Source organism: Cryptomeria japonica, chromosome 7 (genome assembly GCF_030272615.1).
Source record: "Cryptomeria japonica chromosome 7, Sugi_1.0, whole genome shotgun sequence".
NCBI classification, from domain to species: domain Eukaryota; kingdom Viridiplantae; phylum Streptophyta; class Pinopsida; order Cupressales; family Cupressaceae; genus Cryptomeria; species Cryptomeria japonica.
Window position 1 is genome coordinate 840,677,953 of NC_081411.1, and position 72,089 is coordinate 840,750,041.

Genomic DNA, 72,089 nt, shown 5'->3' on the forward strand with positions numbered 1-72,089 from the left:
AAAGTTAGCGATAAATCTTCTAACAAAATTTACTTTGCCCAAAAAGGACTGAATTCCTTTGACATTCTTTGGCTTAGGTACATTCTTTATAGCTTCAATCCTTTCATGGTCTATTCTAACTCCTTGTTTGGAGACAATATGCCCAAGTAATTTACCTTTAATGATGGCAAAATAGCATTTCTTTGGGTTTAATGACACACCAAACTCTAGAGCCTTATAAAAAACCTTTTCCAAATGACCATGATGATCATCTGCTTTCTTAGAGAAGCATGTTAAATCATCCTGGTAAACTACCATTATGATGTTAATAAACTCTTTAAAAGCCACATCCATCACTCTCTAAAAGGTAGCTCCGACATTCTTTGGGCCAAATGGCATTCTCACATAAACATATGTTCCCCAAGGGGTGGTAAAGGTAGTTTTAAATTGTTCGGACTCTTTCACTAGTACTTGATTGCATCCCGAGAACCCATCCATCATGGACAACAAGTCACACCTAGTTCCTCTTTGTAACATAGCCTCCATATTTGGAGAAGAAAAATTATCTTTCAAAGAAGCAACATTCAATTTTTTGAAATCAACACAAAGTCTTATGTCCCCATTCTCGTTTCTTACTGGGACTAAATTGGACACCCATGATGAATGTCTTATAGGCTTAATAATTCCCCCATCCCTCAACTTGGTTAACTCTTATTGCATCTTAGCCTCCAAAAGGGGGTTGATAGGTCTTTTCTTCTGTAGAAAAGGCTTACCATCTAGATGCAGAGGAATTTCATGTTGAAATAGATCTTGTCTATATACCTTTAGGTCCTCATAAGACCAAGATAAAACATGTTTATACTTCCTTAATAATTTAATGAGGTTGGCTTTAATGTGAGGAGCCAAGTTCTTCCCAATATATACCAACTTAGGGGATGATTATGTCCCTAAGTTCACTTCTTCCAACTCTAATCTGGTGGTTGACTTTTGATGCAAATGACTCTCATTATAACTAAAAATACCTTCCAACTCTACCAGTCCTTTAGGTATTTCATTAGTTTATGGCTGAACTATGTCATTCCCAAATACAGTCTCTCGGTCATCTACCACCTCTACCAATGCATTACAGTCAATCATATGTCCATCATACTCATCAATGCATTGTACAAATCTCATTATGTCATCATCATCTTCAAATACCTGTCAGTTATACACATTATCTAGAATAGTAGGTTTGTCTTTAATATCAACTGTAGATACACCGGTCTATGTTACACCATCATTCCTCAATACAACATTAGCCAATAAATCTGCCATAATATTTTTAGATCTTTTGACCCAATCAATAGAAAATGCATTAAAATACTCAATTATATCCCACATAGTACATTTGTACCTTTTGAAACGATCATTTTTTGATGCATATTTTGACCTTATCTGGTAAACTACCAGTTTTGAATCCCCAAATACTTTCAAAAACTGAATGCCATGTTTCTTAGCAATTTCAAGCCCCAATAATAAGGCCTCATATTTAGCTGTGTTGTTTGTACATTTGAAAGCCAATAGAAAAGAATACTTGAAAGTGATATCTGATGGAGACACAAAAAGCACTCTTGCTCCAGATCCTTCTTTTGAGCAAGCTCCATCAAAGTACATATGCCACAAGCCTTCTTGTTTAGATTCCAATTCATTGACAATGGAATTAGTATTTTTCAATTGAGGCTGAATTGGCTATACTCTGAAATTGTCAAGGTCCACATCAATCATACAATTCAACATATCAAGGTCTATCTTCTCAACTACCCTAGGAGCATGTGGCTCTCTATATAACTTAACCTGGCTTCCATTGACTGGGATTGTTGCATATGAAAGATCTAATTGCACATTTCCTCCACCTGCTATAGCCCATTGTTTGGATAATAGCATGCCATAATGGGGTTTTGTGTCAGTTACTATGACATCCATCTTATAAGTTGCTTCAAGAAATGTTGCTATCTTTACCTCTACATCCCTCATTGTACCTACCATAGGTACTTCTTTATTGTCCATGGAATAACATTTCCTATACACAATACTCATTGATAATCCCAATTCTTTCATGACACCATATGGAATCACATTTGCAGCAACACTAGAGTCTATCATACAATTTTTAATTAGCCTGTTATTGACTAATAAGGATACATAAAACGGATCAACTTGGGAAGGTTCTTGAGTAATTGTTGTTCTGACATATATCTCTAGAGTTTGTTGCTCCTGATCCTTTTTATCCTTCTCGATATCTATAGGTGAAGATGCATTATTATCTAATATATTAGAAAATAAAGAAAGAGCAACTTCTCTATGCTCTTTTATTTTCAACAGTTCTACCAATGGCACTGTAACTTTCATTTGGGTTAAAGCCTGAGTCATATCAAATGTGGAGTTAATGATTGAATTGGTATGTGTTTTAACCTTTTCTATTTTTGGTTGGCTTGAATTTTTAGCTGCAGCAGTCCCTTGCAAAGTGCCAGTAGTATTGTTATCTACATTCTTTGCCACATCTTTGGATCTGTCTCCTTTTGCAGGGTGATCTTTGGGTGAAGCATTATTGCCTGCCATCTTTTTATGAGACACTTCTTTCATGAACATAGAAGCAGGATCCCCATAATCTCCATCCCTTTTGTTGCTTCTCAAATTGTAGTTTTGTTTGGCTTTGGCTATAACAGCCTTAGTGAGATGTTTTACCTCTTCTTCATTAGGCCTTCTGAGATGAACTTCTTCATCCTCGATTGTCACCATAATCAAAGTGGGGTACTAGTCAATTGTTAGCTAGCCTTGATAACCTTCATTGTCACTCAATATATCATACCCGCTAGCTTCACTTTTTGATGACTCCTCATCACTTTCAACAATGGTTTCAAACATATTGACAATAGACCTATCATCATTCTGATATCTCAACTCACCATCAACCTTCATAGATTCATTTAACGCCTAGGCCACAACACACTAATAAGGATAATGTGGCCCATCACAAGCTGTACACCAGGGAGTATTTTCCATATTATGCACATTCCCACCTTTGAAGGGGTCAGGTGTATCTTGGTTATGTGTGTTCTTGGGCTTATCTTGGACAGGTTTACCATCCTTCCAAGTGGTATTATATGGCATGTCATGTAGTCTAGGAGGCCTATCTTGCCAATTGTAGTGAGGTTCATCATTTTTGCTCACTTTGGCAGTAAGATCTTTCATGGCAATCATAAGCTTTTCAATCTTATCCTCTTCCTTAAGAGTCTTTGGCTCTTGCTACAGTTTACCATCATTCCTCCTTCCCACTTTCCCAAATGCTTTCCTATTACTTTCTACATTTATAGCAATTCTAAAAGCATCTCTTAAACTATATGGGTTTTTATCCCTAAGGATGTAAGCCATTTTAAGATCAAAAGCATTACAGTAAGTAAGTAAACACACATTTTCATCTAATCTCATTACTTGAAACAACCTATACATTGCCTTCTGAAACCTTGCATTGAAGTCTGTGATAGCTTCATTATTAGACTTCTTGATGTTGTTGAATTCATTTATCATAAAACTCACATTGGTTTTATCACCATATTTCTCTTGGAAGTAGTTTTTAAATTCTTCCCAAGAACTAATGCTATTTATAGGTAAGCCTCTGTACCAATCCCTTGCATCATCCACCAGAGACTCTACAAACAATTTAATGATAACAATCTCCACCATGGTTTTTCCCAGTTGGGTTTCCACGTGAAAAATATGTGTGTCATGTGAAATGCTTTTGTCTTGTGATGCTTTGTCTTACCTGTTAAGCATATGAAGGTCCTATGTTTTATGCCTGTCTATAAAACACATTGAACTCACTATTGTGAAGAGCTGATGGTTAAGTTTACTTATTTTGCATGAGAATATAATGATACTGTGGTATTGGGCCAAGAGGAAAGCTTATTGAGTGACTAGCTCATGACTGGTTGAGCTATACTGGATGTTGTCGGTTGCACTCTATTTTACCGGTATCCCTGTTTGTTAGTCTTTTGGAGTATTTGTTGTCAAACCGGTTCTGGATGATATTGGTGTTTGTATTGATTCACCCCGCCCCCCTCTTAGTATTGGTTTGGTACTAGTGGTTCATCATTGAGTTATCAATTGGTATCAGAGCACTCTAGGTCCTCTATGTTGTAAGCTTAACCGCTTGAGGAAAAGATCCTAGCCAAATGATGAAGAGGGAAGGTCCAAAGTTCAACAGGGAAAACTTTGGTATATGGAAGGACAGGATGAAGATATTTATCCAAAGCATGGGTGTTCAACATTGGAGTTATGTTGAAAATGTATATGTTGTTCCTACTGGTACTCTCACCGATGACCAAAAGAGAGAGATACAAGAAAATGGGTGAGTCATGGAAGCCCTCATCAGTAATCTTTCTGACATTGAGTTTATTGATGTTCAGGACAAGGCAAATCCCAAAGAGGTATGGGATGATCTTGAAAATATCTATGGTGGTGATGAGCATGTAAAATAGGCTAAGGAAGAGAGCCTGAGAGGAAAGTTTGAAGACATGCAAATGGTTGAAGGAGAGACCATTCAACAGTATGGAATAAGAATCAAAATAGTTGTTGGAGAAATAAAGAGTGCAGGTGGAAAAATAGAAGATTCCACTATGGTAAGTAAAGTCCTGAGATCCCTGTTGCCGGTCTATGCAATAAGGGTTGCTGCTATTCAGGAGCTGAGATCAATAGACAAGTCTAAGACGTCCTTGGACTCCATCATAGCCAAGTTGACAGCCTATAAGCTGAATAGCTTTGATGGTAGTGTTCAAAAGTCAGAATCGGCTTTTAAAGTGTTTGCTATACCATCTAGAAAAGGAAAAGAGGCTAGCACTAGTGGGGAACCCAATCAGAATAGAGAAATGAAGGATGAAGAGTTTCTAATGGAATTTGAAGCTCTTCTTGCTAGGAGATTTCCAAAAGGGACTAGTAAATACAAAGGTAAGCTTCCTTTGAAATGTTTCTCTTGTAATCGGATAGGACATATTGCTATGAACTATCCTATTAGTGACAACAAGGACAAACAAGAAAGGTTCAAATTCAAAGGAGGAAACTAGAGAAATTGTTTTGTGGTAGTTGATGAAGGTGTCACAGATGAGCAATCAGAAGATGAAGAGAATGAAGACATTGTATTCATTGCTATAAAGGAAGATGTGGTAGACAAGAGGGCTCTTATCTCCTGGTTTGATGATTCGAATGAGTGGATCATTGATAGGGCTGCTCTCACCATATGACTGGTGACTAGAGAAAGTTTCTATCATTAGAAGAGTATTATGGTAGTGTGGTTTTCTTTGGTAATGATGCACCATGCATGGTCAAAGGTAGAGGGTCCATCTCCTTGAATGGAAAGAGTAGTGCTGACAATGTGTATTGGGTTGATGGTCTCAGACACAACCTTCTAAGTGTTGCCTAGTTAAATGATAGTGGACTCACTCTACAATTCAAGAATGGAGTTTGCAGAATCAAAGGTGAAGATGGTAAATTGGTAGCCACTAGCATGTAGACTAAAGGTAACCTATTTCATCTAAATTCTAATATAAGTACATGTCTTATGGCTAAGCTTGATGATAGTTGGATATGGCATAGGAGATTCTGTCATGTGAACTTTGACAACATTGTGAAGGCTAGTAAGATCAACACAGTTAGAGGGTTGTTGGTGTTGAGCAAACCAGATAATACCTTGTGTAGAGAATGTCAATTGGGGAAAATGTCTTCCTCAACTTTTAAAGGTAAATCTTTCACTACTAACAACTTGCTTGATCTTGTGCATACTGATTTATGTGGTCCTATGAAAACTAGAAGTGTGCAGGGTGATAGGTACTTCATGATTCTCACTGATGACTGCTCAAGAATGATGTGGGTCACATTCTTGAAAGACAAGTCTGAAGCTTTTGGGAAATTCAAAGCTTTCAGAGCATTAGTGGAGAAGGAAATTGGTAAAAGGATCAAGTGTCTCAGAACTGATCAAGGAGGGGAATTCACTTCTAGTGAATTCAACAAGTACTGTGAAGAATTTGGCATCAAGAGACAGTTGTTTGCCCCCAAGACTCCACAGTAGAATGGCCTAGCATAGAGGAATAACCGGACTGTGGTTGAAGTAGCTAGAACTATGTTGATCCAAGGAAAGGTTTCTCACACCTTTTGGAGAGAAGCAATGAGCATTGCAGTCTACACTATGAACCAGGTACTCATCAAAATGGGTAAGGAAAAAACTCCTTATGAGTATTGGACCAGTAAGACACCCACGGTTAACTACTTTAAGGTATTTGGTAGCAAATATTACATCAAGAGGAGTGAACATTAGGGCAAATTTGAAGCTAAATGTGATGAAGGAATATTTCTAGGATATTCCACCAAGAGTAAAGCTTTCAAGTGCTACAACAATAGGACTCAGAGAATTATGGAAAGCATCAATGTAAGAGTTGATGAATCCTTTGAGAAGATTGAGGAAACCAGTAGTGAGAAAGTTGTAAATGAACTGATTGCAACCTTCTGGGAACTGGTTGTTAGTCAGCCTAGTACCAGTAACAGTGTTCCTGAACCGGTGAATGCTAATACTGATGAAGATGAGGATGAAGAAGAAAAGTGAGAAGAACCAGTTAAGATCATTCCTTGGTATGTCAAGTTGAATCATGATCCTAAGCAGATCATAGGTGATAAGGATGCAGGAATCCTTACCAGAAGAAAGATCAGAGAAAACTCATGTATGATCTCTAAATTTGAGCCCAAGTCATTCAAAGAGGCTCATAAAGATGAACACTAGATCAAGGCAATGGAAGAAGAACTTGACCAGATAGAGAAAAATGGTACATGGTCCTTGGTACCCAGACTAGAGCATAAAAATGTCATTGGCACCAAATGGGTGTTCAGAAATAAGTTGAATGAGGATGGCACAATGATTAGGAATAAAGCCAGACTGGTATGCAAAGGATATGCTCAAGAAGAAGGTGAAGACTATGGGAAAACATTTGCTCCTGTAGCCAGATTGGAAGGAGTTTGTATGCTTCTTGCATATGTAGCTTTTAAGAGACTCAAGGTATATCAAATGGATGTAAAATCTGCATTCCTAAATGGTGTACTTGAAGATGAGGTGTATATTGAGCAACCAAATGGGTTTACCCTATCTAAAGATAGTGACATGGTATGTAGGCTACACAAAGCATTATATGGTCTAAAGCAAGCACCTAGGGCATGGTATGAGCGCGTACATTCCCATCTTGTGAAGATTGGATTTGAGAGAGAAAGTGAAGATAGCAATATCTACTTGAAGTCTGAAGAAGATCAGATCCTGATTTGTGAAGTTTTTGTTGATGACATTATCTTTGGAGGAGATGACAAGATGAGTCATGAGTTTGCTGATGAAATGAAGAAAGAGTTTGAGATGTCACTCATAGGGGAGATTAAGTTCTTCATTGGACTGCAGATCCAACAGATGAATGATGGAATCTTCATCACTCAGTCCAAATATTTCAAAGGGGTGTTGAACACTTTTGCATGTGTTGTCTTCAAAATCTGATTCCCTTTAATATCCTTAGAGTAATATGATTTGAGCTTGGTGCAGAAGAGACATCAAAGATAAGGAAATTCTCAAGACAACATATGACAAGGTTTGATTAAACCTTCTACACTTCGGGCTTCCTTGGAGCCCAGGTGGGTATACCTTTATGAATTAAATTCACACTTTCAAACATAAACCCACAGCAAACCAGTCCAGAAAACCAGTGGATTTATTCACCTTGAAATCAACTGAAAACAAAGGATGGAAATTATACTTAAATTTAGCATTTCGATCAACAAAGCATGCAATAAACAACTTCAATTAATACCAGTGCCTTATCCAAGGTCACAGAGTCATCTAAACTCAAATAAAACTCCTCAAACAATACATCTTTATGCTCCCCATTGGCTTGGTTTCTATTAATCCTTATATATGTCTGACACATACAAGAATTCAAGCATCCCCAGACTAAGCTATGGTCCTCAAAATTCAAAATTCCTCCCAAAGAATTTACTGGTATGATTGATCCCGCATATTTAATTTCCCTCCTAAAGAGAAAAGCTAACAAACACTTATACTAAAATTGCTTTGCAATTCCATTCAAATGAACAACCCTTGATTATTCAGAATGAAAACAGTAAATAAATTTTTGAACGAACTTGAAGACAACACAAAGCTTTACTCAAAACCGATGGCCTGTATATTGATATTCAGTTCAAGAAATATTACAATAAATTCTGATTCTCCATTAGACTTAGAAAAGCTCAGATAAATTTCTGCAGCGTTTTCTTACAAAATTTTGTAATCCCTTTCCTTCTAGTCCTGGTATCCATTTATAACAACATGGATGCACAAAGCTTCGGACCTTTTGAGGAGAGTTTGTTACAAAATAAAGAAGTTACAAGCACTTTTCAGCCTCTATAGTTACTTCAATCTGTTTATTCTATTGCAACCTCTTCTGTCTTTTCAGGGGCACTCTCCAACTATTCCGGATCCTGGGTGGCATATTTAGTTGCCCACTCACTATATATCTCTTCTGTCGGCCATGAAAAATTAATCACATCATCTTTATTTTTAGTGAACCTTTTCCAAGAATTCCTCAGTTTGTTGACTTCTGAATTAAGAAAACCATAATGTGACTTAATTTTTTCTATCTCTTGTATTGTCATGACAAAGAAAGAAGTATCATCAAGATCAATGATTCCTTTGATTCTTGCTGACAATTTGGCTTCTATCTCCTTAAGCCATATCTGCTTGTCTTTTAACTGATCTTGATTAGCAAAAATTCCTGGGAGCAACTCACAAACTTGATCAGTGTATTCCTTCTTAAGCAATTTAACCCTTCTATCCACATTATCCACCTCTGTTGCCAATTGCATTAAGACTTTAGCGACATCAGAAGTGGATTTGATAATGGGATTGGCTCTTGCTTCATCATAGGATACACACATGAACTCTAGATCTTGCTCCCTAGGTCTCCATCTGTCAAAAATGGGTGTCAAAATGGCCTTATCTCTCCTCAGCTCATTCCACATCTCCATAATTTTTCCCACATTATTGTAAAGCAATGAGGCATTTATTGTATCTACAAAACTAGAGATTGTAGCCCTTCCTTTCTCCTCATACTTCCCTGCATATAAGGCTTGAGCCTGTTTCAGGTTTTCTAGTTCTTGAGGAGTAATCTCAATCATTTGAGAGCTGGAGGGTGCTGGAGATGGTGGAAATTCAATGATAGGGCTAGTAGGCGGAGGTCTTGCAAGAGAAGAGGAAATCAGTAGTGTTGAAGACTCACCTTGTTGGTGTTGTCCCATCAACTGGCTCTACAATTTAGAAATGATGCTATCTTTACCTCTTACCTCCTCCTTGGCACTATTATAGGCCTTTAAAACTGTTTCCAACTTAATTTGGAGGGCCTCTTTTTCTTTGGCTTCCTTCTCTGCCACTGCAACACTGAATTTTGTAGTTTCTAACACAGTACTAGCAGCCTCTACTACCCCTGTACTTTGTACTCTCTTTACCATCATTCCACCAAGGTAACTTGACCCTGGGGTGTCTTTTCCTTTCTTGCTCTCATTTCTCTTGAGAGACCACATGACTAGTGCAGCATTATCCTTATTGAAAGTAACCCCTTCCATGGGTTTAGTTTCTTTTCTTACTGCATCTAGCACCAGGGCATCAACAATATCCCACTCTGGCAAGATAAGCACTCCAGCTTGTGCTACCATATCTCTTCCCTGCTCAGGGGTGATGGTCCTGAATTCCTCCATCATCTCTTGTTTTATTTTTTCCTCCACTGAAGCTAGATCTTTATTGGGCTACTCAGCCTTTCTTGTCTCACATCTAGCATTATATCTATCTATATGCTATTTCCAAATGAATTGCATAAATGCTTCCGATGTGACAAAGTTATCATCAGCTAAAAAGGCACTACTTGCCTTTTTTATCTCAGGATCCCACTCCTGGCCTTTTAGTTCAGTGGAGGTAATATCCATTTCAGTATCAATGGGCTCTTCTGGCATCCCTTCCTCCACTTCATCATAGGTGTATGCAATTTCCCCTAAGATACCCAACTGCAAGAGGTGTTCAGTTGTTGCTTGTTCATCTCCTATATGGATAGGGGATTGGGATGGGAAATACAAGGGTGTATCTGATTGCACTTCCTTCCCCACCCTTTGCTTCTTTGGGCTGTCTTGGATGTCAATGACATCTTTTATCTTCCTCTTTCCTTTGGATGTAGAGGGCTCTCCTGTTGTAGGCACCAGCACACTAAAACCTGATTTCTTATGCAATGTGTAATCACCAGGAGGAATTGCTTTGCTGGAAGCTGACCTGCTTAAGATCACTCTGGCCTTTTCAGGGTTGCTCTTTATCATAGCTTCCCTCTTCTCCTTTAGTGTTTGCATCACATCTTCAAAGCAAACAATTCAAAATTTTATTTTTTTCTTCTAGTGGGAAGAAGCTAGACAATGGGTCATAGCTAGCATCAAACTGATGCACAAAATCTAAGGCTTTCTTATAAGCCACCCACTTTTCTTTCCTTAGTTCCTGCTCATCTAGATCAAATTCATTCCTGATGAGGTCTTCAGGAAATTGGAATTGATGAGGCCTATCTCTGCATGCTACCTTCTTCCTAAACACACTATTGAAGAAGTCCTCTGGATCAACACACCTAGACACTATAGTGGATAAATGATAAGGTTTGAGGAAATCCTCAAAGCAATTCCAGCCTCCCTTTGTTATTACGAATTGATGGGCTATGGTAGCTGCAAGGAAAATAGTCCCTTTACCTCTGCCTATTAAATCTGCCTCTTGTAGGCCACCAATTTGCCTAAGGATCTCCGCTATTCCCACTTTGAGAGGGACCTGGTAAGGTAAAAAAAATGGAGTACCCCTGAAACCAAAAACTCTGAAAATTGTGGAGACTGGATATAAATAGATGTCGCCCCAGTTATGAACAATTTTGCTGTTCTCTGTGAATTCTTTTGGCCTTATGAATTCCAGAAGAACCTTGGGGACTCTTGGGTTATCAGAGTAGAGGAGAGTCCTTATTTTGGATGCAAAATATTTATCAAACTTTAAGAAACTAGCATCCTCTCTATTCCATGACAACACAGTACTCCATAATTGTACTGGCATTTTTTCTCCTTCCTTCTCCCTAACCAGGTCTAGTCCACTGGCGAAATAATCACCACCTTTGAAGAGAAAAAGGTGCATTAAGAGTGAATACCATCCGAAAGGTCTATTCACCTTTCCATTCTTTATTCCTATCAATCCCCCATGGATAGCATCGGCAATGAAAGAGGCATAATCAAATGTGATAGCAAGAGAAGGATTCAAAATCTAGACAATCATTAGCAAGTAATGATTCGACATATTTGCTTCAGCATCTTCTCCTAGAACTTGACAAAGTGCCCAGTACATTCCTTTAGCCCTCAGGGTAAACATACTTAATGAGAAGGGCTCTTGTGTGTTGGGTCCTACAACTGTTAACCCTCCTATTTTCACAAAAAGTTCCTTGAGAGGCCCATTCCTGAGATGACTCCTCTGTGCACTATAAACTTGGGCTAATGTTGTGAAATTTATTGGTTCTAAGAAATTTGTGAACTCGTTAAGTCCAAATGCTGTCCTAAATTCTTCAGCATTAATGTCCACAAGGGTTTTCCCATTTACATCCCGGATGCATCTTGTGAATGGGTCATAGTTTAATGCCATTTGGGTTAGCAGGTCTGTATCCATGAATACCCCTGGGACTACTAATTTCCCGACATCTAGTTCCCAGATACTGTTTTGAGGAGCAGGAGAATTTCTCATTCCAAATCCAACTTTAAACAACCCCAACCCGGACAACCCAACTTGTGGGTCTCTTAGTCAATTACCTTTATCATACAATCCTTCTCCTATCTTTAGACGGGGAGCCCTGGGTACTAACTCTTTGGCCTTTGATGCCTGATTGGTTGATAATGTTAACTGTTCTAAAAAATCATCACATACACTTCTTTCTAAATAGTTAACCTTGCCAGAAAATTCCCTTTTAGGAGCCATTTTGAAAATGCAAGAAAATGAATATCACTCTTAAACAATCTTGCAACAAAAGAAATTACTTAGAACACCACACAAGAATTGCTACAAAAATATGAGAGAACCTGATCTTTGCTTGAAGGAATTTTCTCTACAACTGAACCGACTTGCTCTGTATCTGAAGAAGATAACTCTGCGTCTGCTCTTCTCCAAAATCTTTTAAAAGATATCTTCACTTGGTAGTTAGGAAATCAAATATTTGTACTCAGGACCTTAACTATAACATTGATTCTACATGCTCCGGTCATCCCTTCAAAATTGAATTCATACGAGAATTCATATTTTTCGCTCCAGCAGGTCACAAAATTCTTACAAGTGTTCCAGTTTGCTCTTTCGCAACTTTGCGAAGCATAACCATCAGGCAACTTAGTCCTGCGAAATAGCGCCAACCGTTCGATCAAAAGAAACTTGATCGGGCATTAGATTAACTGACGGCTTTGGCCTTTTTCTGGGTCCCACTTTTTTATTAGCTGCATAATACCACGTGGCATTGAATCATTGGTCTTGAAATTCCCTTTGCATTTCACTTGATACTGGTTGCATGTCTTTCTTTTATACCGGCGTCTCCACCTTGGCGGGCCCATACTTTCTTCTCAGACTACGTGTCACCATGACACATGGACAACTCTTGTTCATTCTCTCTATTTCGTGGGCATAAAGAGTGAGCACTTTACCCTTGTGAAATAGCGTTGACCGTTGGATCATCTCATAAGCTGATCGGCATTTGATCTGTTGGAAAGGCTCTTAGGAGGGGTGGGCCCGCTGACTCTTCGTGAACACTTGGCGCCCTGTCACCTGCGGAGCTGACTTGTCACTCTGTCATTCGCCATAAGGAAACCATAGGGGCCCCACTTTTGTCTCAATAGCTCTATCATCCAGGTCACCACCATGACACGTGGATGGCTCTTGTTCATTCTCGCTATTTCGCGGGCATAAAGAGTGAGCACTTTACCCTTGCAAAATAGCACCGACCGTTGGATCATCTCATAAGCTGATTGGCATTTAATCTGTTGGATAGGCTCTCAGGAGGGGTGGGCCCACTGACTCTTCATGAACACGTGGTGCCCTGTCACCTATGGAGCTGACTTGTCACTCTGTCATTCGCCAGAAGGAAACCACGGGGGCCCCACTTTCGTCTCAACAGCTCTATCGTCCAGGTCACCACCATGACACGTGGATGACTCTTGTTCATTCTCGCTATTTTGCAGGCATAAAGAGTGAGCACTTTACCCTTGTGAAATAGCACCGACCGTTGGATCATCTCATAAGCTGATCGGCATTTAATCCATTGGATAGGCTCTCAGGAGGGGTGGGCTCGCTGACTCTTTGTGAACACGTGGCACCCTATCACCTGCGGAGTTGACTTGTCACTCTGTCATTTGCTAGAAGGAAACCATGGGGGCTCAATAAATTGTTAATAGCTATACCTGCCAGGTCATCTCCACCTACGACCTGACTCACCTCTAGGGCCCGCCTTTCAGCCTTTAATCTTGACCTGCTGACTGTTGTGATTTGTGCCACGTGCCGCCATTTTACTCGCTGTCAACAACCAGCTGGATCATCTATGTGGCGTGCCATGTGGTTTTTGCTATTTCACGGGGTATAAACTACACACAACTTCACCTAGCGAAATAACGCTAGCCGTGGATCCATCCGTGAGATGTGCACTAGTTACTGGGCCCGACAACTTTAGAAGAAAAACATACAAGGCATAAAATTTTTCAATTGATCAACGTAACCGCCTAGGCAAATAACAAGGGGGGACACTTCCTATGACCCCATGACCCATAACTTTAGTGAATAAAGTAACAACAGATTAGAAACCAGATGGTTTAAAACAAATAATATAGGATCTAAAATCAAAAACCCTTAAACCCTTAAGGTCTAGAACAAAGCTGAAGCACCCAAAATTACACCCTACTCAAAAATTTTCAACATACCATAGCCAATCATGGGAAAAGAGAAACCCAATTTTAATTAGTGATAACAGCATGGAAGATAGCAAACTGGTTGGTACACCAATGGCGATCGGTTGCAAATTGACGAAGGAGGATGATTCCACACTGGTTGATGAGAAGGAATATTAGTCAATGAATGGTAAGTTGCATTATGTAGTGCATAGCAGACCGGATATTGCACATGCAGTTGGCATCACTGCAAGGTTCTAGAAGAGTCTAAGAGAATCTCACTTGAGTACAGTCAAGCGGATTCTTAGGTATCTGAAGGGAACAATTGACTATGGATTGTGGTACCCATACAACAATAATTTCAATCTGAAAGTATTCACAGATGCTGATTGGGCCAGTAATGTGGATGACCGGAAGAGCACAACCGGTGGTGCATTCTTTTTTGGTGGTAGACTGGTCTCATGGATGAGTAAAAAGAAAAGTTGCATCTCTCAGTCTATAGAAAAAGTAGAGTATGTTGCAACTTTCATGAACCGCACTCAGACAATCTAGATGAAGCATGTACTTCAAGATCCTTGTATCTGAACCGGTAAGTATATTCTGTGATAACACAAGTGCTATCAATTTATCAAAGAATCTGGTTTTAAATTCTAGAACCAAGCATTTTGAGCTTAAGTATCATTTCTTAAGGGAAAAGGTTCAGAACAAAGAGATTTCATTGGAGCATGTGTCCAGTAAGGAGCAGTTAGCAGACATATTCACCAAGCCTCTCCCAAAGGCAACATTTGTGCATTTGAGAGGCGAATTAGGGGTATTGCCTCTTCAGCAGGTGAACTAAAAGTGATTGTTCCACATCAGTCAGGTACTGAAAAGACAAATCTTTTGTTGATTGGTGTGTTTATGGATGCTACTCCTCAGGGGGAGCAGCATGATGAAACAGTGATGATTGTACCTCCACATTGGCATTGTTGTCAAAGGGGGCGAAGGAGTGAGAGTGAAGTGAAAATATATCTACAGCAAATGGGGAGAAGATGTGAAGCAGAGAAGATATCTTTTGTATATTGCCATCAATGCCAAAGGGGGATATTGTTGGCATTATGTGAACCAGCATGAGCCTTATGTAAATTGGCATGAAGAGATAATGATATTATATGTTGTCATTGATGTCAATATGAGACATGGTAAGAACCGGCACATGTGATAGGTGAAGAGAGAAGAACTAGCATATGTATGAACTAGTTTATATGCCAAAGTGAAGTGGCACATTCGTTCAAGGTGAACCGGCATGTAGTTATGTGAACCAGCACATGGAAGCAGTCTATGGTTACCGGGTTGTAGGTAGCTTCCACTTCAGGGTTTCTGGTTGGAGCAACTCAAGTGGCTCAACCGGTAATCTTCATGTGATGAGTTAGCAGTATGATGGAGGATAGATCGTGTTGCCACGTAAGCTCTATGCGCGTGAAGGATCTTGCATGAAGAAGACTATTCCTATCCACCTCGAGAAAGTGCGAAGTCTGTTAAATAATGATAATGCATAATGGGTTATCAGCCACCATGAAAATGGTGGATAATGGATGATGGAGAATGTCTTGAGAGCAATTCAAGATTGTTGCATTTAATGCAGTATGATTCAACGGTCAGGATCAAACCGTTTGAATTACTTAACCTAACAGGTTTAGGGTTTAGGGTTTTTTGCTACCGACCTATATGTTTCCTATAAGGTTGATGTTGGGTTTCTATCTAAGGTTGTTGGCAAAAGTTGTGAGTGTGTATCCAAAGAAAGTGATACAAGATTCTTGCTAGACCATAGGAGAGAAGAGATACTTGCAAAGTGAATGCATAGAAGGAAAAGAGGAGCCTAAATGGATCTGCATTAGCATTAAGTGTTGTTAACAGATTATTATAATACCTATTGATTTCTAACCACTTCAACAGTTGTAAAATCCCCTAACAGGGTAGCCTTAACTGGTTTGATTCAAAATCCCTTAAATCGGATGGCCTTAACTGGGTAACTCAAGGCTAATGAGTTCTGAGAAGCTTGAGAAGCTTAGGAGATCCTTTCAGCTATTGTGTTCTTGAAATCCTCTAACAAGGTGACCCTAGCGGGTTTAACCCTTAATCGAGTATCCCTTAACTGGGTGATCTATAATAGGATCGGTTCCTACCAGAACCTATTGTAATGTCCTTAACTAGACAAGGCTCCTAACAGAGTGGACTTCTAAAGAGTTCAAAAAATAGCTTGTGGGTATTCATCCCCATCGTGGTTTTTCCCAGTTGGGTTTCCACGTGAAAAATATGTGTGTCATGTGAAATGCTTTTGTCTTGTGATGCTTTGTCTTACCTGTTAAGCATATGAAGGTCCTATGTTTTATGCCTGTCTATAAAACACATTGAACTCACTATTGTGAAGATCTAATGGTTAAGTTTACTTATTTATGCATGAGAATATAATGATACTATGGTATTGGGCCAAGAGGAAAGCTTATTGAGTGACTGGTTCATGACTAGTTGAGCTATACTGGATGTTGTTGGTTGCACTCTATTTTACCGGTATCCCTGTTTGTTAGTCTTTTGGAGTATTTGCTATCAAACTAGTTTTGGATGATATTGGTGTTTGTACTGATTCACCCCCTCCTCTCAGTACCAGTTTGGTACTAGTGGTTCATCATTGAGTTATCATAGTCAAGTCTTCTTCATTCTTCTTTCTATCTTCAATTTCTTTACAAAATCTTATAATCATATCCTGCATCTCATTCTTTGTTGCCATGTTTTCTTGTTTCAACTTATTCATCAGATAACTAAGAGTTTCCTTTTCATCATTCTCATTTTACATCTTTTCAAAAAGTTCTCTTCTCTTGTTTCTTGCAATGGTAAGATTTTCTTTAAGTGCTTGAATAATATCCTGTGTAGCTTTTAGATCATCTTCAAGTTTGATATTTTTCAATTTTTCTACATCATAGTCTAAGAGAGCTACTTCTAATTGCTTCATCAAGTTTTCCATCTCTACCAGTGTCAAGACCTTTCTCAAGTTGTTAGGCTTCTGAAAATAGAGGACCAAGCTTTGATACCAATTAATAGGATTCCCACAGATACTGAGAGGGGGGGGTGAATCAGTATCTAACCGGTTAAAATATTTTCTTAACTTAAAACATGTAAAGCATATCAATATTGTATACCTGTAAACAAGAAATAATGCAATAAACAAAGATAACAACAACCACATGAAAAACACACCATAACATAGTACTTTAACAAGGAAATCCGATGTGGGAAAAACCTCAGTGGGATTTGTGACCCACAATATTCACTTACTAGCCAATAAGAGAATATTACTACTACAAGAGGGGCCTGCACATGCAAGAAGGCCAAGTGCCTAGAGCTCACTGCTCAATTACAAAATGGGAAGTCTCACTGGCTTACAAAATGGATTATATAGATCTAATGTCTTGTACTACTTCAAAATAGCATCTACTATGCCAGATCCAATACCGATTTATAGCTTTGCTTCATATATAAACCCTTAACCTATAATTTGCATAATAGGTCTACCTTATTTCACCTATATTTTTCCTTCCATCTATTTTTTAAAATGGTCTACAATGATCTCTTATATATATGAGTCATTTTACAACTTGCCAAGTCGGCTTACAATGATTTTACAATAATTAACAAAATATATTACAAACAAAATTCCTGTCGGCTTCTGTGCCGGTATGTTTCCTTTTACTGCCGGTGGTCTCTGTGTTGGTGTAGAGTCTGTCTTTGCCAGTGTCAGTAAATTGTCTTGTTGGTGTCATAAGATTGTAAGGTTGCCATCAATGATAAAACCTTCAATCACCTACAATATCTCATTGGAGTGTGCATTTGCCAACAAATAATCTAGGGTTATGTGATTGAATGTGTTGCAAGGCAATTTTAGAGAGATGTTTTAGGTTTTTCTCTCAAGGAGGGGGATTAAATATACTTAAAATATTTTTGTTAGTAAATCAATAGTTCTTTTTGAATTTGATAAATGGGTTTATCATAAAAGGAAAAAGTTATATATGTTAGGCCTATATGAAGTTGATGAAGCTGAAGTGATGAAATGTGTATGAATATCCTATTCATAAATTTTATCTAGTCTTAGGTGACTTTGTAGCCTAGATAAGGCACTGATATGATTTGTTGGGTTTTCTATCTTTCTTGGAGATCAAAACTAAAAAAATGAATATGAATCTTTCCTTTATGTTCAGTTATGTTTAAGGTGATAAGAGTTTGTAGAAGTTGACACTGGTCTCTTATGAATCTTCTATCATAATTGTGAACAGTGTTTACAAATGGTATACCCACCTAAGCTTAGTGCCAGCTTGAAGTGTAGAAGGTTTTTGCATAAACCTTATTAAATGTTGTCTTGAACTTCCATTTTCTTGTTCTCTCCATATGTGACAGAGGCTTAAAATTCTTATAGAGGAAATAAGGAAATAAAAAATCGAGAACAACATGCACCGCAAGGTAAAATGATACCAAAATATGGTTGAATTACTTTTCTCACTAATTTATCCATCTAACATAGCTCATCCTATTGAATTATTGAATTTATTAATATGATCAACCATGATCAACTAAGTTAACTAGAGCTTGATCAAGGAGTGGCTCTATAATATATAATGTAAGATCTCATTGTAGATCATATAGGAAAGGGATATGGATACGTAGGGAGTGAATAATGTTATAATCATTCAGGTAGAGGACTTGGTCAATCATTGGTGATCGAGTTGAGTTTATTTAAGAGGATTTACTCCTCCAATATTGAGCTTAACCAAAACTGTATTCAGGCATAGGAGATGTTATCTTTGTAGTTCATTCCTTCTTCCAGATTGTAGTTTGGATTTCTATGTAGTCAGTGAGACTCCTTTTATGATGAGTGGTGTGCTCTAGGATGTTGGATTTCTTGCAAGTGTAGGCCCCTCAACTGTAATTCACATACTTACTGCAAAAGTATTATCTGACTGTGGGTAGGCTTCCCACCATGGTTTTTCCCTTTACCGGGTTTTCCACGTACAAATCTTGGTGTCTTGTGGATGGTATTTATTCTCTGATTATTGTTTATGCTTAATTGGTTTATCTGCTATTTCAGTATTTGGTTTATGCATTCCAGTATTGATCTTTTGGGTTTTGATATTAAATTTTTAATTGCTAAATGTTTCGGTAATCTAAGACAACTGATTCACCCCCCTATCAGTTGTCTTCTAGTTATTTGAACTATCTAAAACTGTCTTCTAATTCCATTCCTCTCAAAAAATGTATCAAACTCTCCTGATGTAAATTCTCCTCCCTTGTCAGATTTCAGACACTTCAAATTTAATCCCATCTCAATCTCCACTCTTATTTTGAATATATTAAATTTCTCTAATGCTTTTGATTTCTCCCTTAAGAAGGTAACCCACATCATTCTTGAATAGTCATAAATCAACAACATGAAATATCTATCTCCTTGCATGCTTCTCACTGTATTAGGACCACATAAGTTTGTATGAACAAGATCTAGCAATCCATAAGATGAATACATTGTTGGCATTTTGATGATTATGTTATGATCGCCATTGATGGACACACACTTGCTATGAGATCACTTTGAGAATGTATGAATTATGCTAAACTGGCAATTGTTCCAAACCGGTATCATGTTGTAGTCTTTAGACTACTATTGTTATGTAGAAAGTGTTTACTGATCTCAAGCAGTATAAAGACCCAAGCGGCATACTGAGATCAAGCGGTTTAAGGATCTCAAGAAGAGCTGAGCAAAGGAGCCACAAGTGATAGTTATCTTTTTTCTAGTATTCAATTTTTGTCAACCGGTAATCCGTTAAACCGGTATTACTCTGAGTCACCAACCAGTAACTAGAAAGTTGGACAAACCGGTCATACTTTGTGATGAGTTACCATCCACCGACACTTCGATGGTGTTTCTATGTCCTGTTATCAAATGTGTCTAGATACAATGAACCTGGGAACTTGTAATGAAATCCTATTGGACTAAAATGAAATCAGATTCCTTTTAAGGACATCATGTCTAGTGTTTTGAGAGAGAGTATGTGAGTATGGCTGTTAGGTTTTGTAGTGGTTAAAAAAAAAAACTCTTGAATGTGCAATCTTAATTGAGAAGATCAAGTTTGTGAGTTGTAACAGAGTAAGGAGTTACTAAAGACTGAAGTAATGCTGAAATGCATTAGCTATGAGCTATAATGGATCTAATAAAGCAGACTATGCCATTTGCTAGATCATTCACTTATTGATTACTCACATCTTTGACAAGTTAGAAACCCTTAACTGGGTAGGCCCAGAAAAACCTTTGTAAATCCTCTAACAAGGTGATTCACATCTATGGATCTGAAATGCTCTCACAAGGTTGTCTTTAATTGGACTTATCTCCTAACAGAGATTGAGATTCCTAACAAGATCTATTTTGGTAAAGAACATTGTATGACCTTAATCGGTCTGCTTACTATTCTGCAGATAGTTAGTTGTGAGTTTCATCTCACCATGCTTTTTCCCATTTGGGTTTCCACATCAAAATCTCTTGTGTTATGGTGATTGTTCTTCTGTGGGTGAATGCATTATTTTCTATTTTGTTTGCATGTGTGTTAACTGGTTTGTTTGCTAAACTGTTTTACCAGTTTACTACTAGACTATTAAAGTGTTTAAGTATAGTATTTTTTGGTATACTAATTCACCCCCCCTCTTAGTATTCATCAATTGGTATTAGAGCCAACCTTTGTATAAGTCTAACCACTTAGAAAGAGATATGGGGGAATACACTATGAGGGAACTTACTCATCGACTCACTCAGTCTGAGCAAGCCTATGATGAGCTTATGGTCAAATATAAGGCTTCTCAGGCAAAAAGAAGAGAGCGTGCTGAAAATCTGATGGAGCTAACTGAAAATAGTTCTTCTGATAAAGCGGACATAGAAGCCCTGAGTCAAGAAATTGAAAAACTGAATGAGTCTAATGCCAACCTAAGAAAGGAACTTGAAGGCCTAACTATCAGAATGTGTCAAGAGCTTGAGAACCGGAGGAAAGCTGAAGATCTAGTAAAAGACAAAGATCATGAGATCTCCAAGCTGAAGCAAGAGATCAGTGCACTTATCGCTCGTCCTCATGGAAGAAAAATGGAAAAAGAAGAAGTGCAAGGTGAACTAAACATGGCTATCTCTGAGAATGCAACCTTGAAGGAATCCAATGCTACCATTTCCAAAGAACTCACTGAGTTAAAGGAAATACTTGCCAAATTCAATAAGAGCTCTGTCAAGCTAGAGCAGAAGCTTGAATCAGCTAAACCGATAAAGAATACCAATGGACTTGGTTTCTCTGAATATGAGGAAGGTGAGACCTTTGGAAGAAAAAGTGGATCATCAAAGAAACAACCGCAATAAAAGGATAAAGGTAAGCAAAAGTTCAAACCTATTTGCTTTAACTATCTCAAGGAAGGACACACTGTTAATGTATGTAGAAGTAAGGCTTACAATAATTTTCCTTATTTTTTAAATGATAAGCCTAGATCCAATAGATTCAATGGTAATTGTTATGCATGCAACAAGTTTGGGCATAGAGCATTTGAATGCAGGTCTATCATGCACAATACAGAAAGGTATCCTCAAAGGAATCAAGGAGTTTCTCTTGAACCCTCTGGGAACTGGAACCTAATCCAGATTAATACCTATAGCCATTAGTCAGGTAGCAGTGGCTATCAAGAAGCAATCAGATGGAGAGAAATCTATGTGATTTTTCATGGTCATGGTCACACTGCTGCAACATATAGAAGGAAGAATAGAAACATGAATAATGGACCTTGGAGAGAACTTGGAATGGTTTACTATCACTGCAACAAATTGGGTCATATAGAAAGATTGTATAGAGAAAGAAAGAGTATATTGGATGATATACCATTCACTTTGGAAGGAAAAATTGATGTTGAAATTGTTCAAGCAGATATGAAGAAAACCTGGAAGAAGCCAGAAGAAGTGATTCAAGAAGAACTAGTTTCTGCACCTAGTGTGGAAGTCGCTGAACCGGCAAATTTAGCAATAGAAAAGCTTAGGAGGAGCATACGGTGAAATATCTCAAACCCCCAGTTGACACCGGTAAAAGACCTTAACCGGTATGAGATACCTATTAGAGTGGTAGAAGACCAGAAATGGTATAAGGCAAAATTAGGGTTTATGTCCTAATAGTGGAGCATTTATTATGGTAGGTGGGGAATTTGTTTAAAAGGAATTTTCAAATCATTTTCTAAGCAAAGAAGTTTTCAAGTGCACAGTGAAGAAAAGCAATTTATATTGTGATTCAAAGAATTTATCAAAATCCTGAAGAAGAATCCGAAGCAAATATCTGTTGGAGAAGTGTAGAACGCAAAACGGTATTTCAACAACCGAAGGAGTGTGTAGCAAAGTTCAAATTGTGAAGCCCTAAATTTTGTTCTACGAAGGTATTATTCAATATTCCCTATTTATCATGGCTTCAGCATCACATGCTAGCTCTACTGCACCCTTTGATTCTGCAGATTTCATTCAACGGAAGGCAAAATATAATGCCCTATCTCAAATACCCGCTAGTGTCATAGTGGAAGAAGGCATGTTAGATTTCATTGAATGCAAGATTGAAGACCTAGGATCTCTAATGATCCATTCCCAGTTGAGTCTATTCTGTGGAAAGGATAAGAAGATTAAACCGGAATTCAGCATCCTGGAAAAGAAAAAACTTCACAACGCAGCCTATTTTCTTGAAGAATTTTCAGATGATCACATTCAAATTATTCTGAGCAAAGTACACGGTGACAAGATGTACGTAGAGTGGATGCATGATATCGCACCATAAGAAATTCATGTCGTCACCGGTTTCTGCAATGTCGGTGAAGTACCAACCCTAAGAAAGATTAGCAAGACATAAATGACTAAGCTCACTGGTTCTATGAGAAATTCACGAGGAATGACTGTCAATTCCATCAAGGATGATCTAGTCAAATATGCATGTATGGTGATAGGATACCCAACGTTCCATGCCAGCAGAATCAACTTTGTCTCTGCTGCAGTGGTAAATGTCACTTACAGGATGATCAAGGAAGATGCATCATTTGATCTGTGCAGTGGTATGCAAAGACAACTTTTGTTGAACCTCAAGTCGATCAAATAGGACAATGCTTTGAAATTTAAGTTTGGACAACTATTGGTTGGGTTGTTCTTCTACTTCCAAGGCTATTTTCTAGGAGTAGGTGATATTCAGTGATTTACTGACCAATTGGTAACAAAGAAAATCAAGGAAAGCCTACAAGCAGTAAGAATTGGCTATCCGGAAGTGCTGAACAAATATTTTGATGAGTGTAGATGCAAAATGAACCAAAGAGTAATAATATCCGGTGATATTGTCAAAAAGTATGAGGAGGACATCTGCTTCACCATCAAAGTTGATGAGTGCAAAATGGAGGCGGTTGAGCCTAGATAGGAAGAAGTGGAACCAATGGGATATGAGGTAATGTATGCCATGTTAGATGGGTATGCCTCTACCCTAATCACCTCACCCCTTGATCCAAAGGAAAAGAGAACTGACACCTATTTGGAAAGGGTTACACCAGTTCAAGAAACCTCAGTAAAGAAGGGAAAGGTATTGCCTTCAACATTGATACTAGTTACCATTGCAAGTCCCAAAGTGACCAAGTGGTCACCAGCAAAGAAGAAACCGGAAGTGGCATCCACCAAAGTCTTTGAGAGGAAGTGGAAGACAAAAAGTAATACACTAGACTCAGGGGATAATGTCTCTAAAGAACAGCCTAAGAAGACTAGGCAAACGAGGAAAAAGACAAAGAGTGAACTGGCAACATCTGCACTGGTAAATATTGATATTTCCTCTTACAAAGCTTTGACACATTGTCAAAGAAAAATTAAGAATATTAGAAGAAAAGTACTTGGTGATTTGAAAGAGTGCTTTGATGATTTTAATGATGATGAAAAGAAAGAAGTTGAATAGGAAGTTATCAATTATTTATGTATTAATGACCGATGGCCATCAAAAATTAAATCTGAGACACCTGATTCTTTGTATAATTCTTTAGACAACAAGTGGCACATTGCCATAGAAAAGGAACAAGAAATAAGAGAGGAAGTATTTGCACAATACTTTCCTGATGTGCCTAAAACAGAGCTGTATGAAGTGGTGGAGAGATATAAGGGCCTCTTCTTCATGTGAAGAAGAAGACTCCTATTATTGGAAGGAAAAATTCTAGAAGTGGTCAAAGATACCCACTCCCTTGCTCAATCAACTTTAAGACTACATGAAGTGGCTAAAGCCAATAGGAAAGTAGAGCAAGAACTGAAAATCACTCAACTGGATGAAGTATACAACAGTGAAGGAGAACCGGTCACCACTCAAATGGAACCGATTGATGTTGATGCCTTAAACAGTGACAATGTTACTCTGGATACACCAGTGGAAATAGAAGATCAAGAGAAATAGGAGGAAGAAAAGAGAAAATAGGCAAAGGAAGGAAAGGAGAAACAAGAGGAAGACAAGAGAAAACAAGCAGAGGAAGAGAAGAAGAAACGGGAGAAAGAAAAGACAAAATAGGTAGAACAGAAAAAGAAGAAAGAGGATGAGAAGAAAAGGAAAGAGGAAGAAAAGAGAAAAGAAGAGGAGAATAAGAAACAAGAGGATGAGAAGAAGAAGAAGGAAGTGGAAAAGGAAGAGGAGAAGAGAAAGGAAGAGGAGAAGAAAAAGGATGAGGAGAAGAGAAAGGAAGAGGAGAAGAAAAAGGATGAAGATGAAGAGAAGCGGAAAGAAGAGGAGAAAAAGAAGACAAAAGAAGACAAGAAAAAAGCCAAAGAGAAAGAAGAAGCAACACAAAGCACTCAAATGGAGACTCCAAAGGCAACCAGTAGTCAAGCCAAACTGGTTGACATTACCAGTCCTATTGACCTCCAGTCTGCAAATGAATCAGAGCTACTACAGAGCATTGAGCTTGCTCAAGAGAGATTGGATGCTCTAAGGAGGAAAAAGGAGGAAGATGTTATCCAAACTGTGGTGGAAACACTCACCAATAGATGCCCGGTAAAAACCTCCCTAGTACTGATTCCTCACTTGCCCAATTAAATATTCTATGTATAGTTGTGGAAGACCAAGTCCAAAGCCTGGAAGAAGTTGCAGAAACAAATGCCAAAAAGGAGCATGAAAAGGCTCTGAACATTGCCTTGGTGAAGAAGTTGAATGAGCTTCGATCAAAACTTTAGAGGCACAAAAGGACATCAGAGGTGCAATGGATGAGGGAAATATACTACTCAACAAGATTTGTCGACCTCATTTATTCTATGATGATGTGCTCACTCAGAAGGACAAACTACAATCTGATATGCAGTCATTTAATAGCACCTTCAAGATGCCATATGATTCCTTCTCCACATATGGACAAACTGCTCACCAGTTTCAACTTCAGTCTGCAAGACTAGAGGCAGAGATAAGCAACTAGACATGTAATTTGTAGGAACTTCAACTGGTCCTACTACCAAGACTACAAATTCTCCAGAAATGCTACCTCAATATAGATGCCCTAACGGTTACTCAAGAGATGAGTACCATGGATGCCATGGAGGAGCAGGTTTATCAGATGCAAACAGATAATGAGGTTTCTACCTCATTGTTTGACTCATGGTCTTTATCCATGGAGACATTTATGTAGGACTTTAAATCCATTTTCAACAAATTTCACTCTCTATTGTCATAAACTCTTATTTTGTTAATGCTAATAGAATAGGGGTTTTTCAACTGTACTTTGTCATTGTTGGCAAAGGGGGAGTAGTATTTTGTATGTATTTAAAATTTTGATGCATGCTATGTATACTTTCATGTTTATCTCAATAAGGAAGTAGTATATATTGTATTTTCTGCAAAAGGGATAGTGTATATGCTTATGGGGAGCAATTTTACTTATAGTATAATTTTGTTGTAAAACACTTAGATGTCAAAAAATTTCCTAAGCGTTGCCATCAATGCCAAAGGGGGAGATTGTTGGCATTTTGATAATTATGTTGTGATTGTCATTGATGGACACACACTTGCTATGAGATCACTTTGAGAATGTATGAATTATGCTAAACTGGTAATTGTTCTGAACCAGTATCATGTTGTAGTCTTTAGAATACTGTTGTTATGCAGAAAGTGTTTACCGATCTCAAGCGGTATAAAGACCCAAGTGGCATAGATAGATCAAGTGATTTAAGGATCTCAAGTGGAGTGGAGAAAAGGAGCCAGAAGCAACAGTTATCTTTTTCCCAATCTTCAATTTTTGTCAACCAGTAATCCATTAAACTGATATTACTCTAACTCACCAACCGGTAACCAGAAAGTTGGACAAACTGGTAATACTATGTGATGAGTTACCAACCGATATATTTTTGTGATGAGTTACCATCCACCAACACTTTGACGGTGTTTTTGTGGCGTGTTATCAAATGTGTCTAGATACAATGAACCTAGGAACTTTTAATGAAATCCTATTGGACCGATATGAAATCAGATTCCTCTAAAGGATATCATATCTAGGGTTTTGAGAGAGAGTATGCGAGTATAGTTCTTAGGTTTTGTAGTGGTTGAAAAAAAAAACCTCTTGAATGTGCGATCTTAACTGAGAAGATCAAGTTTGTGAGTTGTAATAGAGTAAGGAGTTACTGAAGACTGAAGTAATGCTGAAATGCATTAGCTATGAGCTACAATGGATCTAATCAAGTAGATTGTGCCATTTGCTAGATCATTCACTTATTGATTACTCACATCTTTGACAAGTTAGAAACCCTTAACCGGGTAGGCCTAGAAAAGCCTTTGTAAATCCTCTAACAAGGTGGTTCACATCTGTGGATCTGAAATCCTCTGACAAGGTAGTCTTTAATCAGACTTATCTCCTAACAAAGATTGAGATTCCTAACAGGATCTGTTCTGGTAAAGAACATTGTATGACCTTAATCGGTCTGGTTACTATTATGTAGATAGTTACTTGTGAGTTTCATCTCACCGTGGCTTTTCCCATTTGGGTTTCCATGTCAAAATCTCTTGTGTAATGGTGAGTGTGCTTCCATGGGTGAATGTATTATTTTCTATTTGGTTTGCATGTGTGTTAACCAGTTTGTTTGCTAAACTGTTTTACCGATTTACTGCTAGACTATTAAAGTGTTTAAGTATAGTATTTTTTGGTATACTAATTCACCCCCCCTCTTAGTATTCATCATACATCTTACGCTTAAATAAAGTTGTTGTTTGTTTTCCCATCTAACATTCCTTACATACCAGATTACCAGGCTTCACAATCTTAGGAAAATATCTAACAACTTGAGTAGAACTTATCCTTACCATGTAGTCAAAATTAACATGACACATTGTCCTATGCGATAGCTAACTTTCATCAATCTGAGCAATCAAAAAAATTTTATCACCAGCATTCAAGTGAAAGATATTACCTTTTGTATTAGTCCTTAATGTAATCTCTATACTAGCGGCATTTAGGATCTTACATCTACCATTCTCGAATTGCAAATCATATCCCTTGTCAAACATTTGTCTAACACTCAAAAGATTATGTTTCAAACCTTTTGAAGCAATCATTGGTGAGGAGGGACCTCAAGGAGATTAGTCCAGACTAGTCAGCAAGAGTAAACACAATGGAAACACACATATATGATGGAGGAAATGCAAAATAAATAGTTTTTATTATATGAAACTTGATTACATCCAATTGGTAACAACTAAGTTACAACATACCAACACATAGGACTTGTAGAATAGGTCACAACTGGGACCTTGAATCAAAAGATCTATCTTCTAGGAATAGTCTATCTATTTGACACTCTAATTGAATCTAATTGATTTCCCTTGATTGCATTCTAAAGTATGATTATATATATATCAATCCAAAGGATCCAGTCAGCCCAAAAGGATCAAAACTTGAACAACAAGACCTAACATGCAAAATGAACAAGGTCAGCCTCTGACAAGAGATTCCTCTAGAAAATCCAAAGGATGAAACATAGAAGGTTGGCCACATGCCAAGAAACATCGAGATCAATGTCTAAGGATCTGAAAGCTTCAAAATGGGTTCTGGTAGATCACCAGAATAGGTCTCAGGCAATAGGGTAACAAAGGAACAACCGATAACAAGAATCTATCAAGGAAATCGGTGGCAATATCTTGCCGAAAAGTTATCCAAATGAGATGTGGTTTGAAAGAAAGAAATATGATCAAGTCTTCAAGTAGAATCCAACTCCACAGGATTCGGTGAGCCAAAATTAGGACATGTAGAAAGAAAAACTAAAACTGCAAATAGAAAAGAAAACAAAAAGGAAACTAGTTTTGGTTGATACAAGATTGTTGTGAACCGGGGATGCCCCTACATCAGACATCCAGGGTTAATGAAAAAGTTAGCCTCTTACTTTGCTAGAGTTAGAGGAAAATCAAGGTGGCCTACCTCTTCCTAATAAATCCAAGATGAATCTTCAATTGTTCTAGTCTTCCACTTCACAAGATATTATTTGTACTGACTGTTTTGGGTACTACGCTCAATCCTATTGTCCAAAATCTCTTCAATCTGATCTTGTTTCTTCTGGGGAAATTGTTTCTCCAAGTCTGTAACACTATCCTCATTGAATTCTAGTTCATGGTATTCATGAAGACCTTTAATGTTGAATATAGGTGAAATACTTATACAACCTGGTAGCTTTACTTCATATACATTTCTACAACTAAACTTTCTTAAAATCTTACAGGGTCCAAACTTCTTGATCTGCAACTTATTATAACTTCCAACTGGGAATCTCTCTTTTCTCAAGTATACCATCACTTCATCACCAACTTCAAATTCCTTATGTCTCCTCTTCTCATCTGCCTTCTCCATATGTTTGTTATTCATGTCGTCCAAATGCTATTTAGCCTAAATATGCCATGCTCCCATGTGATCTGCAAAATCTTTTCCTTTTGAACTCTGTCGGTCTTCACTGCTAATGTCTCTCAATTCTACTATTCCTCTAGGATGCACTCTGGTAACAATCTCACAAGGGTTTTTTCTGGTATTTATATTCACTAAATTGTTATAGGCCAACTTTGCTTGTGCAAGGATCAAATCCCAACTTTTGGTTTTATCTCCCACTAAACATCTCAACAAGTTTCCCAAACTCTAGTTAACTACTTTTGTCTATCCATCAGTCTATGAATGAAAAATAGAACTAAACTTCAAATATTTATTCATCTTCTTCCAAAGTGTTCTCCAAAAATAGCCAACAAACTTAGTGTCTTTGTCTAAAACTATGCTCTTAGGTAATCCATGCAATCTCACCACTTCCTTGAAAAATAGGTCTGCTACATGCAATGCATCAAATTTCTTCTTACAAGGTATGATATTAGCCATCTTCAAAAATCTATCCACTAGCACAAATATAGAATGATTCCCTCTCAGTGTCTTAGGAAATCCAAGTACAAAATCCATGTTTATATCCTCCCAAGGTCTTACTAGTACTATCAAAGGTTTATACAATCCCACATTCTAACTACTACCTTTTGCAACTTGACAAACTCTACAACTCTGTACATATTTCTTAACATCCTTATGAATCTAGGGCCAAAAGTACTACTCACTCACCGATGCAACTATTTTGTCAATGCCAAAATGTCCAGCTAAACCTCCACTATGTTTCTCTTTGATTAGGTTCTCTCTCAGGGAACTCTTAGGTATGCATAACTAAAATCCCCTGAATAGCATCCCATCCTGAATGAAATAATCCAACCATTTTCTCCTATCAACCATAACCGGTTCTCTACATGCTTTCCAAGGGTCTACAAAATCCAAGTCTTCATCATACAAGGTCTTCAAATCTTCAAAACCTAATACCGTCACTCTCATTTCTATCAACAAATTCCTTCTCCTACACAATGCATCAACAACTTTGTTATATTTCCCACTTCTATGCTTTAACACAAAGGTGTAACTCTACAAAAACTCTACCCATCTCATATGTCTCTGATTCAACTTACTCTGATTTTTCAAATACTATAAGGCTTGATGATCGGTATATAACACAAACTCCTTAGGCAATAGGTAATGTCTCCATCTCTTCAAGGCTTGAACTATGGAATAGAATTCTTGATCATACATTGAATATCTCCTCTAGACATCATTCAAATTATCACTGAAATAAGCTACCGCTCTCCCTTCTTGACTCAATACGGCTCCAATTATAGTTCCATTTGCATCACAATCTACTTGAAAGACTTTGTTGAAATCTGGTAAAGCTAACATAGATTGCTCAATGAATTTCTACTTCAACAATTCAAAAATTTTGTTTTCTTCGATTGTCCACTTTAATTCCTTCCTATCTCCCCTCATTGTCTTAGTCATAGGGTTACAAACTAAACTAAAATTTCTGATGAACTTTTGGTAGAAACTAGCCAATCCATGAAATGATCTTACCTCTCCAATGCTCTTCGATGTAGGCCATTCAACAATTTCTTTTACTTTCTCAAGGTCCATCCTCAATCCATCCATAGATATCACAAATCCCAAATAGACTAACTCTTCTTTCACGAAAGTACACTTCTTAAGATTTATCAGAATTTTTCTTCTCTCAACCTCTACAAAACTTGTCTTAAATGCAAAAAATGCTCCTCTTTTGTCTTACTGAAAATCAGAATGTCATCCAGATATACAATAATAAACCTACCCAAGAATTTCTTTAATATGTCATTCATCAACCTCATGAAAGTATTTGGTGCATTAGTCAACCCAAAAGGCATTACCAATCATTCATAAAATCCTTCATTTTTCTTGAACATTGTCTTCCACTCATCTCCTTCTCTGATTTTGATCTGATGATATCCACTCTTCAAGTCTATCTCTATGTAGTATTTGGCTCCACTCAAACAGTCTATTATGTCATCCATCCTAGGTAAAGGAAACTGGTACTTCACTATGATCTTGTTTATTTCTTTAAAATCGATACATGTCCTCCATTCTCCATTCTTCTTAGCTACTAATACAACTAGTACTACACAAGGGCTCAAATTTTCTTTGATAAAACCTTTCTTCAACGATTCCTGCACTTGTCTATTCAAATATTTATTCTCTACTAGTGTCAGCCAATGTGAAGCTTTGTTAGGAAAACTAGCTCCAAGAATCAAGTCCATGCAATGATTGATACTTCTCACAGGTGGTAATCCATCAGGCACATTATCTAAAATGATGTACTAATATTCGGTCAGCAAATCTCTTATCTTTGGTTGGTTTTCTCCTTTTGGTTCCAGTCTCTTAGTATTTTTAGGAATTAAGGTAAAACATACATTCTCATGTCTCAGTCCATCCATGAATTTCCTTCCATCTACTACAAAAATTTTGGCATTTGTACAGACTTCACCCTTCAAAGGTTCCTCCAAAGGTAACAAGGTTTGCTTCAACCCATTGGCCACAATAGTGTATGTATTCTTCCTCCCATCATGTATTGCCTGACAATCAAATTGCCAAGGTCTTCCCAACAAAATATGACACGTATCCATAGGCATAATATCACACAAAACTTCATCATGATAATTCCCAATTTTTTATTTTACCAAACATTGTTCACTTACTAGAAACTTATGTTCATCCTGAATCCATGCTATCTGATAAGGCTTAGGGTGTTTCAATCTCTTTGATTTCAACCTAGTCACCATTGCTTCTAAAACAAGATTATTTGAACTACCACTATCAATAACAACTTTACAACACTTACCAGATACCTTACATCTAGTCTTGAGCAGGTTCTTCCTCTTCAAGGGTTATTGATCTCCTCTGGTATGCCACAAAGCTCTCCTCATCATCAACAATTCTCCATCTTCTAGTTTATTGTCTGATCTAGTGGGGTTGTTCTTCCACCACTGCTGCTCTTCTAGTAGCCTTTGTCTTCTTACATTCAAATGCATAGTGTCCTTATCCTCTACACTTGAAGCAAGTTCTCCTAAATGTCCTCTTGTCTTGTCTTCCAAGGTTCTCATTCCAGTAACCATCCAGTTCTTTCCTCCACTAGAAATTTCTATCATCCTTTTGGTATGAATTACTTTATTTTCTTACTTCCTTGTCCTTGTTCTGATCTATATTGGTTCCTCTTCCTCTAGTATATCTTCTTCCTCCTTCAAATATTCCTCAAGTAAACCTTCCACATCTACCTCTTTGTCTCTGCTCATGTCTTTTGTTCAATTTCTCTTCAGCCTTTAGTGCATACTGGTAAGCCTCTTTAACACTCTCCAACTTGATCATACTGAGTTCATCTTGTATAGACATCTGCAATCCATTCAAATATCTTGCAATTTGTTGAACTTCATCATCAACATGTCCGGATCTGATGTTCAACTTGTAAAATGCTTCGGTGTATTCCTTCACACTAGATTCCTCATGTCTCGGGTTCTGCAATTTTTGAAACAAATCCACTTGATAATTCTCCTGGAAAAACTTTGATTTTGACTTAGCAATCATTTGATCCCATGTCCTAATATTTTCTTTACCCCTTCTTTGTCTATCAACTTGCAAATGCTCCCACTAATTAAATGCATGACCTTTCAATCAGGCATAGGCATATTTCTCTTTCCTCTCTTTTGTAGTGTTTTCAAAATAAAAATACTTCTCCATCTCTGAGATCCAGTACATCAATTCATCTAAATCTAAATTTCCATCGTATTCTAGTGGGGTAAAATAAGGTTTAGTGTTCCCCCTACTTAAAACCCTTAAAAACCTTTCTTTATCTAGATCAACTGCTAGTAGGTTTACTTGCTTTATCAGGGCTTCTTCTCCTTCATCTTAACTTACATCTTCAATATGTCAGCCTCTTCTCTGGGCTGTCTCCACAACTTTTAACTAGGCTGCTATTCCTCGCAACATCTCCATCACACCAAGGTCTACATTCCCACATGCTCCACCATTCCTAATTCCTCTTTGCGTCATAGATTCATGCTAGTCCTTTGCAATTGCAGGTCAAATCTACAATCCGCCACCCTACAATAAAACTCAGGACATGCAACCTCCAGAATGAAACTTTTCTCTTTGATACCACTTGAAGCAGTCACCGCTAAGGAGGGACCTCAAGGAGATTAGTCCTGACTAGTCAGCAAGAGTAAACACAATGGAAAAACACAGATATGATGGAGGCAATGTAGAACAAATAGTTTTTATTGTATGAAACTTTATTACATCCAACCAGTAACAATCGGGTTACAACATATCGACACACATGCCTGGTAGAATAGGTCACAACCAAGACCTTGAATTGAAAGATCTATCTTCTAGGCAATGTCTATCTATCTAACACTCTGATTGATTCTAATTGATTTCCCTTTATTGCATTCTAAAGCATGATTAAAAATATATATCAATCCAAAGGATCTAGTTGGCCCAAAAGGATCAAAACTCGAAGAACAACACTTAATGTGCAAAATGAACAAGGTCAGCCTCCACCAAGAGATTCCTCTGGAAAATCCAAAGGATGAAATGTATAAGGTCAACCACATGCCAAGAAACATCAAGATCAATGTCCAAGGCTCCACAAGCTTCAGAATGGGTTTTGGTAGATCACCAAAATAGGTCTTAGGCAACCGGTAACAAAGGAACAAATGGTAACAAGAAATTGTCAAGGAAACCAGTGTGATATCTTGTCAAAAAGTGATCCAAATGAGATGTGGTTTGAAAGAAATAAATATGATCAAGTCTTCAAGTAGAATCCAACTCCACAGGATCTGATGAGCCAAAACTAGGACACATAGAAAGGAAAACTGAAACTGCAAATAGAAAATAAAACAAAAAGTAAATATTTTTGGTTGATGCAAGATTGTTGTGAACCGGGGATGCTCCTACATCAAATTCAACATACAAGACATCATTAGTATTATGCTTACCATTGAAAGATATAGAACCTCTACCATGAATCACACAAGCTTTATCATCTCCAAATCTCACTATTCCACCACCATACCTTTCCATACTCACAAATTTATATTTATCACCTATCATATGATGTGAAAAACCACTATTAATCACCCATTCATATTTCTCTTCAATATAACTAGCTAAAGCTTTCTCTGCGACAATGCAACTTGTAGGATTCATTGATACCAGATCATCTTCCTTGATAGAAATAAATACAAATTTATCTTCTAAATTACCATTCTCTGATTCTTCATCTGTCACACCTTCATTAGTATCATAATAACATTTGTTCTAATTTATATACTTTTAGTAGGGCTTGTAGGGCTTATCACTCTTATCATGCTTCTCATATCTATCATACTTATCTGATCTATTATGTCTCTCATACTTATCATATCTAGACATTCTCTTAGGACACCTATAAGCAAAATGTCCTATCTTATTACAAGAGAACTTTCAAAGGTATCTTTCCATCATACTTACTATCTCCTTTAGGAAATATTTAGGAAATAAGGGCTTATAGCTCATCCAATTCTCTTTCTTGTTCTTCCATCTCTCTCTTTTCTCTTTCAAATTTGGATAACCAACAAAACATTTCTCCTAGATCATACTTCTTCTTTTGATATATAGAGGCTCTGAATGCAATCTCTGATTTTCCATGTGATTATCCAAATTTTATCAACTCAAATGTAATAATTTTTATAGCCATTATGTCTCTAGTCACTGTAGTCACACTCTGGATCTCATCAATAGAAACTACATTATATTTGTAAGAAGGAGGCAATGAACTCAGTATCTTAGCAACAATCTCATCTTCTTCAAGGGTTCCACCAACAAATCTGATATTCATGACAAGATCATTCACCTTATCCATAAGGGTGTTAGTCCCAATTGGTGCTGAGAGGGGAGGGGTGAATCAACACTTTACCAATTGTAACCAATTGAAACTTTTAATTTAAGTTTGAACTAATTTACCATTCATCAATATAAACATTTACTGCAGAAGATTAAGCATACATGAAAAGATACACAATGACACATAGATTTATCTCATGGAAACCCAATAGGGAGAAAAGCATGGTGTGAGTAGGAACTCACAAAATTTGTACTCTTCTAAAGTATGCTTGGTAAAGATCCATCCTTGTTAGGAGATTACAACGACACTATTAGGTACCACCCAGTTAAGAGATTTTGATCAAGGTCAGTTAGTGCCTTTACCCTGTTAAAGGTAGCCTGATTAAAGACTTAGAACATCAATAAAGATGTTACCCGACTAAGGGATTTATACAATGGGACCTGTTAAAGTCCACCCAGTTAAGGGATTTGTGTTGCAGTTGTTAGAAAGCAATAGATGGATGATTGACAAAAACTGCTACTCATTAGCCTGATCAGATCACACTGAATAATCACACTAGATCTGCATCGGTTCTATTTGTTTTACACAACTCTGATTTCCTAAATGCACTTTCAACTCTGCCTTCTATTGATTTGCTGATCCTTGAATGTCACACTATTGGTCCTTTGTTACTTGAGTCACTACTCTATGAAACTCCACTCTACAGGTCCTCTATCATTTGACTTTGTAGTCTCTTTAACTCCCCCTATGTCCACTTTCACATTATCTTCATTCACCTTGACAACAACCACACACGAATGAGATATGTGTATTTATAGACCCTTTAGTATGTCACCAAATTTCCCTCCAAAACATAGCTTTCAAAATTCCATTGTCAGGCCTTAAATTACGCCTTTGAAATCATGCAGGAATTTCTATCAATATAGTCGAACATGTTGATAAGTCTATCGGTTGACTAGAGAAGACTCCCGATTTAGCTGGATGTAACTGAATGTTACTAGTTTTTTAGTTACCTACTCTTCTGGTGTACCGATCAAAACCTATCTAACTGATTTCCTCTTGTATACCGGTTTGTTCTTTGCTTAGCTGGTGAACCTCTTCTCTATCGATCTATTCACTACTACCCGGTCTTCTTACTGTTTACCGGTCTACTCGCTGTTTGTCGGTCTACTCATTGTTTCCCAGTCTACTCACTATTTTCTGGTCTACTCTCTGCTTTTTGATCTGCTCACTATCGATGGACTGTGAGGACTAAGGAGATGATGTTTCCAGCAATGAAAACCATACCATTTACCAGTCATACAAAATAGTATCAGAATGCCAACATAATCCCCCTTTGGCATTGGTGGCAAATACTACAAACCGCTACAAAACTATGTCAGTCCGAACCCCTGTTCCTGTCAAAATTCAAAAAAATTCCAAAATTCCCCCTTTTGCCATCAATGGCAAAGACTATCCAGAAGATTTGTCAAAAGAAAGCCAAATTCTCTTTAAAGTTTTCTTGATCCGATTTCAAGGAAGATTCCCATGAGGATTGAATTTGTTTCATGGTGGTTAAGTGTCCATGTAAGACTGCAATGAAGACCTCCATATCATCAATTATCTTATAGTCAAGTTCATTTATTAGGCAATCTACTTCACTAATGTTCAGTTGCATGAAATCAATAATTGATGCTAAATAGCACTGGAGCTCTAACAAACTAAGACATCTTTTGTCTTCTTCATCTTTCAACCTTCTTATTTTATGATTGACCATTTTGACTTTTCCAGTAAAGGTTGATGTTGAACTGATAAGCTCAGATCAAAAGAGCTTACCAGATCTTGAATCTCCTTTTGAATCTGATTTCTTTTATCTTCTAAGTATTTGATTAAAGCAGAAAAATTTGAAGATTTCACCAGTAGTTGACCAACTTGCTGCAATATATTTTTAACTTCTTCTATTTTGGTGGAAGGGGAAACTTTTCCAACTATTATCTTCTCCATTAGGTTATCTCCTCACTTTGTTTCATATTGCATTACTGCAACCTTCTCTAGATCGGTTGCCTTTGAATTGATTGCTTTAACTAGAGTGTCCAATTGATCAATAATGGGTGCAGTATCATCAATTGCAATATCTGAGATGAGATCAGAGAGAATTATTTTGGCAGAAATGAGGATTCTAGCCTTCTTTTTCTTTTCTCTTAGTTTTACCTTTTTATCTTGGATTCTCAATTTTTTTTACTTTCATCAACTGCTTAAGGGTCATTTTATTTATATCAATGACCAAGTCACATTCTTCTTCCTCCTCTATTTCACCTTCCTTTTCCATAGTCTCAACTTATGAACTAGTTATTGTAATTATTCTTACCTTTTTCTTTTCACTTTCCTTGTCTAAGTCTAACTTCCTCTTTGTTGGAGGGGTATTCATCACTACTGTGTTATCTTCTATTTTCTTCTCTTCCTCTTTTCCTTTGATTTCTTCTCTTCATCTTTCTTCATTTCTTCCTCTTTTCCTTCTTGAGAGAGAATAGGATTTTGTGTTAATAAGTGTTTGTGAGGTGTATCCTCATAAGGAATGTCTTCAACTAACACTTCATTTTGACCAGAAAACTTATTTTTATTAACTTCCTTGACAAGTGAAGTATGAACCGGTTGTTCGATTTCCTTTGTTAGATTGGGGATATCTGACACAACATTTCATATGATGGCTTCAACTATGAAAGTATAAAAGTTGTCAGTGGAATCTTTTTCCTTGGCTTTTCTTGTTAGGTCCCAGAGACAACTAAGAGGGGGGGTGAATCAGTTGTCAAATAAATTTAAACCAAAAACAACTTAATCAACTTTTTGCTTAATACCGGTGAAACAATCTTTTATACCGGTGGATAGTTTTATCGGATAATTTGCAATACTGGTAAATATTAATGCATGAAACAAAAAGACAAAGTCATCCACAACACATAACACCAATATTTGTACGTGGAACCCTGTAAGGGGAAAAACCACGGTGGGAAACCTTACCCACAATCAGATGATACTACTGCAGATAGTAAGTGTATACAAATGGGGTCTACACATGCAGAAAGGCCAAGCACCTAGAGCTCACTACTCAATCACAAAATAGGAGTCATACTGACTACAATTGGATGGTTAAATCCAATAAGGATGTACTGCTCAAAATAGCATCTTCATATGTTGGATTCAGTACTGGTGTAGTTCTGATATGCTTTCACAAAACCTTTCTTCACCTTCAAATGATGTCTGTGTGTATAGCTCTGCTTATTCTCGCGTATACCTTCACACAATCCTTTTTCGCTCTTCCTTACCGATCTTACAAATAAGATCTTATATTTATATCATAACCTAAGACCAATTTTAGTAGGTCAACTCTACAAGATATTACAATAAACTCATTTTACAAATAAATTAATGCTTGATGCAATAACCGATTCAACATGTTGGCTTAATGCGTTTACAACAATAATAAGTCATCTCCATAGCATGCCATGCTGATCTAGAAAAGATAAACCTGCTGGTGTATACCCTAGACCTATTTGCTGGTAATAACAAATATGCAAATACAAATATGCCAATAAAAAAATCACCAAGACAAGGTGTCCAAACGATGTCTTTGACATTACCAAGTGTCGGTGGTCATTATATCTTGTCAGTGAACCATATACCAATGACTGTGCATAAGTCATTTGCTTGCCGGTGAATGTTGCTGATTCTCCAAAATACTAGAGTTTTAGTAGGTGTTGACATCAATGACAAAACCATACCAAAATACCAACAATCTCCCCCTTTGGCATTGATGGCAACACAAGATGGAAAAACCATCAAAGTGCCGAAACATAAATGCCAAATACCAAAGTACCAACAATTACCAAAGTATAAGTAAACTCTCCCAAAGTATCAATCTCTCCCCCTGAGAGTAACATGTGTTTCCTTGTGTTTTTCCATACCAATCTCTCCCCCTTTGACATCAAATGCCAAATTTACTATCAAGCCAAGTTCATATACAAAATACCAATCAATACATTATACCAACTACTCCCCTTGAGAAATAGTTTCCTCATCAAAGCCGGAGTAAAATATTTCTCTATTAATTTTGTTGGTTGATGACAAATATCAACTCTCTAAGTATCTACCAGTGGGGGTATGACCCCAAGCTGATCTTTAAGATATTCAAAAGTCTCCTTAGGCAGAGGTTTAGTGAAAATATCTATAATCTGCTCTTTAGTATTCACATAAACTAGTTTTATTTCTTTTGCTTCAACATTTTCCCTTAGAAAATTCAGTTTGATGGAAACATGTTTTGTTTTAGAATGTAGTACCAGATTCTTAGATATATCAATTGTTGCAGTGTTATCACAATAGATAGTTATAGGTTCCTTTCATTTTACTTTTATATCTTTTAACATTTGTTTAAGCCAAAGTACCTATGTACAGTTAGTTGCTGCTGCAACATATTCTGATTATGTTGTTGTTAAAGATGTACAACTTTGTTTCTTACTCAACCAAGAAACTAGTCTGCTTCCAAGAAATAATTCTCCGTCGATGGTTCTTTTTCTATCATCCATGTCTCCTACCCAATTTTCATATGTGTATGCACATAATTCAAAGTTTTCATCTCTAGGATACCATAATCCAAGATTTGTTGTGCCTTGTAAGTACCGCAAAATCCTTTTTACTGCTGATTCATGATTTTCTCTAGGATTACTCTGAAATCTTGAAACAATACATACTGCATTCATGATATCAAGTTTGGTTTGTGTCAAATATAGTAAACCTCCTATCATATATTTGTACCTAGTTGGATTAACAGGTGTAGATTCATCCCTTAGTGATAGTTTGTCATTTGTAGTCATAGGTGTGCTTATCAATTTAGCTTTCTCCAGCCCAAATATCTTTAGTAACTCCTTTAATTACTTGGATTGACTCAAGAATATACCTTTATCAGTTTGTAAAATCTGCAATCCTAAAAATAATTTTATTTCTCCAATCATAGACATTTCAAATTCTTGTTGCATTTCAATAGAAAATTCTTTACATAATCCATCTTCTCCTCCAAAGATTATATCATCAACAAAAACTTCTATAACTAAGATGTCATCATTAGTCACTTTATAATATAAATTGTTGTTAGCATTACCTTTAGAAAAACTAATCTTCAAAAGATACTTATCCAATCTTTCATACCAAGCTCTTGGAGCTTGCTTCAATCCATACAAAGCTTTCCTTAACCTACAAACCATATCTTTGTTATCTATCAAAGAAAATCCATCAGATTGTTCAATGTAAACTTCTTCTTCAAGATCTCCATTCATGAAAGCACATTTAATATCCATTTGATATACTTTGTAGTTCTTGTGTGCTACAAAAGCCAAAAATAATCTATCTGCCTTAATTTTGGCTACCGGTGCAAAGGTCTCATTGTAATCAATTCCTTTTTTCTGAGAATATCCCTTACACACTAGTCTTGCTTTATTTCTGATAACCTTACCATCTTCATTAAGTTTATTTCTGAATACCCATTTGGTTCCAATAAGATTTTTATCTTTAGGCTGGGGAACTAATGTCCAAGTGTTATTCTTCTTGATTTCTTCTAATTCTTCTTCCATAGCTTTAATCCAATATTTATCTTCACATGCCTCATTAACTGATGATGGTTCAATTTGAGAAATAAGACATACCTCTTCATTTTTCAATCTTCCTCTTGTCATAACTCCTTTATACTTGTTTCCAATTATTTGATCTTCAGAATGATTCAATCTTACATACATGTGTCTTTGTTTTCTGATGTTCCTCAGTCACAATAGAACTTTCAGATGGTACTAGTGTAACTGGATCTTCATTCTGTACTAGTGGGTTCAGTGTAGGTTCATTTGTTATAATTTATGTTGCCAGTTCAGAATCTATATACCTTGAAGTTCCTCTGAATTGTTCATCAATCTTCACATTTGTACTCTCAACAATTTTCTGCAATCTTTTGTTAAAACATCTATATGCTTTACTTTTAGATGAATAACCAAAAAATATTCCTTCATCACTTCTGGGATCAAATTTCCCAATATACTCATCTCTTATAATATGGCATTTACTTCCAAATATTCTGAAATATTTAAGAGTAGGAGTAATACCAAACCATAGTTCATGAGGAGTCTTACTAGTTTCACCTTTGATGTGAACTTTGTTGAATGTATAGACCATTGTACTTACTGCCTCTCTCCAATATACATGTGGTAGTTTTGTTTCTGACAACATACTTCTAGCTACATCCAAGATAGTTCTATTTTTCCTTTCAACAACTCCATTCTGCTGTGGTGTCTGAGGTCCTGATAGCTGTCTTCTGATTCCATTTACTTCACAGAATGCATTAAATTCCTTAGATGTAAATTCTCCTCCTTGATCTAATCTTAGACATTTGATTTTCTTACCGGTTTCATTTTCTACCATTGCTTTGAATAGTTTGAACTTTGTAAGTGCTTCTAATTTTTCTCTCAGAAAAGTAACCCAACACATTCTAGAATAGTCATCAATGATTAGCATGAAATATCTATCACCTTGTAAGCTTTTAGTTCTAGCCGGACCACATAAATCAGTATGAATTAAATCAAGAGCATTATTGGATTTTTCTACAATACTTTTGAAACTAGCTCTAACTTGTTTTCCAAATTGACATTCCTTACATACTGTATTGTGAGGTTTGACAATTTTAGGTAAATCTCTAACTGCCTTAGTAGTACTAATTTTCACCATGCAATCAAAGTTTATATGACAGAGTCTCTTATGTCATAGCCAACTTTCATCAATATGTGTAATCAAGCATGTCTTTTCACTATTATTTAAATGAAAGATATTACCTCTAGTTTGATTTCTGGTTGCAATTTCTAAACCAGTTCTATTCATGATTTTGCATTTTCCATTTTTGAATTGTAACTGAAATCCTTTCTCAACTAATTGACCAACACTCAAAAGATTATGCTTTAAACCTTCAACATAGTAAACATTGTCAGTATTATTCTTACCATCAAGAGATATTGTACCCTTACCTTTGATTAGACAAGCTTTATCATCTCCAAATCTCACTAGACCTCCATTATATTCTTGAAAGTTCAAGAATTTACCTTTATCACTTGTCATATGATATGAGCATCCTGAATCAATGATCCATTCATCCTTTACTTTAATTTTAGCTGCCAAGGCTTGGTTTACCAGTTGGACTGTAGGTGTCAGTTGATCTTCTATTATAGAAACAAAAACCCATCCATTGTCTATTGGATCCTCATCAGAATCATCAGTCACTCCTTCATCAGCAAGATAACAAGGTTTGTCTTTATTCTTCTTAAATCTGTATCTCTAATATTTAGGGTTAGGCTTGTATGTCCTTCTAGCTTCTTCTCTTAGTTTAGCATGTCTATCAGGGCATCTTGAGGCCATATGACCAATCTTATTATAGTTGAAACATTTAAAGGGTGCTTTACCTTCATACTTACTTCCAACAGGACCTTTAGGCATTTTCTTTGCAAACAGTGCTTCAAGTTCTTCATTTTCTTTCTTGCTTTCTTCAAGTTCTCTTGCATTAAAGGCTTTCCAATCAGATTTGTCAAATGATGATGCAAATGATGTTGATGCTTTAAAGGTTAAATCTGTCTTTATAGTAGCAACAGGACCAAATTCCTCAATTTCAAAAGTTGAAAGTTTTTCAATCAATGTATCTCTAGTTACTGATGTATTAGGCATTGTTCTTAATTCATTTATAGTAGTATCCTTCATTTTATATGCCGGTGGTAATCATCACAAAAATTTTGAAACAATTTCATCCTCACTTAAGGTTCCTCCACAACATTTAATACCTAAACAATTTCATTAACTCTTTCCATAAAAGCAGAAATCCTTTCATCTTCTTTCATTTTCAGATTTTCATACCTGACCCAAAAGCTTTAAAACTTTGCAATTTTGACTATGGAATCTCCTTCATTCAGTGTTTCTAGATGATCCCAAATAGCTTTATGATCCCAAATAGCTTTAGCAATTGATCTATCTGATAATCCCATGATTTTCTGATCTGTTAATGTGCTCAAAAGTGCTTCTCTTTCTTTGCAATCATTTTCCTCATCTTTAGTCAAGTTAGTTGGATTAGGCTGACTTTGAGTAGGAGTAGTATAACCATTCTTTGTAACATCCCAGATGTCCTTTCCAATGAAATTAAAATTTGTCTCCATTCTGATCTTCCATATGCCATAGTTGGTTCCATCAAGTTTAGGACTGTCCTTTCTGAAATAGTTAGTAGACATTGGATCTCCTTAAGCTGTTAAACTTCTACAAAAGAGGACTAAGCTCTGGTACTAATTGTTAGGTCTCGAAGACAACTGAGAAGGGGGTTGAATCAATTGTCAAATAAATTTAAACCAAAAACAACTTAATCAACTTTTTTCTTAATACCAGTGAAACAATCTTTTATACCAGTGGATAGTTTTATCAGATAATTTGTAATATTGGTAAATATTAATGCATGAAACAAAAAGACAAAGTCATCCACAACACATAACACTAATATTTGTATGTGGAAACCCCGTAAGGGGAAAAACCATGGTGGGAAACCTTACCCACAATTAGATGATACTACTGCAGATAGTAAGTGTATACAAATGGGGTCTGCACATGCAGAAAGGCCAAGCGCCTAGAGCTCACTACTCAATCACAAAATAGAAGTCACACTGACTACAATTGGATGGTTAAATCCAATAAGGATGTACTACTCAAAATACCATCTTCATATGCTAGATTCAGTACCGGTGTAGGTCTAATATGCTTTCACAAAACCTTCCTTCACCTTCAAATGATGTCTACGTGTATAGCTCTACTTATTCTCACATATACCTTCACACAATCCTTTTTCGCTTTTCCTTACCAATCTTACAAATAAGATCTTATATTTATATCATAGCCTAAGACCAATTTTAGTAGGTCGGCTCTACAAGATATTACAATAAAATCACTTTACAAATAAATTAGTGCCCGATGCAATAACTGATTCAACATGTCAGCTTAATGCATTTAAAACAATAATAAGTCATCTCCATAGCGTGCCATGCTGATCTAGAAAAGATAAACCTACCGGTGTATACCCTGGACCTATTTGTTGGTAACAACAAATATGCAAATACAAATATGCCAATAAACAAATCACCAAGACAAGGTGTCCAAACGATGTCTTCGACATTACCAAGTGTTTTCCATGCCATTCCAAGTGCCGGTGGTCATTATATCCTACTAGTGTACCATATACTGATGACTGTGCATGAGTCATTTGCTTGCCGGTGAATATTGTTGATTCTCCAAAATAGTAGAGTTTTAGTAGGTGTTGACATCAATGACAAAACCATACCAAAATACCAACATTTCCTTTTTCAAGGGTAGTTGTACCTTTGTCCTATTTTGTTTTCTTTTCAATTTCTTCTTCAACTTTTTTTTGTTGGTTCATAATTTCCTTCCACATGGAAACTCCTTTAGCATTTACTTCTTCCACTTCTCCTACTACCACTCTCCTAGTTCTATTCCTTATTTTGAAATGTTGAATGCATGCTTTAGCCACCAGTGAAGCTTGATCATGGTCTAAGTCATGTTGCACTTCCATGAGTGCTTTTATTCTAAGTTCCTTTTTAGTAGCTAGAGCTATCTTCCATCTCCCTTCAATTTGATCTTGTAAATCTGATGGGATTGTGCCATATAACTCATTAAGAGTCCTACAAAAATTGTGCAAGTTCCAAATCAGAGCTTCCTCAATTTTCCTTTTGTCTTCTTCGTTACTAAGGGAATATCTCCTTCCAACACCAAAAAGACCTCCAAATTATTTTATCCCATGCACCAACTCATCAATTGTTGGGGCTTTGTTCCTTCCACTTCTTCTAACCTCCTTTATTTCTACATCTGACAAGGTTTCAATGATATCACCTTCTTTCTCATCTTTTTTAAGCTTTGGATCACCTTTTTTCTTTCTGGTGTAAGTCACCCCTATAGGTCTATCTTTATTTGGTGAAGATACCAGAGTGCTTGGATCCTTTTCCTTTGAGTATGTTACAAGCTTGGTGGTTGCAATCCCCTTAGGTTTTGTCTTTGTCACTTTCTTCTTTTCACTTGTTGATTCTTGTTGGTGTAAATAATTATTCATCATGGATATTATTACAATTTACTTAAGTTTACTTAGGAAATGCATTTCATAGTAGTTTGGGTATGAGACACTTGGGTGTTTGTGTCACATTGGGATAGTGTGTGTAGGAGAATTTTCACCTTTTATGGTGTGATCTTGTTGTTACACTCCACATTCAGTGGGTGATCCACCTCATGTGGAATATTATATTGTTTCTCCTACCTACCCACACCTATTTCCTAGCTACCCTTGTTTCTTATTGAGCCACATGTCATGTTTGTGTGCTCACATATCCATATAGCCTTGCCTATATAAGAAGGCTCATATTCATTGTATGTAACGAATGCTTAATGATCCAGTTAATCATATTTTTCATCTTGATAGAATATAGTTTATGTCTATCATCTATTTTGTTCTCTCTTATTTGTGCTTTCCATTGCCTCTTGATCTTGGCAAAATCACACATGGTATCAAAGCTGGTCCATGTCTCACATGGTATCAGAGCCATTAGAGTGTCATTGGTTTGCTAATTGAGAGAAATTTGATGCTATTTGGGGTTGTGTATTTCGGAGTTTTCTATTGCAGGTTATTATTGGAGCTTTATGAGTCAAATCTGAGGTTACCATTGGATTTAGGAGGTCCAAGAAAGTTAGTTTTGCCTTTTGTTTCATCCAAATCGAACTTCAGAGGCCAAATCTAGAGGCATTTGAAGTTTGACGCTGCAGTGGAAATTTTCTAGAAATTATAATTTTGCAGGCAATTTTCAAATAGAGATATCTCACTCATTCGGACTCATTTTTTTGAGCAATTTTTTTTTGTTTTGGGGAAGAATTTCATGATCTAGATAGTGGTGCAAGAGTTTTCTGATTTTTAGATACAGGTTTTTCATTAATCATGAAATCCTGATTTTTACAACTTTGGAGGCTTCGTTTGGGCTCATATGGACTCGTTTTCAGGTGCCGTTTTATTTGAAAGTGCATATTTTTTCATCTACTTTCATAATCTACCATCTGTTTGTAGTGATTTTAAGTAGAAATTATACTTTCAATATTTGGCCATTTTTGGCATATTTGGTGTAGTCACATAAATCTGTCCATTTTAATTAAATGAATATTTCGTATTTATTTGATTAAAAATCCACTAGCCACCAATTAATTAAATTAATATTTAATTAATTCATCCCCAAACATTCTTCTATTAATTAAATAAATTATTCAATTTATTTTAATTAATTCATTAAACCAAATACAAATCAATTAAATAAATAAAATCAATTTATTTAATTAAATCCCCTTTTCCTCTTTTAAATAAATTAAATAAAACATTTATTTAAATCATTATCCCCACCCCACTTGCATTTTCCTACAAATGCAACTTGCACACATTTATTGAAATAAATGAATTTTTATTTTAAATAAAATCCTATTTTCCCTCACCCACCAAATCCACTTGCAAAATCTAATCCTCTTCTAGATTCTTCTAACCCCTTCCTAATTAGCCTAATCCATCCCCTACTTATTGTCACATTCCTAAGCAAAATGGAGTCACTTCTCAAAGTCTAAAAGTCTTTGATAACCATTAAAGGCTTTCAACCTTCAACCACTTAATTCCTCAAAGTCTTTGATAACCATTGAAGGCTTCCAACTTTCAACCACTTAATCCCCAAAGTCTCCAAAAACCATTAATGGTTAACCCAAACTCTTCCACATGGTTAAAACAGTTGTTTTGACTCAACCTCTACCCAACCCAAGGGTCTCATCAAGCCTTTAATGCTTTGACCATGATTATCTCTTAATCATTTGCACAAAGGTTTATCCTTGGATTAACTCCTAATCCAGTGGGTAATCCTAATTTAGACTTGACCCTTAGCCTTTAGATAACCATGAGGTCTTCTCAGGCCTTTAATGCCTCCAACCTCTTCTCTCAACCCAATCCTGTGTTGACACTTGTCACCATGTCATTGGTGCAAATTGTGCACATGGATCCCCAACTTTCAAGCTTGACCCTTGATTAAACCTTTCAATCCTGGCCATCCATTGCTCCATTTTTCCTATAAATAGAGCCCATTCCTTCATAATCCAGATCCTGAAAACTTGTAAGCATTTAGACTATAGCCATTTTAGAGAGCATTTAGCATAGCATAACTAAATCTTGTCTTTTTGGTAAAATCAATCATTTTAGCATTAAAAAATAGCTTTTCATTTCATGTTTGGAGCTATTCTACAAATCTCAATCCTCCATAAGCATCCATAGTGCAAAAAGCTGCTGAGAGCTACACTATTTTGGAACTTGGAGAGGAGAGGAACAAGGGAGAAAGGAGATAATATCGTGTTAAGAGATAGTTGGAGATATCTCATTGTCTTACTTCTTTAGTTAGATTCATTAGCATGTTTTTAGTGTCTCCTTCGGAATGCCTTTATGTTTTAGTTTTTGATTGATTAACTCTAACATCTTGTGTGTTTTGTGTTGTTTGATCATAGACTAACCTTGTGCCATTTAGGAGGGCATCATTTGGTACTTGCATTTTGCTTGGATCTTAGTTTAGATCACTAGTAGTATTTGTTGAAGTCTCTTAGATCTCATTTTGAGAAGTTGTAAATTGAAATCAGAAGTCCACTTTGCCTTATTTTGCAAGTGGCCCATTATATATTCACTAAGCATAAAGTGCCAAAATCACCATTTTGGGGGGATTTCTTGATTGAGTATTTTGGGGGGGTGTCTTGTGTGATTGTGTCTCTCTCTATCTTGTGTTTTTTCATTTTGGTGCTATGGGTTCTCCTAAATTTCCACTTTTAACTCCTCATAATTATGCATCATGGAAAATTAAGGCATGGAGTAAATTAATGGAAAAAGGTCTCATTCATTATGTAAATGAAACTATTATAGCACCACCTGATCCTAGGGCTGATCCTAATGCTCAAATTGAATGGCTTACTAAGAATGCTATGGCACTTGGAACACTTAGAAAGTATGTATCAAATGACCTCATTTTTCACATTGATAAGTGTACAACAATTAAAGAGGCTTGGGATATTTTTAAAAAATTGTATGGTCAAATTTGGTGAGATTAAGGGCTACAAGCTTGATAGTGAACTCACAACTTTGGATCCCAAGAATTTTGATACAATCCAAGATTATGTCACAAAAGAAACCGAGTTAAGAGAAAAGCTAAAGGATTGTGGAATTGACAAAAAGGATGCTCAATTGGTTTATAACTTGTTGGACAAGCTTCCTTCAAAGTATACAGCCTTTGTATCTAGCTTTCACACCCATAGGTTATCTCAAGGTTCCTCATACACTTCTCCCTCATTTGATTCATTCACGGAGATGTTGATACTTGAGCAATCTAAGTTGACCACGATGGGGATTCTCAAATCTTCAAAGTCACAAGCTTTGGTGGCTAACAAAGGGAATCAAAGTAATCAAGTAAAAGACAAGAATCAAAAGAAACCTAAGTCTAAACCACAACAAGATGGAGCACAATCTTCCTCTCCACAACAAGGTGATTCACCATTCTCACCTAAGAGGAAATCATATAAGGACAATCTTTTTTGTGGATATTACAAGAAGTCAGGACATGATGAACATCATTGCTATAAGAAGGATATCGATGAGTTGAAGAATCTTCTTGAGAAGAATAGAATCAACCTACCTTCTAGAATGTCTACATCAGCTTCTTCTTCCAAGGATAAAGGAAAGGATCACTCTTTTGGGATAAATAAAGGAAAGGGAAAAGCCCTTTGTGCTACTACAAGTCATGATTCAGGGAGATGGCTTCTAGATTTAGGGGCTTCTCATCATATGGCATCTCCACAATGTATGTTCTCTACATTTGAGCCTTGCACCATGCTTCTTATTTTGATGGGAAATCATACATACATGAATGTGATTGGGAAAGGATCTATTTCCATTGGGGATAACTCCTTCAATGATGTGTTGTGTGTACCCCACTTGACAAATAATCTTCTTTCCATCTATCAAATCACACATGGGGCAACTAGGAAAAATGTGGAGTTCACACCTGATTGAGTTATCATTAGAGACTTGGAGAGTGGAGCTATCATTGCGACTGGGGTGGTTGATCATGCATCTCGGTTGTACTCTTTTCCAGATTTTGGTCCTATTGATGAGGTTGATTCTTCCTATGTTGATGATTCAGATTTTGAGGAGAACTTTGGGCATTTGAACTTGGGGATTCTCAAATGTGACCCTGTTCTTGAGCTCTGCATTTCATCTCCTTCTATACCACCTATTGCACCTAATGATGTAGCTAGTGTGATAGTTTTGCCTTCTTATGATTCAGTACAATAGGATATTTCATGTCTTCTAGCTTCAATTGATTGGGATGCCTACTTGACAGACATTGCAGGTTTGTTTGTGGAGTCCTACATTGCAGATTTGGGAGACATCATTGATGACATTCATCTTCTCTTTGATGAAGATGATCCTTCTTTGATTGTTGTGAGGGATCACTTTGACCCTCTTGTTTATTCTCTACATGATCATTCTTTTGAGGTTGACATGATTGTGGATACTTATGTATAGCAGTTGGAGGAGGTAACTTTATCTTTTGAGGAGACATATGAGTCTTTGGATATTGTTCTACATTCATCTCCACTAGATCTTGGAGTGCCTTTTTCGGCAATGTGGCACAGTTTACCACCTTTTGAAGGGGTACCTTTTAGCATCGACATGGGGACACTTGAGTAGTTTTCAGAGATTCCTTTCATCATGAGTATTTTTTCTTCATCTTCCTTTCATGGTTGGGGAGACTTTTTGGATCCACCTTTGGTTTTGTTTCTTCCTAAGGGGAGGAATGTTGTTTGCTATTCATGGAGCAGTTTCTTCATTCATCTTTGAGCTTCTATCATTGGTGCAGATTCCAGATTGAGGGAAGGCTTCCTAGTCTCTCTTCTTCTTCTCTCATATGGGGGGGACTTTTTCCTCATGGGGTTTTGTCCTTCACACACTTTTATGAGAGTTCTTTGTATCTAGTTTTCATCTCTCTTTTGTGGGAGGGTTTTTTCCCATTGGGTTTTTCTCTCTTTCCCCGCTTTATGAGAGATTTCCTTGCATTGTTTTGCATGCATTTGCATTTGTACATGGGTACCTAACATGGCCTCATAGCCGGGACCCATCTTGCATTGCTTAGTTGCATTATAGACTTAAGTGCATTCCCCTAAGTTGCACTTAAGGGGGGGTGGTGGTGTAAATAATTATTCATCATGGATATTATTACACTTTACTTAAGTTTACTTAGGAAATGCATTTCATAGTAGTTTGGGTATGAGACACTTGGGTGTTTGTGTCACATTAGGATAGTGTGTGTACGAGAATTTCCACCTTTGATAGTGTGATCTTGTTGTTACACTCCACATTCAGTCGGTGATCCACCTCATGTGGAATATTATATTGTTTCTCCTACCTACCCACACCTATTTCCTACCTACCCTTGTTTCTTATTGAGCCACATGTCATGTTTATGTGCTCACATATCCATATAGCCTTGCCTATATAAGCAGGCTCATATTCATTGTATGTAACAAATGCTTAATGATCCAGTTGATCATATTTTTCATCTTGATAGAATATAGTTTATGTCTATCATCTATTTTGTTCTCTCTTATTTGTGCTTTCCATTTCCTCTTGATCTTGGCAAAATCTCACATGGTATCAGAGTTGGTCCATGTCTCACAATTCTTCATCTTTAGTAGGTGTGACCCCTGTTTGCACACTCACACTAGTAGAGGTAGTGGCACTGGATGCATCAACTCCATATTTCTTATAAAGACTATCAGTCATTTTCTTTACTCTTCTTTTCATGATAGGCACCTGAAGTTCCTAATTAATTTCAGAGCTTGCCTCCTCATATGTTCCAAACCTCTTTGCTTTCGAGTCTACTAGTTTACACAAAAGCATATTGATATGAATTTTAATAAGATCTGTTGCAACCTCATTTCCCATAGGTGGAACCCAAAATTTTTTGGGTTAAACTGCTTCAATAATACAACAATCTATGTCTACAAGAAAACATATGTTGTCTTTGTATTTCTGCACTATTTCGGTTGGAATTCTTTCTCTCTTGTGCATCATAATTTGGAATTCCTTAAAATATCCCAACATTGTTTCCCCAAAATTATTTCCCAGATCCCTAATCATTTCACCTATCTAAACCATAACAGGCTTCTCCTGTGACCATATGACACTACCCTTACCGGGAAAATATTTTTGCACATAGAAAAATATACATACTAGTAGTGAGCCATATTTGAAATATTTCTTCTTGTCCTTCTTTATTCTTTCCATGTTCACCATGAACTAACTTTGAATCATCTCACATATATCATAGGCTGCATCTTCTTTGACAATTCAATATCCAGCATTGATGGCACCACTTGACACACTATTCATCCAGCTAGATTGATAAACCCTATAACCCAACACTGCAAAAGCAAATATTACTTTAGCATCCTTAATATGGGTGATTGTCATTGCTCTACTGTCACACTAGGATTTGGTTAACCAGATGACTTCATTTGATGAAATCATTATTAGGGTTAATGTCTCACCTGTTTCACTAAACCTTGTCACTCTTTGAATCACCTCCTTTGTAATCTTGATCGGTGCATTAGCTTCTAGCCACAAAAATTGATCATGAACCCTACTTAGTACATATCTAACCCAGTCGTCATGAAATTGAACACGAAAATCAATCACATTAACCAAACCCTTTTTCTTTAGAGAGATAAATTCTGGCTTCAATTGAACATTGTCACAAAACCCATTAAATTCATTTTGAATGAACTTATCTCCAATTTCTTCAATCTTGCAATGAATGTAGGAGTGAATATCTTCTACCAACAAAACAACGGAGGGCATAGATGATAAAGCACCGGTCTTGTCGATTTCACCGACTTTCATCAGTTGCAGCTTGAACTTGGGTTGGGGTTCCTTAATAGCTTCAACCAATACAAGAGTTGATATCGATGCTACCATGATGACCTTCAAATAAACATTTCTTAGATGTGGTTTAAAACCCTTTCCTAGGGAATACCAAACACCTTAAAGTACACAATTGGTGCTATGATCCAACGGTCAGTTTTAAAACTCACAACTTAAAGTACACCAATTTGACTTTGCTGATTATTTGTTGCTGAAACCGACACACAAATAAATAAGTCACATGACATACTTCAATTAAGAACTTTTAGACCATCTTTTATGAATCACAACAATGTAGATAAACATATCCTTGTATTTATTAAAGGGATTCAAAAGTAATCTTACCATATGTGCTCCCCTTGGGCATTGGTATGCCTAGTTAGAAGAGGAACTATCATCACTGATGGATGATGAATTGGTTTCAGAATGTCCTTCTCCTTCTTTTCCTTCATCCTTCTTGATCCATGTTCTTTTCATTTCATTTCTTACTTCTTCGATTGTCTTATTTCCTTTAAGGTTATTTTGCTCTTTCTTCTTACTAAATTGATTCTTGCCTATAGACTAGTTGTAGGATTGGCTCTTGCATTGTTTGGCTAAGTGACTGACCTTATGGTAGTTAAAGCATGCCATACCAGCTATCCTCCATGGTCTTGAATTGTTTCTTTGACCAATTCTCATTCTGCAATTTTTTGCAACATGACCAAAATTACCACATGTAGAATAGGTGGCATTCAACTAATTACTCCTTTTGTTAGGACTAACTAGTTTGAATGATGATCTTGATACATTTGTCTTGAACCTGCATTCTTCAGATCTCTATCCAAACTTGTTGCATGTGAAGAAATGTCCATTAAACCTTCTTCCATTTAAAATACTACTAGATTGAGATCTACACTCATAGGCAGTGTGGCCATACTTATGACAATTATGGCAATAACCATCAAAGGTGAAAGTCTTCTTTTGACTAAGTGGTTTATTTCTACAGTCACTGGTCTTATGACTAGATTTACCACAATGAGTACAAGAGAATTTGGAAGACTTCATACCTTTTTCTTCTGGATGGTTTCTTTTATCATCCTTCATCCTTTTTTATTTAGATGATTCTTCAGTTTCCATAGGACCTAAACCGGGGTAACCAAGACTGGTTGTATCCCTTGTTCTTCTCAGAGCTTTCAACTATTTATCTACCTTCTCAGAGCTTTCATTAAACTTTCTCAGCTTCTCATTTGTCTCATTCTTAGTTTTCAACTCACTCTTGAGTTGTTCAATCTCTTTCATCACCTTCTCCTTTTCTTCTACACTGTCATTTAGATGTTTGTGTATGTATTCATTCTCCTAAGTAAGAACTCGGATTTAATCATATTTCTCAATCATGATTGCATCATTTTCTCTCAGGGCATCTTTAGCAAGCCTCCTGGCTCTTTCAACTTTTGACAGTTCATCTTCTGCCTCCCTTTTTATTTCATCTGTACTTTTGTTGGCTTCCAGTATCTCCGTCATTCTCAAGGCCTGACCTTCATGTTCCCTTTTGAGATGTGTGACTTCTTCAATCAGCTTCTTTTTCTTTTCCATGAGTTCTGAGACTGCTTCTTTAGCTTCTTTAGATCCACTCTATTCAGAGAGTTGATCTATAATATCGTGACTCTCATTTAGCTATTGAGCTAATTCCTTCCATTTTGCAAGATATTTTCTCAGTCTCTCTTTTAGTTGAGAAATGATTTCATTGGCTTCATCAATCTGCTTCTGATACTGGTACTCTTCCATGATCTTTGTCCTCAAGCTATAAAGATTCACTTCAAAGGAACTGAGGTCTGATACCAATTGTTAGTCCCAACTAGTGCTGAGAGGGGAGGGATGAGTCAACACTTTACCAATTTTTACCAATTGAAACTTTTACTTTAAGTTTGAACTAATTTAGCATTCATCAATATAAATATTTACTACAGAAGACTAAGCAATAATGAAAAGATACACAGTGACACACAGATTTATCTCATGGAAACCCAATAGGGAGAAAACCACAGTGTGAGTAGGAACTCAAAAAATTTGTACTCTTTTGAAGTACACCTGGTAAAGAGCCATCCCTATTAGAATATTACAAAGACACTATTAGGTGCCACCTGGTTAAGGTATTTTGATCAAGGTTGGTTAGTGCCTTTACCCTATTAAAGGTAGCCTAATTAAAGGAATTAAAACATCAATAAAAATGTTACTTGGTTCAGGGATTTATACAATAGGACCTATTAAAGCCCACCTAGTTAAGGGATTTATGTTGCAGTTGTTAGAAAGCAACAGATGGATGATCTGCAAAAACTTCTACTCATTAGCCTGATCAGATCACACTTAAGAATCACACTAGATCTGCATCGATTGTGTCTATTCTACACAACTCTGATTTCCTAAATGCACTTTCAACTCTACCTTCTGTCAATTTGTTGATCCTTGAATGTCACACTATCGGTCCTTTGTTACTTGAGTCACCACTCTATGAAACTCCACTCTACCGGTCCTCTATCATTCAGCTTTGTAGTCTCTTTAACTCCCCCTATGTCCACTTTCATATTATCTTCATTCACCTTAACAACAACCATCACAAGAATGAGATATGTGTATTTATAGACCCTTTAGTCTATCGCCAACTTTCCCTCCAAAACATACCTTTCAAAATTTCGTTGTCAGACCTGAAATTATGCCTCTAAAATCATGCAGGAATCTCTCTCAATATATTCAAACATGCCAATAAGTCTACCAGTTGACTAGAGAAGACTCTCGATTTAGCTGGATGTAACTAAACATTAATAGTCTATCGGTTACCTACTCTTCTGGTGTACCGATCAAAACCTGTCTAACCAATTTCCTCTCGTATATCGGTCTATTCTTTTCTTCACCAGTGAACCTCTTCTGTGTCGATCTACTCACCGCTACCCAATCTTCTTACTGACTCACTATTTGCTAGTCTACTCTCTGCTTACCAGTCTACTCACTTTCAATGGATTGTGAAGACTAAGGAAATGATGTTGCCAACAATGACAACCATACCATTTACCGGTCATACAAAATAGTATAAGAATGCCAATAAAAGGTTGATATATTTTCATCTTCTCCCATCTCTAGTGCTTCATACTTCCCTTTAAAACTCTACATCTTATAAACTTGATGCAGGAGCATCCTCGGTTGATGAGCAATCTTGAATCAACCAAAAATATTTTCTTTCAATTTTGTTCTTGTTTAGGTCTTTTTGCAGTTTCAGCATTGTTACCCATATGTACTAATAGTTGCTTGTTCTTCATGTAGATCTTGTTTTCAGTTGCCTGGCAGTTTCATGTGGTTGATTCTAGACTTCTAGTTCATTTGGGTTCTTCTCCGATCAGCTATCACTTCCGGTTGGTTGTTTCTGGATTCCCAGGATAGTTCTTGTGCTTATCGGTTGGTTTTCCCTCATTACCGATTTGATTCTTGGTGTGTGGATCCATCTCGGGTCTTGTTCAATATTCTTTGGCATGTGGCCAACCTTGTTGCTGAGCTACATCACTTGGTTGTTATCTTTTGGAAATATTTCTTAAATCTTAGGGCCGACCTAATTACACGTTTCATTTTCCTACATTGGTGAATGTAATCTTTTGAGGCTGACATAGATATGTTGCAGTGGGTATAAATATGATGTTATGTAATCATTTATAAAGGAAGAGGAAGTAGAATGTGAATAAGGATTGAGATTAGCATATTGTGATCTGGTTGATTCTTAGAGTCCCGGTTGGATTGTATCTGGCTTGAAGCTTGCATGTAACTAGTTAACTACCAGATGTTCTTTGATGATAATATGAAGATTTCTAGATGATTTCCAGAAGTTCTAAGGTTGTAATCTGATCTATTTATGTGAATTTGTTATGTTTCCTTACTACTTTCATTTTGTCTCTCTTGTTGCATAAGTTGGCTAACTCTTTTGAGGGTTTTTACTAGTTATGGCTACATTAATTGGTATGAGAGCTAGTTATGGATTGGCTGGTGGAAGAATCATTTGTGAACATAGAGGCACTCCTTGAGGTGAACAGATCATTGATTAGAAGTAGGTTGCATGTGTGTTCAATAGATCATCAAGGGGAGGCAATTGAAACTGGTAGTCAGATTGCCAAGTTGAGGCAGTTCGCCAAAGTGGAAGAAGAGATGCCCCCAAGGGGAACAAACCCTTGAAGAGTAGAATAGATGAAGGAAGACTTCTATAATGAAGTGAGGAATGAAATCTAGAATGCTTTGGATGGTTTATGAAGAAACCCTAATTTTGAGGAATAATATGAGGAAGTTGGTGAAGAGCTTGATGAAGCTCAAGGATGGGAAGATGAGAGAGAGGAACGATTCCTAAGAGAAGTGGTGCAAGAAAGTAAAATACATCAAGTTGAGGTTTCTAACTTTTCTGGAATGTTGAACCCAGAGGATTTGATCAATTGGATCAAAGAGTTAGAGGACTACTTTTAGTTTGAGGATGTCAAGGACCTGTAGTGAGTCTGGATGGCATAGACCAAGTTGAAAGGGCATGCTGCCTTATGGTGCAAAGAGTTGTAGAAAGATAGAGTGGAGAATGGTGAATTGGGGATCACCTTGTGGAGACAGATGGTTGCAAGGTTGAAGGCCAAATTCATACCAGGAGAATATGAACTTGAGTTGTTCAAGAAGTTGCGAACCTGAAATAGAGAAACATGACTATGAAGGAGTCTACTGAGGAATTCTACAAGGTGGTAATCAGATCTGGACATAGAGAGATGGACAAAGAAAAGGTAGCAAGGTACATCAATGGGATTGATTTTAACATTCAAGATGAGATGAGTATGCTGAAGATTTCAATAGTTGAAGAAGCTTACCAATATACTTTGAAGGCTAAGGAGAAGATCAGAAGAAGACAACCGAATAAGGAAAAGGAGAAATTCAAAATAAATGATAGTATGAAGAAACCAGTTGAAGAAGAGGAGTCAAAACCTAAGTGGAGTAAAGAACTAAAGAAGAACACACTGAGGAAAGGTAGCAACAGTACCAGTAGAGAATTCCCTAGTAAATGTTTCAAGTGTGGAGAAACCAGACATAGATCTTATGAATGTAAGCAAGGAATTGCAAGAAGTAGTGTGGCAAGTGAAGAACTGGATGATACTAGATTTGAGTGTGCACCAAAGCAAGGAAAATCCCTTATGTTCAGAAGAAAGGATACCAGATCTACTCAAAGGAAGAGTATTTTCTGAATGGTATGCAAATCAGGTGGTAAGTTTTGCAAGGTCATTGTAGATAGTGGAAGTACTGATAATTTAGTATCTGAGAAGATTGTCGAGAAGCTTGGGTTGAAGAGGCTTGAGCATCCCTTTCCTTATGAGGTAAGTTGGTTACAAGATGATCAAAAGATAGAGATAAAGGAGCAGTGTTGGGTGAGTTTCAATATTCGGCCTTTCAAAGATGAAGTTTTATGTGATATTGTGTCAATAAACATTTGTCACATCTTGTTGGGAAAACCTTGGTAGTATGATAGAGGAGCTATTTATTACTATAGATGAAACCTAGTTACTATTGAAAAGAATGGGTAGAAGTTCACATTGATTTATTTGAAGGAGAAAGAGAAGGAGGTGAAGAATCTGAGTCTTGAGAAAACTTGCAGGAAACCGGTGGCAGATGTTATACTAGAAAGTTTGAAAGAATTGGTGGTAGAGGTTAACCGGAAGGTTTGACAGAACTAGTTGTAGAGGTTATACCAGAGGTTTTGAAGAAATATCTAATAGAACTAGTTGCAGAGATTATATCAGAGGGTGAAATGAGTTGGCAGAAGGATCTGACAGATGAGTCTAATGGATAGATGGAACTAGATGACAGGGAGCCGATGGTAACAAACTAGATAAAGTCTTGTAGAAGAACCAAATTAGAATTGAAGAAACAAAGGAAATGTGTAGATATGAAGCAAAAAAGGAGAAACAAAGAGAGTCATAGGTTAGAGAAGCCGATTGAAGCACCTGGAGAGATAGAGAAGAGGTTGGCAGATAAAGAAGATGTTTGGATTAGAAATGAGCATGGGATCTTCATTCTGAATCCTTTTAGATGTTCATGAGTTGCCTCTCATGGAACATATTTTTCTACCTAGGTTGTCTGATCCAGGAGCACCCCCAGTCGATGAGCAATCTTGCATCAACCAAAAACATTACCTTTCAATTTTGTTCGTGTTTAGTTCTTTGTGTAGTTTTAGTATTCTTACCGGTATGTACCGATAGTTGCTTGTTCTTCATGGAAGATCTTGTTTGCAGTTTCTTGGTAGTTTCATGTGTTTGGTTCTAGATTTCTAGTTCAGTTGGGTTCTTCTCCGATTAGTCATTGCTTCCGATTGGCTATTTCTAGGTTCCTGGGATAGTTCTTGTGCTTATCGGTTCGTTTTCCTTAATTGTTGATGTGATTCTTAGAGTGTGGATCCATCTTGGGTTTTGTCTGATGTTCTTTGGCATGTGGCTGACCTTGCTGCTGAACCACATCACTTGGTTGTTATTTTCCAAAAAGAATTCTGAAATCTTAGTGTCGACCTAATTACACGTTTCATTTTCTTGCATTGGTGAATGTAATCTTTTGAGGCCGACCCAGATATGTTTCGGTGGGTATAAATATGATGTTATGTAATCATTTGTAAAGAAAAAGGAAGTATAATTGAGAATAAGGATTGGCATTTGCATATTGTGATCCAGTTGATTCTTAGAGTACTAGTTGGATTGTATCTGGCTTGAAACCTGCATGTAACCGGTTAACTACCGGTTGTTTTTTGATGATAATATGAAGATTGTTGGATGATTGCCGAAAATTCTAAGGTTGTAATCTGATCTGTTTATGTGAATTTTTTATCTTTCCTTACTACTTTCATTGTGTCTCTCTTGCATCACAACTTTAACTTGTGCATCACCTTCATACAAGGTCTCCAACTTCTTCCAAATATCATGGGTAGTCTAAAAACCCATCACATTAGTCATCTCTGAATCACTCAAGGCACTCAACAATGCTTCCTTATCTCATATGTTATATTCAACATCCTTGATCTCAACAGCAGTAACTAGTCCATTCTAAGGAACATTGTAAACATTCTTTATAATCTTCCAATACTCATCTCCAAGACATTTCAAGAGAACTTCAATCTGGTCCTTCCAAATAGTATAATTGCTTCCACCAAATCTAAGACTCTCCTTCTTAAACACATAAGTTGTCATCCTGGATCACCTCAAGTGGTCAAGCTTCTTCAAGAGGATCTATCTCTGATACCAATTGTTAGCAGCAACCAAGAAGGAAAACTAAGAAGGGGGGTGAATCAGTTTTCACCTGATTAACCAAATTAAGCACAATCTCAGATCTAAACAACTACAACAAGAACATAATAGTACCAAAACACTTAACACCAATATTTGAACATGGAAAACTTAGTTAAGGGAGAAACAATGGTGGGAACCTACCCACAATAAGATGATACTCTATAGTAGTATGTGTAAATCTTACAATGGGGAATGCACATGCATTCAGGTACATTGCCTAGAGCTCACTACTCAAAATGAGATGACATAGAAGCCTCCAACCCTAAGGGAAGGTTCACTACCTTACAATAATGATTAGACTATAGTCTAGATTACATGAACTACAAATATAGCATATCCTTATGTTTGATGATAGTTTCAGTTAAGCACATTTGTCTGCCCTACAACAATCTCTGCTCAATACACCACACCAAAGGATAAATTCTCTTATGCACACATACATCACTCTTTGATAATGCAAACACCACATTAACACACAAATTACATAATTATACCACCTATTTATACAATTCATCAACCTTGACTACAAGGTCGGCCAAACACTCAACCCTGAATTACAAAATTACATCTCACAATACATAAATCAACCACCAAACCAATACAATGTTATAGATGACATATCATGGACCTAAATCAAATCTCCAAATATGCATCATCATGAGAAATCTCACCAAGACCAACTGCAACATGCTACACCACCAAGAATACTACATAACATGAAGAATATCACCAGATCAATAAAATCACCAAGAACACACATAAGGATCAATGTCGACCACCAAGACAAATAGGACACAATTAGGAAACACCAACAAGAACATTAGAACCATCCGTAATAGCTGCACCAACACCAATTATTCAAATCTACATTGATCAACACGCTAACTCATGGGAACACTTAACAACAACAATTCAGACTAGAAAGATAGCTTTCAGAGCATCAAATCATGAACCATCTAAACTTAAGATACACATGAACATCCAGAACATTTTGCCAAATCTGCAACCAAAGATATGATCATACCAGAGCTCACCAGATCAAACACCAATCTCTACCAACCATTGAACAGAAAGACTAAACTACAAACTGGATCAAATAATATGATCAAGTAAACTTCTAGATCATTGAAACCAATAAGGAATGAAGTATTACAACATCCCAAATAGATAAACCAAACATATCAACTCAATGCAATCACGAGAACACCAAACAACTCTTTGCAACACCAAAATAGAGGAATATGTTGACATCAATGACAACAACATATCCTAGAAACAACAATATCCAACAAAGGAACCCTCAAATTACGCATTTCATTGGACCTTAAGTTTTTCTTGACACTTAACAACCAATGCAAGTCATTCCTAAATCTTGGATTTGATATGTATACACCCCTTTCATTCATGGAATGGAGTTTTTGTAGTTTTTAGTTTATTGGACTTTGAATTTTAGATTTGAATTTCATTGCCATATATGGCATGTAAGTCAATAATTAATCCTATGAAAATGTATGAGCCAATCCACACTTATAATCTACATGTTTTAGGTTAGTAATTTTTTTGTTATTATTTTTAGGTATTTGAACAATGTGAAGTTCTCTTTGTATTCTATGTTATTTTTGTTTCCTTGAAATATAGGTTGCACATTTGGGCTATCCTCTTCCTTGGACTCTCTAATCTTGACTATGCCAATTAGATAAATATTTATCAAAGGTTACACCTTAAAGGGAAAAAGAAATGATTTTGGATGAGGAAGAAGGATAATAAAAATAATAAAAAATATTATTTAATTAACATAGATGCTGGTAATATGGTAATTAATCAAATGTGAATGACCAATGATAAAAAAAGATAATTGGAATTGAAAAAGTATCAATCTTATGTATAAAAAATACATGAATTCATGAAAAGCATATTGTTACAACACTATACATGCATCACGTCATGGTAATATCAATAACCAACATAATTGAATGACATTGAATATAAGTACAAAGTGATGATCATGTAAAACATGTGCCATATTGGTGCTATCACTGGTTAGTAGGGACCTCAAAAGAGATCAATCTGGATCGAGAAAGAAGAGTAAAACAATGGAAACAAGAGGTTATGATGGAGGCAATGCAAAACTGAATATATTAGATCATGAAAACTAATTACAGATAACCGGTAACATCCACACTACAAGATTCGGCTCACTAGCCTGCTACAAACATGCTTAATTACTGCACAGGTCACTCTTGAACCTCCAATCCTAAGATCTATCTACTATATTCTATCTTATTTTCTTATTACTAAATTCTAATGCTCAATTATAATGATTTATATGATCCAAGGGGATCCGGTTAGTTCAAAAGGAATCAAATGCCGAAGAATAAGATCAAACGTGTAAAACCAATAGGTTGGCCTCTACCAAAGAGATTCCTCCAAAAAATCCAAAGGATGAAGTGCAGATCAAAGGGAAGGTCATTCACATACCAAGGAATAACATAATCAATGCATAGGGCTCTGCAAGCTATGAAAGGGATCCAGTAGATTCACCAACACAAATAGGTCCAAATGGTTTTGGTGCCAAAAAACTTCATGGAATCCGAAATCGATAACTTGTTGGAAAATGATCCAAATGCTCTATGGTTTAGGAATAAGGAATATGATTATGTCCTCAAGAAAAATCCAGCTCCAGAAGATCCAATGAGCCAATGTAAGAAAATGCAAAATGAAATGCTCAAATTGCAAAATAGAAAACAAACATAAAAAACTATTTTTGGTTGATGTAAGATTGCCAAGAACTGAGGATGCTCCTTCATCAGACATCCGAGGTTGTTGAAAAAGTGAGTCTCTCACTTTGCTGAGGTCAGAGGAAAACCAAGGTGGTCTACCTCTACCTAAGAAATCCAAGATGAATCTTCAACTGGTTTGTCCTTCCATTTTACAAGATACTCCTTATACTGACTACTTTGGGTGCTATGCCCAATCCTACTATCCAAAAGTTCTTCAATCTAATTTGGATCCTTCCGAGGAAACTGTTTCTCCAAGTCTACAATACTATCCTTAGTGAATTCCATTTCATGATACTAATGTAGATCTACAATGTTAAATATAGGTGAAATACTCAAACTATCCGATAACTCCACTTCATATGCATTTTTGGAACTGAACTTCCTCATCTGCAACTTGTTATAGGTTCCAACTAGAAATTTGTATTTTCTTAGATACACAATCACTTCATCTCCAACTTCAAATTTCTTATGTCTTCTCTTCTCATATGATTTCTCCTTATACTTAAAGTTCATGTCCTCAAAATGCTGCTTAACTGGAATATGCAAGGCCTTGATGTGATCCACAAATTCTTCTGCCTTTGCACTCTGCTTGTCTTCATTACTGGCATCTCTTAATTTTGATATACCTCTAGGGTGTGCTTCAGTAATAATCTCAAAAGGTGTTCTTCTAGTACTCTTGTTCACTAAATCATTGTAGGCAAACTCTTCTTGTGAAACAATCAAATCCCAACTTCTATTCTTTTCTCCAACCAAGCATCTCAACAAATTCCCAAGCTCCTATTTACTACTTTTGTGTGTCCATCAATCTATGGGTGAAAAGTAGAATTGAACTTCAAATCTGTCTTCATCTTCTTCCAAAGTGTTCTCCAAAAATAACCAACAAACTTAGTATCATTGTTTGAAACTATGCTCTTAGTTAATCCATGCAACCTTACCACTTTATTGAAAAATAGGTCAGCTATATGCACCACATCTTATGTTTTCTTATAGGGTATGAAATGAGCCATCTTCAAGAATCTATCCACTACCACAAATATAGAATCATTCCCTCTCCATGTCTTAGGAAATCCAAGTATGAAATCCATGCTTATATCCTTCCAAGGTCTCTCTGATACTATCAAAGGCTTATACAATCCCACATTCTGACTACTACCTTTTGCAACTTCACAAACTCTACAACTTTGCATAAATTTCCTAACATCCTTATAGATCAGAGACCAACAATAACACTCACTCACCAATGTTACTATCTTATCAACACAAAAGTGCCCAACTAATCCTCCACTATGCTTCTCCTTTATCAGATTCTCCCTCATAGAACTCTTAGGTATACACAACTGAACTCCTTTAAATAACATTCTATCCTAAATGAGGTAATCCAACCACTTGCTTCTATCTACTATAACCAGTTCTCTACATGCTTTCCAAGGTTCTACAAAATTTGGGTCATCAGCATACAAGGTCTTCAACTCCTCAAATCCTAATACTTCGACTCTCATATTTGTTAGTAAATTCCTCCATCTTCTCAATTAATAAATAACTTTGTTAGATTTCCTACTTCTATGCTTCAACAAAATGGTGTAACTCTACAAAAACTCTACCCATCTCATATGTCTCTGATTCAACTTACTCTGACTGTTCAAATACTGTAAGGCTTCATGATTGGTTTATAACACAAACTCTTTAGGCAACAAGTAATGTCTCCATCTCTTCAAGGCTTGAACTATGGCATAAAATTCTTGACCATACACCAAATATCTCCTCCAAGGATCATTCAACTTCTCACTAAAATAAGCTACTGCTCTATAATAACTCAATGATGAGCATATAGTACCAAATAGGTGCTGAGAGGGGGGGGGCATGAATCAGTACAGACAAAATATTGTCCTAAACCGGTTCAACAACAATTACTCCAAATCATTGGCAAACAGTGACACCAGTTTGAAACAGAGTGCAACTGATAAAACCCAGAACAACTAAAATAATCATAAACCGGTTACTCACTTAGCTTTCCACTCAACTCAAAACTACACTACCATTTCACCCTTATGCATGAACATGTAATCTATCATCATATCTTCACAACAGCTAGTTCAACATGTTTTATTGATAGGTATAAAAACACAAAACCATCATATACTTAACAGGCAATAAGAAAGCATCACAAGATGAAAGCATCACACATGACACACATATTTTTCATGTGGAAACCCAACTAGGAAAAACCATGGTGGGGATGAATACCCACAAACTTTTTTTGAACTCTTTGGAAGTCCGCTCTGTTAGGAGCCTTGTCCAATTAAAGACATTACAAAACATTTTGCTAGGAACCGATCCTGTTAGAGTGTTGGTATTTTGGTATGGTTTTGTCATTGATGTCAACACCTACTAAATACACCTACTTTGGAGATCCAACAACATTCACTGGCAAATAGTAAACTGTGCAATAGTTACCAGTATATGGTTCACTGGTAGGATATAATGTTCACCGGTACTTGAAATGACATGGAAGACACTTGGTAATGTCAAAGACATCATGTGGACACTTTATTTTGAAGTAATAATCATTGGTATACTCTTATTTGCATATTTACTTTTATCGGCAAATAGGTCCAAGTTATCTAGGATTTCACCGGTAGGCTTATCTTTTCTAGATCAGCATGGCATGCTATGGAGATGATTTATTATTGTTGTAAATGCATTAAGCCAACATGTTCAATTGATTATTGCATCGGATATTGTATTATTTGTAAAATGTTTTTATTGTAATATCTTGTAGAGCCGACCTACTAAAATGGGTCTTAGGGTATGGTATAAATGTAAGATCTTATTTGTAAGATCAAGTGGAGAATGCGAAAAGGAATTGTGTGAAGGTATATGTGAGATCAAACAGAGGTATACACGAAGACATCATTCAAAGGTGAAGTTAGGTTTTTGAAGAAGCATATCAGCATTACACCGGAACTGAATCTAGTATATGAAGATGCTATTTTTTTGCAGTACATTCTTATTGGATTTAACCATCCAAATGTAGTCAATGTGACTCCCATTTGTGATTGAGTAGTGAGCTCTAGGCTGTTGGCCTTTCTGCATGTGCAAACCCCTCTTTGTACACTTACTATTTGCAGTAGTATCATCTGATTGTGGGTAAGGTTTCCCACCATGGTTTTTCCCCTTACAGGGTTTCCACGTACAAATATTGGTGTCATGTGTTGTTGATGACTTTGTGTTTATGTTTCATGTATTAATTCTTACCAGTATAGCAATTTTCTGTTAACACTATTTACCGACATACTTAACTATCTTACCAGTATTAAGCATTAAGTTGGTTAATAAGTTTCTGGTTTGAATTTATTTGACAACTGATTCACCCCCCCTCTCAGTTGTCTCTGGGACCTACAATTGGTATCAAAGCCTAGTCCTCTTTTTGTAGAAGTTTAACAACTTGACGAGATCCAATGTCTACTAGTTATTTCAGAAAGGATAGTCCTAAACTTGATGGAACCAACTATGGGATATGGAAAATCAGAATGGAGACACATCTAAATTGCATTGGTAAAGACATCTGGGAAGTTACTAAGAATGGTTATATTGCTGCTGTAGCTAGTCAGACTGCCCCATTACTTTAGCTAAAGATGAATAAAATGATTGCAAAGCAAGAGAAGCACTTTTGAGCTCATTATTAGATCAACAAATCATGGGATTATCAGATAGATCCACTACAAAAGCTATCTGGGATCATTTGGAAAAATTGAATGAAGGGGATTCCATAGTCAAAATTGCAAAACTTGAAAGCTTTCGAGTCAGGTATGAACATCTGAAAATGGAAGAAGATGAAAGGATTTTTGCTTTTATGGAAAGAGTAAATGAAATTGTTTTGGGTATCAAATGTTGTGGAGGAACCTTGAGTGAAGATGAGATTGTTTCAAAAATATTAAGAGGTTTCCCACTGGCATATAAAATGAAGGTTACTACTATAAATGAGTTGAGAACAATGCCTAATACATTAGTAACTAGGGATACTTTGATTGGAAAACTTTTATCTTTTGAAATTGAGGAATTTGGTCCTGTTACTACTATAAAAACTGATTTGGCCTTCAAAGCATCAACATCATTTGCTCCATCCTTTGACAAATCAAACTGGAGAGCCTTTTATGCAAGAGAACTTGAAGAAACCAGGAAGGAGAATGAAGAGCTTGAAGAACTTGAAGCACTTTTTCCAAGAAAAATGCCAAAAGGTCCAATTGGAAGTAAGTATGAAGGTAAAGCACCCTTTAAATGTTTTAACTACAATAAGATTGGTCATATGGCTTCAAGATGCCCTGATAGACATGCTAGACTAAGAGAAGAAGCTAGAAGGACATACAAACCTAATCCTGAATATCAGAGATACAGATTTGAGAAAAACAAATATAAATCTTGTTACATTGTTGATGAAGGTGTGACTGATGATTCTGATGAGGATCCAACAAACAATGGATGGTTCTTTGTTGCTATAATAGAAGATCAACCGGTACCTATTGCTCAACCGGTAGAACAAGCCCTAGCAACTAAAGTTGAATCAAAGGATGAATGGATTATTGACTCAGGATGCTCACATCACATGACTGGAGACAAAGGTAAATTCTTGAACTTTCAAGAATACAATGGAGGTTTAGTGAGATTCGGAGATGACAAAGCTTGTTCAATCAAAGGTAAGGGTTCAATATCTCTTGATGGTAAGCATAACACTGACAATATCTACTATGTTGAAGGACTAAAACATAATCTTCTAAGTGTTGGTCAATTAGTTGAGAAAGGTTTTCAGTTACAATTTAAAAATGGAAAATGCAAAATCATGAATAGAACTGGTTTGGAAATTGTAACCTATAATTAGACTAGAGATAATATCTTTCATTTGAATAACAGTGAAAAGGCATGCTTAATTGCACATATAGATGAAAGTTGGCTATGGCATAAAAGACTATGTCATGTAAATTTTGATTGCATGGTAAAAATCAGTACTTCTAAGGTAGTTAGAGATTTACTTAAAATTATGAAACCTCAGAATACAATTTGCAAGGAATGTCAATTTGGAAAACAAGTTAGAGCTAGTTTCAAAAGTATTCCAGAAAAATCCAATAATGCTCTTGATTTAATTCACACTGATTTATGTGGTCCAGCTAGAACTAAAAGTTTACAAGGTGATAGATATTTCATGCTAATTATTGATGATTATTCTAGAATGTGTTGGGTTACTTTTCTCAGAGAAAAATCAGAAGCACTTGGGAAGTTCAAACTATTCAAGGCAATGGTTGAAAATGAAACCGGTAAGAAAATTAAATGTTTAAGATCAGATCAAGGAGGCGAATTCACATCTAGAGATTTTAATACATTCTATGAAGTAAATGGAATCAAAAGACAGTTATCAGCACCTCGGACACCACAACAGAATGAAGTTATTGAAAGGAAAAACAAAACTATTTTGGATGCAGCAAGAAGTATGTTATCAGAAGCAAATCTACCACATGTGTACTGGAGAGAGGCAGTAAGCACTGTTGTCTATACATTCAACAAAGTTCACATCAAAGGTGAAACCGGTAAGACCCCTCATGAACTATGGTTTGGTAATACTCCTACTCTTAAGCATTTCAGAATTTTTGGAAGTAAATGTTATATTAGAAGAGATGAGTATATTGGCAAGTTTGATCATAGAAGTGATCAAGGAATATTTCTTGGTTATTCATCTAAGAGTAAAGCATATAGATGTTTTAATAAAAGATTACAAAAAATTGTTGAGAGTACAAATGTAAAGATTGATGAAAAATTTAGAGAAACTTCAAGGTATATAGACTCTGAACTGGTAACATAAATTATGACAAATGAACTGACAATAAATCCACCGGTATAGAATGATGATCCAGTTACTCCGGTATCATCAGAAGATTTCACAGTAAATGAAGAACAACAATAGACTAAGACACCCTGGTATGTAAGATTGAATCATTCTGAAGATCAGATAATTGGAAGCAAATTTAAAGGAGTCATGACAAGAGGAAGACTGGCAAATGAAGAGGTATGTCTTATTTCTCAAACTGAACCATTATCTGTCAATGAGGCATGTGAAGATAGATTTTGGATTAAAGCTATGGAAGAAGAATTAGGACAAATTGAGAAAAATAATACTTGGACATTAGTTTCCTGGCCTAAAAATAAAAATGTAATTGGAACCAAATGGGTATTTAGAAACAAACTCAATGAAGATGGTAGGGTTGTCAGAAATAAAGCAAGACTAGTGTGTAAGGGATATTCTCAGAAAGAAAGAGTTGATTACAATGAAACCTTTGCACTGGTAGCCAGAATTGAGGTAGTTAGATTATTTTTGGCCTTTGCAGCTCACGAGGATTACAAAGTTTATCAAATGGATATCAAATGTGCATTTTTGAATGGAGATCTTGAAGAGGAAGTCTATATTGAACAACCTGATGGATTTTCCTTGACAGATGACAATGATATGGTTTGCAGATTAAGAAAAGCTCTGTATGGATTAAAACAAGCTCCAAGAGCTTGGTATGCAAGATTGGATAAGTATCTTTTAAAGATTGGTTTTACTAAACGAAATGCAGATAGCAATTTATATTACAAAGTAACTAGTGATGACATCTTGATTATGGAAGTATTTGTTGATGATATAATCTTTGGAGGAGAAGATGGATTATGCAAAGAATTTTCTCTTGAAATGCAGTATGAATTTGAAATGTCTATGATCGGAGAAACAAAATTATTTTTAGGATTGCAGATTTTACAGACTGATAAAGGCATATTTTTGAGTCAATCTAAGTACTTGAAAGAACTACTTAAGAAATTTGGGATGGAAAACTCTAAACCGGGAAGCACACCTATGACTACAAATGACAAATTATCTCAAAGGGATGAATCTACACCTGTTAATCCAACTAGATACAAATATATGATAGGAGGTTTACTATATTTGACATAAACCAGACCTGATATTATGAATGCAGTATGTATAGTTTCTAGATTTCAGAGTAATCCTAGGGAAATCACGAATCAGCAGTAAAAATAATTTTCCGGTACTTACAAGGCATAAGAAATCTTGGATTATGGTATCCTAAAGATGAAAATTTTGATTTATATGCATACACAGATGCAAATTGGGCAAGAGATGTGGATGATAGAAAAAGCACCACTAGAGGAGCTTTCTTTCTTGGAAAGAGATTAGTTTCTTGGTTAAGTAAGAAGCAGAGTTGTACATCTTTATCAACAGCAGAATTAGAATATGTTGCAGCAACAACAAACTGTACATGGGTGCTTTGGCTTAAGCAAATGTTGAAAGACATAAAGATAAAATGCAAGGAACCTATTACAATATATTGTGATAACACTGTAGCAATTGATATATCAAAAAATCTAGTATTACATTCTAAAACAAAAAATGTTTCTATCAAACTGAATTTTCTAAGGGAAAAAGTTGAAGAAAAGGAGATAAAACTAGTTTATGTGAACACTAAAGAATAGCTTGTAGATATTTTCACAAAACCTTTGCCTAAGGAAACTTTTGAGTATCTCAGAGATTAGCTCGGAGTCTTACCTCCACTGGTAGAGACTTAGATAGTTGATGATTGTCATCAATTGGCAGAATTAAATGGACAAATCTTTTATTCTGGTATTTGATGAGGAAGCTACTTCTCAGGGGGAGTAATTGGTATATTGAATTGGTTGGTATTTTGTATGAACTTGACTTTCTATGACTTTGGCATTTGATGTCAAAGGGGGAGAGATATATGGAAAAACATTGGGGAGAGGTATATGGAAAAGCATTGGGGAGAGATTGGTATGAGAGATTGGTATTGAAAATAAATCTTTGGATAAACACATGTTACTCCCAAGGGGAGAAATGGAGATTGTTGGTTTTTGTACTTGGCATTTCTGTTTTGGCACTTTGATGGTTTTTCCATCTTGTGTTGCCATCAATGCCAAAGGGGGAGATTGTTGGTATTTGGGTATGGTTTTTTCATTGATGTCAACACCTACTTTGGAGATCCAGCAACATTCACTGGTAAACAGTAAACTGTGCAACAGTTACCAGTATATGGTTCACCAACAGGATATAATGTTCACCAGTACCTAAAATGACATGGAAGACACTTGGTAATGTCGAAGACATCATGTGGACACTTTATTTTGAAGTAATAATCATTGGTATACTCTTATTTGCATATTTACTTTTATTGGCAAATAGGTCTAGGTTATCTAGGGTTTCACCGGTAGGCTTATCTTTTCTAGATCAGCATGGCATGCTATGGAGATGATTTATTATTGTTGTAAATGCATTAAGCCGACATGTTCAATCGGTTATTGCATCAAATATTGTATTATTTGTAAAATGTTTTTATTGTAATATATTGTAGAGCCGACCTACTAAAATTGGTCTTAGGGTATGGTATAAATGTAAGATCTTATTTGTAAGATCAAGTGGGGAATGAGAAAAGGAATTGTGTGAAGGTATATGCAAGATCAAGCAGAGGTATACACGAAGACATCATTCAAAGGTGAAGTTAGGTTTTTGAAGAAGTGTATCAGCATTACATTGGTATTGAATCCAGCATATGAGGATGCTATTTTTTTGCAGTACATTCTTATTGGATTTAACCATCTAATTGTAGTCAGTGTGACTCTCATTTGTGATTGAGCAGTGAGCTCTAGGCTATTGGCCTTTCTGCATGTGCAGACCTCTCTTTGTACACTTACTATCTACAGTAGTATCATCTGATTATGGGTAAGGTTTCCCACCATGGTTTTTCCCCTTACAAGGTTTCCACGTACAAATATTGGTGTCATGTGTTGTGGATGACTTTGTGTTTATGTTTCATGCATTAATTCTTACCGGTATAGCAATTTTCTGTTAACACTATTTATCGACATACTTAACTGTCTTACCGGTATTAAGCATTAACTTGGTTAATAAGTTTCTAGTTTGAATTTATTTGACAACTAATTCACCCCCCCTCTCAGTTGTCTCTGAGACCTACATAGAGATCACCCAGTTAAGGGATGGCTACAATACCCAATTAAGGGTTAAACCCTATTAAGGGTACCTTGTTAGAGGATTTCAAGAACTCAATAGCTAATGGATTTCCAGAGCTCTCTAGCTTTACAGATCTCAATAACTTTGAGTTACCCTATTAAGGGATTTACAAAAAGCCGGTTAAGGCTACCCTGTTAGGGGATTTTCCAACTATTGAGGTGGTTAGAGATCAACAGGTATTACAATGATCTGGTAACAACACTCAATGCTAGTGCAGATCCACTTAAGCTCCTCTTCACCTTCTTCACTTACACTCTGTAGGTATCACTTCTCTCCTCTGGTATGGCAAGAATCACGTATCCCTTCTCTTGGATACTCACACACAACTTTTGCCAACAAACTCTGAAAGAATCACAACATCGACCTTATAGGACAATGGACAGGTCGGTAGCATAAACCCTAAACCCTAGACCTGTTAGGTTAAGGAATTCAAATGGTTCAGTCCTGATCATTAATCATACTATATTGAATGCAACAGATCTTGAATAAATCTCAAGACATTCTCCATCGTTCATTATCCACCAATTTCATGGTGGCTGATAATCCATCACGCGTATTCACCATTTACAAACTTCGCACATTCCCAAGCTAGATAGGGATAGTCTTCTTCATGCAAGATCCTTCACGCACACAAGGATGATGTGGAAACATGATTTGTTCTTTGTTATACTACTAACTCATCACACAAAGATCACCGATTGAGTCACATAGGCTTGAGGTACTCCAACCGGAAATCCTGAAGTGGAAACTACCTACCAACTGGTAGTCATACAATGCTTCCATGTGCCGGTTCCCATGACTACATGTCGTTTCACCTTGAACAAATATACCACTTTACTTTGGCATATATACCGGTTCTCTCTTCATATCACATATTGACATCAATGACAACATACAATATCATTATGTCTTCATACCGGTTCACATAATGTCAAAAATCTCCCCCTTTGGCATTGATGGCAGTATACAAAGATATCTCTCTACTTCCCATCTTCTCCCCCAATTTCTGCAAATATCTTCT